At 43.8% G+C, this 72,089-nt stretch overlaps 1 protein-coding gene across 1 annotated transcript; it reads left to right on the forward strand.

Annotated features, from left to right (window-relative positions):
- Positions 1-33,731: 33,731 nt before the first annotated feature.
- LOC148517513 (protein kinase C theta type-like) lies at positions 33,732-59,417 on the forward strand. Its single transcript, XM_088478585.1, has 6 exons — positions 33,732-33,881; positions 48,403-48,494; positions 50,077-50,212; positions 53,288-53,479; positions 56,946-57,074; positions 59,268-59,417. The coding sequence occupies exons 1-6, from the start codon at positions 33,732-33,734 to the stop codon at positions 59,415-59,417; spliced, it is 849 nt and encodes a 282-aa protein (XP_088334711.1).
- Positions 59,418-72,089: the final 12,672 nt, after the last annotated feature.

A 72,089-nucleotide genomic window follows, 5' to 3' on the forward strand; every position in this document is an offset into this window, starting at 1 on the left:
ATGTTCTTAATATAAAAAAATATGGTGTAATCTCAAGTGTGTATTTTTGATATACAGAATAACTAAACACAAAGGTAGAGGGATAGTCAAGTTGATAGTTAGGCAGTAGATTTTCCATTTCAATTGGTGTAGGCCTCTACAGAAGGGACTATAAATTAGATATACAGTAGTGTCCTTCCAAAAAACAGGGTTAGGACACATTTGAAGATGCACAAACATTGTATACCTTTACATTTGCCCAGGCATACTTGTACATCTCACAATGGTACACAACAACTTAAAACACATTTATTTGGAGTCAAAGAAAACAAACACTAGCACCTTAAATAAAAACTGGTTTACATTCTATTTTTAAGATATTTCCTATATCCGTTGAAAAGTCTTGTTTTGAGTTTAGTCTGTCAAAAGTATAATGTTAACATATTTACAACAAAACAATGTGAAGTCAATAAGCTTCCGTAAGCAGGATCCATGAAAATCAAACACGTCCATGCATCAAACTGGAACTTGATCTGTGAGAAAAAAAACTTCCATTGAGTGTTTTTATCAATACAATATGAAATGTACAAATTTAATGTATATTTTTAGATTTTATAAAAAATGGAAGGGGTGGGCTCACATTAAGAGCCAACAAACCAGAAAAAACAAGTGCTGAACCATGTTTATGTGTAACACATGCATGCCTGATTATTTAAAAAACATGATTAAGGACAGTTCATCTAAGTGCTTGGACAACAACATTACATTTCAAAAATGTCAAACAAATTACAACAAAGAAGAGCAACAGGAACAGTCAAACCTACATATTTGGCTTTGCTAAACTACATCAGTGTACACACCTATGCCTGCTGAAGTAACAAAGCCACCGGTTATTTTCGGATGATAAATTGGAACAAATTAGGTAAACACATACAAATGTGGCTCCAATTGGTGTGACAGTAGTAATGGAAAACATATTTAAGCTCATACCAAAATTAGTGTTACCCACAATTATCCAATTTGTTATCTTTCGCTATATGCATGTTCACAGAAAAAAACAAGGGAATGTATTTTGTGTTTTGATTTTTAATGATTAGTTAGTAATAACTATACACAACATGCACTTTTAAACAAAACTAATTTGAAGCTAAAAACTTACTTGAGAAATAACAACGAATTATCCTCTGTCGAACCTCATTCCCAGCCTCTGAGTTAACCACGTCCTGTGATGTTAAAGGATCCGGCACATCCACCTCGGCTGCAATGTCTTCAAGGTCAGCATGCCCTAGTCCGAGGACAATATTATGTAACATGCAGCAGGTGATAACTATGTCACCTACTTTAGCTGCATCATAAAGCAGGATCCCAGCAGAACGGTCCAAACAGCGGAAACGACTCTTTAAGACCCCAAACGTCCGCTCAATCACACTGCGGGTGACCTTGTGTGCATGGTTGAACCTGTTCTGTGGAGTGCCTCGTGGTCTACCCAGAGGTGTCATGAGCCAACTTTGACACCCATATCCTGAATCGCCTGATCATGGATAAGAAAGTATATTTAGTAACACAATCAAATATGTCCTTATTCCAAATACCAAAAATAAATACTATCAAGTACAGTTTCGTATGCAAATTTAAGTGCAATGTGGAAATGGGAGTAAAGGTTTCGCCCATGACGTCATTTTGCAAGACAGAAAAGCATCGCCCTATTGTATTGAAAGACTTTCCCCCTAGGCGGAAAGTCAAGGCAGTGTAATAGGCGGAAAAGCATCGCTGCTCCGCATAACTTGAATACGTCAAAACTGGGTGGGTGGTTTGTTTATTTCTTTAAAAGTCGGTATTGGTGATTTTTATTGGACAATGTCGGCATTTTTGAATATTTAAATTAGCCCTGTATTCTAAATCAAATAAATTTTGCACTTTAAAAATTTTGGAGTAAAAAAACAGGGATAACTTATCACCATGTTTTACGTCAGAAATTTTTTTTAAAAAAGTGGTTTTGGGGTGCAGGCTTAAAAAACAAACTTAGCACCCCTGGGAACTACATTTGGAAAAAAATAAATGACCAAATTTTTAACTAAAAAATAGGGACACCACAAAAAAAAAAACCAAAATAATTTTGTGGTTTGACAACCCAAAAACAAAAAACAAAACCAAAAAAATGCTCTGGCATGTGTGCTCCATCAAACTTCTCCCACAGGCCGGACTGGCGCAGGATATAGGCATCATGGCAAGACCCTGGGTAACCTGTAACCACACTGAGAATACGAAGATGGGCATCGCAGACCACCTGCACATTGAGGGAGTGATAGTTATGCCTATTTACATAAACATAACTCCTCAAGTGCGGTGCTCGGATCCCAATGTGGGTACAATATATGGCTCCAAGCACATTAGGGAATGCTGAGAGCCTATAGAAAGCTACCTTTAGGTCCTGCCAGTCGGACTCACAACTTGGGAATGAGATATATGTTCGCCACAAATTCCTCATGGCACTTAACACTTGAGATAAATGCCTTGAGAAAGTGGCCTGTGAAATCCCCAACACCCTAGAGCTCACAGACTGAAAAGAGCCTGTGGCAAAAAAATGCAGGGAACACATTAATTTATGCAGCCCAGACACTGCATAGTTACTGCCTGCCAAAGGTTCCAAATCAGCTCTCACCTGCTCATATAAGTTCAGGAGGTTGGCACGGCTCAGCCTAAAAAGCTGAACCACCTCTTGATCTGAGAGGGAGTCCAGGTCCATCCTTGTACTGTAGGTACGTGTGCCACGCGCCTAATAGGGACCTGGATCTGGTCATGCTCCTGCGCATTCCTCCTGCGTATCTCCTCCACAGTAATAATGCCAGACACATACAGCTCATATGAATTCATCAAAAACGCCATTGCTACACCCACACAGGTGAAATTGATGTAGGTGTGGTTTATATAGGCTGAAAATTAATGGTAATGGGATTCCTATGTGGAAATATGCCTCAGATGTGAAATATCACTTATTGAGAGATTGAACAGACCTATCTGAACGTGGTCTAAAATGTGGAGAGTTTGTGATAACTTTTTTTTGCGAGTTGCAAAATCGCGACCTATTACATTTGGAGAGTTGCATGTTTCTAATGGGAAAACATCTGGATGCAATTTTGAGAATGGCGAGTTTTAGTAACGCTAAAAAATGCGAGTTTTAGTGAACAGACACCCTATTACATTGGAGAGTTGAGAAAAATTGCGAGTTTAGCACCAAACTCGCAATTTACCAAAACAGACTACCTATTACATTTGGCCCATTGAGTCAATCTTACATTTTTTTTTTAACAATTTTATTTATGTATCAAAGCAATGTATATCATCAAACAGTATACAAAATATTCAAAAAGAATGACCATAAATGTTAGTACAAATTGTGTCCTTTCAGAGATACATTAGATAAATCAAATATTGCATGACAAACACTGTTTACAATATTCTACCATCGTGAAAAAGGAAACATATGGGACAAGCAATACAACAGTCATTTCAAAAAGGAAAGATAACAATAGATGTCTTCGCTGGGCCGCCTATTTCCGCCTCCACTTTACCTCCTCGAGCGTTACCCTTGAAAATACTGGCTATAAACTAATGTTTATACTTCAAATTCACAAAACAATTGGAAGATCATTATCTATCATACGCTGCATGAACCATATAGTATTTGAAAACGAGTTACATATCTGTGTTTTAACAGCTGTAGAAAGGGTTACAATGTAGCTCTCCCATACTGCGAAGAAACGTTCAACCTGTGTCTCCTTTTCCAGAGTAGCTCCCACCCACTCCATTCTAAAGAGATAGAAAAGTTTAGCTTTGAAAAGACTCATAGAAGGTGGTTCCGGCTTAATCCAGCTCTGTAAAATGGATTTCCGTGCCGCAGCACTCACTGCCAGCAATAATTTACGGCTTCCTCTTGTTATACGTAAATCTTTAGAAATAATTCCAAACGGTGCCCATTCTGGATTTAGAGGCAAATAATTAAATTTGTTGTTGAATATGTACGAACATCAATCCAAAATTTACGTATTATAGGGCAATCCCAAAGGCAATGCTTTAGGTCCGCTTGGGGATTTCTACATTTAAAACAGTGATGCGAATCAGATAAGCCAATCAAAAATCTCCTATGGGGGGAAAGATATGTTCTATGTAATATGTTAAGGAACATTTCCGTATACATAACGGAGGGGAATGATCTACAAGCTTTGTAATGTGCGTCCAGTAATTCATCCACCTGTAGACTCGGAACCTGGGAGGTCCAAACCAAAATACCCCTCTGAGATTTGGTGTGATCTAACGAGTTTCGAAGCCAGTTGTAGGCTAAAGAAATTGCCCCTTTATTCTGGGATTGTTTCCTCAACATCACATCGAGTGAATTATCCCAGTCAGCAGAAGAAAAGCATCTTATTACCTGACTAACATAGTGCTGTGACAGTAAAAATGCCACAGGGTATCCACTTGTCACTGGACACCTTTCAGACATCTCCTGGAACGTGACTGGTCGGTGTGTCTCCAAATTTACCATGCATCCTATATTGGTCACTCCACCCACTCTCCAAATATTAAAAGGGTAACCAGCTTGCTCGTCTTGAAAATCTGGATTTGATATCAATGGGAGAAACAATGTACTATGAGCGTTTAAATTATATTTGTGGCGTGTGATGCACCATAATTTTCTGACGGACCATAGTAAAGGGTTATCTCTATGTTGGGGTAAAATTTCTTGATCATATAAATGCAGGAAAGATATAAGGTCGCCCCCCTGAAGAAATACCCTTTCCAGAGAGGTAGCAGCATAGTTATCATGACAATGTAGCCAATCCTTGAGATATCTAAGATGGGCCACCTGGCAATACAACTGGACATCCGGAAAATTAATTCCCCCATTTGTTACAGCCTGTTGCAACTTTATAAGCCCAATACGGGGACGCTTGCCCTTCCATATGAACTTCTGAAATAAGAAATTAAGTTGTTGGGTGTCTTTAGGTGTTAACATCAATGGAAAAACTTGGATCAAATATAACAATCTAGGGAATGACACCATTTTGATTAAATTTGCCCTGCCTGTATAAGATAGTGGCAGTGTTTTCCAGCCCTCCAGCTCGCCAGACACTCCCCGGATAGCAGACGTGTAGTTCAGCTCATACAGAAGACTTGGCTTCCGTGGTATAACAATACCTAAGTAAGTTATGGAGTCCGATCTCCATTTTAGTTCAGCCTCCCCCAAACCATTCATCAAGAAGTTTCCAGAGCCCAGTCTAAGTGCTACCGACTTCGACCAATTAACTCGAAATCCCGAGCAGTCTCCAAATTGCTTTAAAATATGAAATATTTTAGGTAGTGATTCCGCTGGGTTCGATATGTAAAGCAGAATATCATCTGCAAAGGCGGTGAGTTTAATTTCTTTATTTCCTATTTTGATCCCATGGAATTCCAAGTCATTCTGCAAAAGACGTAGCAAAGGATCTATAGCCAAATTAAATAGAATTGGAGATAGGGGACAACCCTGACAAGTTCCTCGAAACATAGTAATTGGCACACTGTTGTGGCCATTTATTTGTAGGGTGGTGGTTGGTGAGGCATATAGATAATTAATTAAATCAATAAACAAAGAGGGGAAGTTTCTAGCTTCAAGAACCGAATATAGATGTGGCCAAAGAACTGTGTCGAAAGCTTTTGACGTATCTAAACTCAATAATATGTTTTTAGAGGCATGTGTTTGTGAAGAGGCAATTGTTGCCGCTATGGCTGAGCGTACACCTTTAACAGAGTGTGTGTTTCGCACAAAGCCTAGTAGATGTACTGTTAGCATTTGGGGGAGTATGTTTTGTAATCTGTCTGCCATAAGTTTTGCAAATATTTTTATATCCGAATTAAGTAGCGTTATTGGTCTATATGTATCTATTTCCTGAGGGTTTCGATTGGGTTTGGGGATCAAAATAGTATAAGCAGAGTTAAAATAGGGAAAAGGCGTATGGTTCTGTAAAATATTATTGAATAGCTGTACTAAAGTAGGGGCTATATGTGGTTGGAGTATTTTGTAGAACTCATTTGACAACCCATCCGGACCCGGGGACTTATGGAGATGTAGCTGAGAAATAGCCGAACTAACTTCCAAAAGTGTAATTGGTTGACTGAGCGACTCAGATTGCTCTACGGATATGCTAGGCAAATGCGCATCTTGCATTTGTCGACTGTGATGATCCGCATCAAAGGGAAGAGCTGAGTATAGGGTACTAAAATAATTATCAAATTGTTCCAGAATGCTCTTGGAGTCAGTCAATATTCGGTTAGTTTGGGGGTGACGTATTGCCGTTATATATCGTTTATATGTCTTGCTTTTGGACATTGTTGCTAAGAGGCGACCAGTCCTAGTGCCCCATTTGTAATATTTAAATTTAGAGAAAACTAAATTCCGTAGGGCTTGTGACAATAAAATAATCATTTAGTAACTGTTGCGCTTCGGAATATCTAGCTAGCGTCTCATCACATGGATTAGCCATATGATTTTGTAAGGCCAAAGTCAATGAATCATGCAGTGCGTGATAGTCAGCATTTGATTTTTTTTTCATTCGAGATACATAGTCTATAATGTGGCCCCTTAAGACGGTTTTTGATGTGCCCCAAAATAAAGTGGGATTATCCCAGTGCTCTATGTTGTCATCTACAAATAACATCCATTTATCAGTCAGAAATTGTCTGAAATCAGCTGAGTTGTACAAATAACTGGGAAATCGCCATCCGCTCTGTCCTCCCGCCTGTTGTGTTCTTTCTAAGGTCACTGATATAGGAGCATGATCTGAAACAACAATATTCAAAAGGTCTGTTTCTCCCACCCGTGTAACCAAGGAATCAGATAGTAAGATGAGATCTATTCTAGACCAGGACTTATGAACCCCTGAGTGGAAAATAAAGGATTTATCAGTTGGGTTAAGAAGGCGCCAAATATCAGTGAGCTGGAGGGCTGAGCGAAGAAGCTGAATCTGTTTCCAAACGGGGGAATTTGGATTACGTGGGACAGGCTGTTTATCTATGAAGGGGTTATCTACTAAATTGAAATCGCCACCCATAATGATAGGATAATTATTCCTTTGAGCCAAGAGATGGGTAAAATCCTGCAGAAATTCGGAGGTTGCAACATTTGTGGCGTATAAATTGATTAAAGTATATTTGAAACCCCAAATCTCTACATCTAATATAAGATATCTACCGTTAGGATCCGATATAGTATTTAAAATGGTGTATTGGAGATCTCTATGAAATAGAATCACCACCCCCCTAGCTTTCCGTTTGTAATCCGCTGAAATACATTGATCCAGCCAAGGGGCCCTTAAGGACGATGCACTACCTGTCAGCCAGTGGTTTTCCTGAAGAAATATTACTTGTGGGCGAAGCTTTTTAAGATGTGAGACCACCTTTTTTCGTTTAACGGGAGAATTAAGACCCCCCACGTTCCAAGAAACTATCCCAAAATATTTGTCAAAACAAGAGGATAGGACTCTTGGGTTTGTTATAGCTGTATTAGCCAATATCCTGACGTGGATGGATGTGTTGAATCAGAGATATTGTAAAAACCACCTCCTCCCCGTCCCAGCAAGCAGGGAGGTACAGGTGTGAGTACATTCTGCAGTTCAAGTAAGGTAATCCCGTTATAAGAGGGGGGAAGGCCAGGCAGACATCTTTATAGACTAACCTAAAAAACATACATCGCTTTAACCAACTTTTTCTCAAATTTTCCATTAGTATCCAAAACCAAGCGAGCACCAATAAACATATTGGCGATCGCTGAACATAATTTTAAATAGATTGTTTGTATTTATTCACTATCATATTTCAGAATTGTGAAAAATAAAACAAAAACAAATTCCAAGTAGCTTGTTATAGTACAAGTATATGAAATCCATGAACCATACCAGGTATATAAGAGTAATTCAATTAATCATGTGGAGGACTGTCTTGACGTCTGAACATACGTGAGACATGTTCTTTAGCTTGATTTGAATCAGTAAAGAACAGCGTACGGCCATTATTTTGGAATCTGAGTTTCGCTGGGTACATTAAAGCAAAACGTGTGTTATGATTATGTAGTATCTTACAGACCTCCGAAAATTCTCTACGTTTCTGAGAGACAGATGCTGAAAAATCTTGAAATATCAAGATACGATCCCCATTAACTAGTAATTGAGAAATTTTGCGATAAGCGCGTAAAATATGTTCCTTCATCCTATAGTCCAGGAATCTCACAATAACTGGTCTGGGTCTGCCTGCTACATCCTGTCTTTCCGGGCCAATTCGATGAGCCCTATCAATATGGGAAAGTAACGTGGCATCTGATATGTCAAGTGATCCCATCACTGAGGTAATAATGTATTCCGATAACTGTGAATCTCGTATTGTTTCCGGAATTCCTATAAACCAGAGGTTATTCCTCCTGTGTCTATTTTCCAGATCATCTATTTTAGCCTGCATGGCTTGAACTGAATTTGTTAATGTATCTGAAAAATTTTGGAGCGTGTGGGTCTGGTCCTCTGTATCACTCACTCTTTACTCCAGTGTGTTAATTCTAGTAGTGTTTACCTCTATTTTAGTAAGAGCCGTATCAAATGATGTTTGAATGTTTTCAAGGTTTTTTTCAATTTTTTCTATTTGGGGCATAATCAATTTGGAAATCTTCTGAACCATTTCCATAATTGATGGGTGGCCACAAGGAACATCATCGTTAGAAATACTAGTTGATGTTTCCTCCCCAGTAGGGGTAGGTGGGGGCTGGGATTTCCCAGTGGATTTGCCAGATCTACTCATTCTAGTATTTGCGTTAGATTGGGGGGGTTTTATTTGAAGTATTCTTATGGACGTATTTGTCCATATCCAAGCACCCAGAGATAAGACAGTAAATATTGTAGTTGTCCTACACACCCAAGGCAGTACTCAATACTAGTTAACTTAAAATATTCATAGACTCACAGTATAACAATTAAGGGGTTGAAGCTACCTGGATTTGCACAGTAAAGCTATAACCATAACAATCACATTGTGGTTGTTAGTTTAGAGTATATCCTGTATATTGTCAACAATTCAGCATTGACTTAGTATAACCTATATGCAATTATTCAAATACCAAAGAAAAGAAAATAATGTGATGGATTAGCATCAGAAAAAACATAATGTAATTATAAAGTTTATCCACCGGGTGGAGACAGAATCAAAGAAATCAAAACATTTACAATGTTGAATATTTTCAAGAAAAGTCTTTGAGTATTAGCACCGGGGTGTGGAATTCAATGGGGACAATGACAGGGGTCACAAACAATTGACGGGACTGATCACCCCTGACCAGTCAGGTCTGAGTAAACAATGATCTTTATCACAGATTTATTTATTTTTTGATCCCTGAAGTCACTCAGATTGGGTAGTCAAAGCGCTGGGCAGCGCACACAATACCTGACCCCCGACTTCTGCTGCAATCTCCGGAGTAACCCCCAACAGTTCAGCAGAATGTCAGAAGCGCAGCGGTTCTACAGCTCTTCCTCGCTCCTCAAACAAGGCGGTTGGTTGTGTTTAGTCTCTTCGCAGACAAGGAGCCGCTCTCCCACATTTACAGCTGGCAAAGCAGGTAAGGGCTATCGGTAGAGACAGCGTCTGTGGCCTCAATTAACGGCTGGCAGCACCACCTCCACCCGCAGGTCAGGGGTGATTGGCGTAGATGTTTAGTCGCCTCACAGATAAGGAGTTAATCTCCCACATCCACAGTCGGCTCAGCAGGTAAGGGCAGTTGGGGAAGGCCGTCCTCAGCGTCCACGGTCTCTGTTAGCAGCCGGCAGCACCACCCCCACCTGGGATCAAAAACGGAGCAGTCCAGCAGGTCCACAGCGGAGGTAAGAAGCGGGTACACCCGGCAACAGGCAGCTGCCGATCTGATAATAGATATTGACACTCACGCAGGTCAGGGGTGGCTGGTATAAATACCTGGACGCCTCGCAGATAAGGCGCCGATCTCTCAAGTCCACAGCCGGCACAGCAGGTAAGGGCAGCCGGGGGAAGCCGCCTCCAGCGTATGCGGTCTCAATTAGCGGCCGTCAGCACCACCCTCACCTGGGATCAGAAACTGAGCAATCCAGCCGGTCCACAGCGGATGTATGAAGCGGGTATACACGGCCACAGGTCAGGGACAGTTTATCACTGAATGTCCGCCATGTGCGTGAAGCGTTCTTCCGCACGAGAGGCCCTGTCAGCTCCAAGGGAACCCCGGTAACCTTGTTTAATATCAGTGACGCCAAATCTGCAGCAATTCAGCGGGCATCAGGTAGGAGACTCTTCAGGCGTTAAAGTCTCACAAGGGAAACCACTCTAGTTGTCAGGGCGTGTTCGCGCCGAGCAAACTCTCGGCAGGCACGCATGCCATTAGATTAATGGCTGAATTCCGGGGAAAATACTTTAGACTCCCTGGCAATACAGATATCCCTGGATTCCTCAGGCAAAGAGGGATACTTTGGTGAACACAGTGTGGCTTAATTCTGTGTTTCGTGTCTTGATGTTGCAGGATTTAATGTCCTTCACAGGGAGCCAGGTTAAAATGCGGCCATACTTGATGCCCCGCCCACCGGAAGTTCCGAGTCAATCTTACATTTCAGGAATACATATCTACCCCAAGTATCGCATTGAACCTGCTCTAAAGTAAATGGAACAGATTTACGCACCAGTAAGGACACGCCCCTAGACGCCGAAGTATGTGATGAGTGATATGTCCAACCAATCCAAGGCTTTTTTAAGGACATCAATTTCCCACCAATCAAATGAGTTTCCATAAGGCAGATTATATCAGAAGCATACAGTTTCACCTGCCTGAACACCAATGATCTCTTGACTTTGTCATTCAACTCTCTAACATTCCAAGTGAGAATATTAATATGTGACGCCATCATTTAATACCGTACTGAAATAATTTATGCAACCATGAAAGCACACAACAAATGTATACATACCAAGGATAAACCATCCTATTTGAAATAAAAAAATACCCCATACAAACTAGTATGGACCCACCCCTTAAAACACCCCCCACCCTGTATACCACACCCAACCTAGGCATACCTTGTACCTAAATACCCCTAACCCTTACAACTAAACTAAACTATGCAATATAAATAAGATATTACCTTACCTCAAACAAGATAAATGGAGCAAAATATATAATGACAACAGAGCATAACACAGGGAGGCCTCAGTACACGAAGTCATCCTCTGGGAACAAATAACAAAACCATAAATATTGTGTTATAGAATAATCTGGTGAACAGTCAGCAAAAGAATAAAAAATATTCTACCCATAAAGTACTATATAGCCCAACAACAATATTAGCTTAGTAAATAGATTATACAATGAATATTGAAGAGCAAACAATAAAAGTATGAAATCTTAACTCGCTGAAAAAGCCATGAGAATACTGTAGGTAGATGACACCAACAAAGGTTGGCCCTCATTAGTATATACCCAGACTACATAGACAGCGGAAGCATTAAAACATAAAACACATTAAATATATCAGAAACAAATTAGACATTAGCCATATGGAAATGTAGGATTATTAAAGCTCAGGATATCAATCATTAGCCAATGCTGGTCTGTGGCGGTCAAGCCATAGTGCCGCCTCCCTCGGTGGCGTGAAGAATTTGGTTTCACCATCGGCAACTACACAAAGCTTAGATGGATATAGCATTGCGTAGGAGATATTAAGATCATGAAGGCGCCTTTTAATTGCAAGAAATTGGGCCCTGTCTTTCTATATCTCTATGTCAAAGTCAGGGAATACAGAGATCCGAGTTCCGTTCCACTGTAAAGGACCATTAGTATGGGCCAATCTAAGAACAGAGTCCCGGTCATGGAATTGAAGGAATTTCGCTATGAAATTCCGTGGTGGCGCCCCAGGTGGCAAAGGTCTAGACGGCACAATGTGGGCTCTCTCGATTGTTATATATGTAGAAAAAGAAGTAAAACCGTGCCTAAGAGCCATTTTTCCAGGAACTTTTCAGGATCAGTACCCTCCTCCTTCTCTGGTAACCCAACGAATCGCACATTATTTCGCCTGAGCTGTCCCACCATGTCAACCATTTTCCTCTGTATGGATGTAAGCTGCAAATCAAGAGAGTTAACTCGAGCACCCAAAGTTGTTACTTTATCCTCCAGAGTGGATGTACGGGTCTCCACCTCACCGACTCTCACGAACACATTGCAGATCGTGATGTATAATGGATAGATCTGACTGCACTTTGCCAATCTTTTCTGAGAGCCTGGTCTCACAAGCAGTCACAGCTTCAAGAACTCGCTGATGCCCAGCATCAGAGGACTCAGCTGAAGTCACCAACTCTGCGGAAGATGCAGGAGGAGAATTACCTTTCTGATCAGTAGAAGTGGATTGAGCAGGTGGTACTCTAGAGAACTTCTCCAGCTTAGCCGCTGCAGCAGAGTTATGATGTTTCACCATCATGCAGTATATATGAGAGGCTCCAACAGAGTATATATATATATATATAGCAGACCACAGTAGTAATAAAGGAGGGTTAAAGAAAGTTCCTTTTGTATATAGCTCAGAGTCAGGTTAAACTGGTATCAACAGCAGCTTACAGGCAGGATATAGTAAGCACAGGCTCCTCATGTATGTCTGTACAGAATTGGAGGAGCGCAGCAGCAGCATGTAAAGGAGCCCTGCACATGACTACCACGGCCAGCAGGGAAGGACTCACCAGCAGCCCCGTATGGGAGATTCCAGTCAGCCCTCCCCCTGATCACCGGAGATGAGCTGAGAGCAAAGTGCGGAGGCGCCGCTCAGACACAGAAGATGGCGCCGGCATCTCACGTGGACAGGCCCCATCGCCGCGATCTCCAACTTTCCGGGTAAGCCAGTCTCCACAGCCGTGACAGGACGGGACAGCGCAATCTGCACACCAACTACCACCAGGTTGCCGAATAATAAGCCCGGGGGAGCAGGCAGGATGTGGAAAGCGGATATTTGGGTCCGGAGAGCGCACCAGAAAGTGTGCTATTCCATGCTCTCCGTGGCCACACCCCATCATGCCAACTGATTAATTCCTCCCACTCCTGCCTCCAAGATTTTGCACGCGCTGCTCCCCACCTTTGGAACCCTCTCCCTTTTCCCATCAGACTCTCCACCTCTCTAAAATCCTTCAAACAGGCTCTCAAGACCCACTACTTCATCAAAGCCTTCCAGCTCTCATCTTAACTTGCTGCTACATTCTCCTTCCTCCTTGACTACCCCATCTGTGTCACCCCTGTTTGTTTGCCCCCTCCCCTTTAGTATGTAAGCTCAAGCTAGCATGGCCCTCTACCCTCCTGTGGTTCTCCTTACTTTACTTTCATCTACTTCTTACTCCCCAGTAGGGCACCTAACACTTGGTTGTTTTTGCTCTGTAGCTTATCTGGGTGTTATGGTCGGTAATGTAGCAATGTATATTATCCATGTCCTTGTCCTGTATTGTACAGTAAGTCACTGGTCAACCTATTTGTTTATGTACTTTGTAAGGCGCTGAGGAACACCTGTGGCGCCATATAAATAAATGATAATAATAATAATAATAATAATAATAATAATGGTTGATGTGATCCATTGTGGATCAGAAGATCGGCCAATATATATTGTATAGTCCAGAGTTTGCCAAACTCTGCCATCACAGTCCAGGTTTTTTGTTTTCAAAAACATTTTATTAAATTCTCTCAAAAGGAATCTTGTAATATATAGAGTAATACATTTTACATAAAATTGTCAGAGTTTAAACTGAGTGTTGGTTACAAAATTACAGTATCAAAATCAGATATTCTTTTGTTATATAATACAACAGAAAGAAAAATTACACAAATAAACAAATATAGAAAATATCAATAAAAGAACAAAAAGGGCATAGGCAAACGCAGGGGGGGTTTCCGTCTGCCCTACAAACCCCCCCCTCTCTAGCACACACTATGACCACATTAGTAATATAATAGAATGTTACTAGTGCTGCATGTTCTTCTCAGTATCACAAATGAAATGATTAACACCAACTGTGGATCTTTCAAAATGTGTCAGCCAGTAATAAATATACCTGTGCACCAACTAGGAGATGTGGAAAACATGCACTGTATAGACCGTCAATAGGGTTAATTATTAATACTGTATAATAATACACTATCCAGTACACAAGGAGACCAATATGTACATATATGTCCAGGGCAGTGCTAGGTTCCTCTGCTGCTACCCCAGACTCCCAGACTTGCTCCAATGCTCTGGAATGATGCCCACATCTGAAAAAAAACATTCTGCTCAGACAGGATGGACCTTCTGCCGCATATAATAGCTTACTGTGATCGCTGGTCCTGTATATGCTGGAATTATGCAACACAATATACTTTGTATGTAACATATTAAAGCTGGATAAGTGCTATTTATATCCCCTTCATGGACTGGCCACACTCGCTCCAAAATCAAGTATTTGGAAACCCCCCTCTAGAAATCCTGCGTTTGCCACTGTAGGGGTTGTATTTAGGAACACGCAAGAGGGAGGGGGAGGTATGTTAATAGACTATGGCCCTGATTCAGAGCCGGACGCTCTGACCAGAGCGCTTGCTCTGAATCAGGGCCCACCTCCATAACTATGGAGCGTCCTCCTGGATGCTCGTATAGCTGTGGGTCACCACCCACAGCCTATACGAGCGTGCAGGATGCTGGTCGCGATGGTCTTGACCATCGCCAGTGCGACCAGAAGCCTGCGGTTGAGTTTTTCAACCGCAAGGCCAGGAGTGATTTTGGCTCTATCAGCGCCAAAATCACTCCCACTGACATCACTAGTGATGTCAGTGGTGCCGGCTTCTGATGGTAGGCATTCCCTTGGGAACGCCTCCGTCTGGCAGGCACGCCCCCGGCACGCCCACCAAAGGGGGCGTGCTGTCAATCAACATCGACAGCACGCCCCCTTTGTCTTTCACAATAAATGATGCGGAGAAGAATATTTTTCTGCTCAGCCAGAGAGGGTGTAGACCTCTTGATCCAGTATTTCAGTATCAACTTTTTTGCAACAGTGAGGATAACAGTTATGACAGGAATAACTTCTTTTCCCAACACACCCAGGACCCACACCGACAAATTTACCAACATACATGCTATTGGATCTCTAGATAAATTCAAATTGAATATCTGATTGATATAATTAATAATTTTATGCCAAAATATTGCTATCTTCCCACATTGCCAAAAATTGTGAAAGAATGTAGCTCCTTGCATTTTACACTTTGGGCATTTGCCGGTTTCATCTGGAACAATATGTGCTCTCTGAGCCTGTGATATAAATGCTCTGTGTATTGTTTTGAGATGTGTTTCCTGCAGTGAAGCAGTTTGTAGATATTTAAATACCATTAAATTATGACTTAATAAGGCATCTAAATCTGAGATATCAGCAATATCAGCTGTCCATTTTTTTTTTTTTTCATCAATAAATTTTTATTGAATATCTTGCAAAATGTTTATAGGGGTACAGAATAAAGAAAAGGGTATATGCAGGTAAAAAGAAAAATAAAATACAAGGGGGGGAAGATTGACAGTACATTCATAGACATTAATCATAAACAACCATAAATATAAAAGCACATAATGTATTAGGTGTTGTGGTCCTACTGTGGAAGCTCATTAAGACCAAAAGGAGAAGGACTCTGCGGGTTTGGGGATGATATGGACACAGCCGCACTTCCTCCATTCGTAACATATAGATACCAGGGATTCCACTTCATAGTGGAAGACGAAGCGGCCACAGAATAAGTGACCTCTCTCGTCTCCATCTCAAAATGGAATTGTGTTTTTGTTATAACCTTAGCAAATGGAGGAGGAGAAGGGGACTTCCAGTGCTGGGCTATAGTGGCTTTAGCGGATATCAGTATATGGCCAAGAACATACCGGGCAGGTTTAGGAACAGAATTTGGATACCAATGGAGAAGAGCAAGGGAGGGGTCTAAGGTCAATTGGAGGCCGTGTACGTCATTAATGAGACTGAATACTTCCTCCCAAAAGGGGCGTATAAGGGGGCAATCCCAGAAAACGTGGAAAATAGAGCCTTCAGAGTTACAAAGGCGCCAACAAAACTTAGAGACAGTGGGCCATATTCTATGTAACCTAGAGGGAGTTAAATATAATCTATTTAAAAGTTTTACATACATTTCAATATGGTTGGTACATGTGGATATAGAGAAAGAAGAAAGATATATACTCTCCCATTGTGGAAAGGTAAAGGTACGCTGGAGATCTGTTTCCCAGTGGAGTTGGGCAGGGGACTTAATTGGGAGAACTATGGGAGATAATAAAGAATACCAATAAGATATGGCTCCACTAGATGAGGGTTTAGAGAATTTACTCAAAATATGGTCCGGCGGTGTTTGGTACACCGTGGGACCTGTACTCATCTTGGTATACCAATGTATTAATTGTTGGTAAAAAAACCATGCAGAAGGTCCTAGTGAGTATTTAGCACAGAGATCTATGGGGGTCATTCAGACCCACTCGCGAGCGGCAGTACACTCGCAAGTGGGTCGATGTTCCCCACTGCATATGCGCACGACCGAGGGAGCTCCATCGTGCGCATGCGTGAGACCCGGCGAGCGAAGGACTTTCCTTCGCTCGGAGTGTCTCATCAAAGGGGGCGTGCTGTCGATGGTGACTGACAGCACGCCCCCTTTGGTGGGCGTGCCGGGGGCATGCCTGCCAGACGGAGCGGCCCCACTGACATCACTAGTGATGTCAGTGGGAGTGATTTTGGCTCTGATAGAGCCAAAATCACTCCTGGCCTTGCGGTTGGGAAACCCAACCGCAGGCTTTCACTCGCAAGTCTGATGGTCGCGATGGTCAAGAACATCGCGACCATCTTTTTGCACACTCGTATATGCTGTGGGTGGTGACCCACAGCTATACGAGCGTCCAGGAGGACGCTCCATTTTAATGGAAGTGGGCCCTGATTCAGAGCGAGCGCTCTGGTCAGAGCGTCCGGCTCTGAATCAGGGCCAATATATGTTAAAATTGAGGATGGGGAGAAAAAGTCTGCCAAAGACTCCATACCCAGACTTATCCAGTAGGACATATGGAGATTGGGCAATACTATATTTAATGCTCGAAGGGAAACAGTTCTAGCAGGGAGGGTAAAATCGAAATGGGTTGAGAGGTTACAGTCCCAAACTTTTAAGGCATCTAGGATTGTTTTAGATATCAAGGGGAATCTCGGTCTATGCTGTTGGGGTAGCCAAAGAAGATCGGGGAGAGGGAATCGCCGGATAAGGGCATGTTCTAAGTCTACCCAAACTTTAACAGAAGGGGGAAGAAACCAATCACATATTTGAGATAGAAGGGCCGCTTCATGGTATCTATTCAGATCAGGTAGGTTAAGGCCACCCAGGCATTTAGGCCGAACCATACGGCTATAAGCCATTCTAGAGGGCTTACCCCTCCACACATAAGAAATCATCAGGCTGCGCATCTGCTGCAATAATTTGCGATGAATAGCATAGGGAATGGCATGGAATAAATACATCAATCTTGGTAATAACATAATTTTGAACGCCGCTATGCGACCCAACCAGGATATCTCGTGACTCATCCAAGCAGTGGCCAGGGAAGATAGTTGGGTCAAGAGGGGAACATAATTTTCATTAAATACGGCATTAATAGAGGATGGTATGTTAAATCCTAAATAGGATATAGAAGAATTTTTCCAAACAAATGGAGAACGTCTCTTTAAAGAGCATAAGGATAAAGGTGCAATGGTAATAGGTAAAGCTTCGGTTTTCGTAACATTCAATTTATAGAAGGAAGCAGCACTATAAGTATCTAAAATAGTGTAAAGAGGAAGCAACGAGATCTCCGGATCGGTTACAAACAGCAAAACATCATCTACAAACAGACATAACTTGTGGGAGGTATTGTGGATGGAGAGCCCTGGAAACTCAGATGATTGGCGGATTTTTTGTGCAAGGGGTTCGATGGCCAACACATATATCAGTGGAGAGAGAGGACACCCCTGTCTGGTACTGTTAGAGATCGGGAAAGGTAAGGAGAGAAACCCATTACTAAAAACACGGGCAGAAGGGCCAGAATAAAGGGCATTGATAGACCGAAGGATGTCACCCTGGATTTCATATCTACACAACCTGGCGCATGTAGTCCCAATGTAGCCGGTCAAACGCTTTTTCAGCATCAAGAGAGAGAAGGAGGAGTTACAGCTTATTAAACGTCACCCATTCAACCAAGTCTAAATTCCTGCGGGTGTTATCGGGAGCCTGTCGCCCATGAACAAAACCCACCTGGTCAGGATGGATCAATTGTGGGAGCAATAGATTCAGACGATTGGCTATCAGTTTAGCAAAAAATTTTACGTCCATGTTAAGGAGCGCAATGGGTCTATAGTTTTTACACACTGAGGGGTCTTTACCAGGTTTCGGAAATGGTGACAATTTGTGCCTCTACCATTTCGGATGGGAAAGAACCTTTATCAGAAGCTTCTGTGAAAAAATTTAAAAGAATCGGGGACAAGGTCTCAGTGAATACAGAATAGAAAGAATTTGAGAAACCGTCAGGACCAGGGGCTTTGCCCTTGGGTAGATTCTTAATTACTTCCTGAATTTCCTTCAAAGACCAGGGGGAATTCAGGGACGCCAGGCCATCCGCATCTAAGGTAGGGAAAGATAAATCATCCAAAAAGGAGGAAATTACATTAATCGAAGGCTGAGGGATTGAGGAGTCATCGCATAAGTTATATAATTTTGCATAATAGTCCGAAAATAAGTTTGCTATATCAAGGGGGTTAAGACATTTCGAACCAGAGGGAGTTAAAAGGCACTTAATTCTGTTACGAGCTTGATGCCCACAAAGCTTACGCGCTAAAAGACGAGAGGCTTTATTGCCTGCCGTATAGAATTTATGGCGTAATCGGGTAAAAGCCACTTGCATTCGTGACAAAAAAAGTTTTTGGAGCTGTGATCTAACCTCTTGGAGTTGTTTGCGTAGCACTCTAGTAGGGTGAAGCTGATTTTGGGACTCCAGGGACCGTAAAGTGGATTCTAAGCCAGTTTGTAATTCGCGTTGAGCTCCATTTTGAATAGAGGTACCATGGAGGACCGCTTTTAAGGTGCACCAGTGTGTGAAAATAGAGGTATCAGAGGGAGAGTTAGTCTGAGTATATAACATAAGGGAGTCGGTAAGGGCCTTCAAAATCTCCGGGTTTTTTAATTGATACTCAGGAAGACGCCAGGGATGGTTGGGAGCCAGATGATAACCTATATCCCAAATCCATAGGACCGGCGTGTGATCTGACCAAGTAATGGGGAGAATTATAACCTTTTTTGTAGATTGGAGAATTCTTTTATCTAAAAGGACAAGGTCTATTCTGGAGTAGCTATTGTGAACTGAGGAAAAAAAGGTATAGTCTCTCTCATCCGGTAATAGGGTGCGCCAGGCATCATATAGATCATACTCTGCCAGCAATTTCTTAAAAGCCAGCGAGGGGCCTATATCACGAGGGGTGGAGGAAAGGCCCTGGGGGGAAGATCTGTCTATTTTAGGGTCTAAGACCAAATTAAAGTCGCCCAACACAATAAGTGCTCCTTGTCTAACTTTAGATATCTCCTCAAAAGTTTCTCGTAGAAAGGGGATCTGGCGAGAATTAGGGGCATAGAGGGAAACCAGGGTGACAAGAGTCTCTTCAATTTTACCAATAAGAATGAGAAATCTACCGTTCCCATCCGCTATCTTCCTGTGTAATATAAATGGGGTGTTAGCATGGAACAGTATGGCAACACCATTACGTTTAAGTGGACTATTAGCCATGTAGCATAAAGGATATCTGTGATCCTTAAATATGGGGGGAGCTAAGGATGAGAAATGTGTCTCCTGAAGAGCCACAACATTGGCCCCATGTTGGTGGAATGTAGAAAGGGCCAGATGTCTCTTATGAGGAGAGTTAAGGCCCTTGACATTCAATGAAAGGACTTTAACCATTATGCGTAATAAGATATTGTGTAAGTAAAAATGGCCCAAATGTACCTGTCATATAACGAAAAATAAATAAAATAAAAAGAAAATAAAACAAAAAGATAAAAAAAAAAAATGGGAAGTAAAACCAAAACACGTAAAACAGAAGACAAAAACACATATAGAGAATATAGAACCCAAAAGACCCAGTATATCGGGCCTTAGTAGTTGCCGCGAAAAAACATTACGGCAAAATAGTTAACATGTGGGGGAGGACTGTGTCATTCCTCATCCCTGAGACCTATTATAAAACATAGTATAACAAAGACCAATAAATCACATTTACCATCCCTCTCTTGTCCTAAATACAGAAAAATAATCATAGTAAAAAACTGTAATTTTAAAGGATGAAGGGGAGAGGGAGGAATCTATGGTCATAATTCTGAAAAACATTTACTTTAAGCAAAACATTAATCTGAAATTGTAAGGATGCAACAAACCTTACACCGGGAACACTCACATCGTATAAAATGCAGCAGAGAATGTTCACTTTAATGAACCAAAGCTAAATATACAAAAATAATAATGTTCTTGAGGAAGGAACTTAATTGTAGCAAATGCTAAAATGTTCCGAAATGGCCCAATGTTGAACCGCTCTTGGCCAGTAGGAAACCAGGAAATATTGAAAAAGTCCTAAAAGACCAAAATGACCAAAACGACACTGCCTCATCCCACTCGAGACCATTCCGGTTGTAGAAGGGGACCCTGGGAGGATGTTGGGATCGAGACAGGTATTTCCCATTCAGCCAGTAATTTGGCGCCAGCTTCCAAGGAGGAGATAATAAACGTGGAGCCATCCTTTCGCACCAAAAGCTTTACCGGGAAACCCCATCTATATTGAATATCATTATCCCAGAGTGCTTTCATGAGAGGTTGGAACGTTCTTCGCTTATTAATAGTGTGGACCGAGAGATCAGGAAATAATTGAAGGTTATTAAGAACTTCCGTATCCTCCGATTCGCGGGCAGCCCTTAATATATCTTCTTTGATGTGGAAGAAATGAAGCCGTAGAAGGACATCTCTAGAAGAACCTGCCGGAGCTGATCGGGGCTAAGGTAGGCGGTGGATGCGATCGATCAGCAAATCACGAGCTTCCACGGAGGGCAACAATTTTTGAAGGATATTCAAAGCAAAGTTCTGGAGGTCGGCATTAATTATGGACTCCGGGATGCCTCTGATTTTAATATTATTCCTCCTGGATCTATCCTCGAGGTCCGCCAATTTATCTTTAACAGCAACCAACTCCGTTAAGACAGAGTTATAGGATGTCAGCAGGTCATTGTGGGAGGAAACTAATTCTTGCATCTTAGTCTCCAAGTTATTCGTGTGATCCCCGATACCGGTCACTTCACTGGTCAGCTGTTTAATGGAGACTTGAAAGTCGGAGGTAAGGTCCGTAAGGAATGCCTGAAGCATTTGATGGAGTGTACGGACTGTCAGCGGAGTATCAGTAGTTAGATCAAGAGAATCTGCAGGGCTAGGAGTGGGAGTGGCTTTGGTTGTCAGTGAAGATCTTTCCGCAGACAATGAATCGGCGGTTTTCTGGGGTACAAATTTGATTGGAGGCGCAAGAGTGGCTAGCTTACTCCGTTTGTTAGGCATGATGGCTTCTTCGGTAATTAAGTATAAACGATGATTAAAAGGCAAATGGTTTCCGTTGCGGTCAGTGCATTAAGTAAACATGAACTGTAGAGGTCTCATAGGGATGGAAAATAGATATCACTGAAAAAACATGGCAAAGTAGAATATTTGTACCTTGCTGGTAGAGGAGTGTTGAGGAAACATTTATTCACCCTCAAATAGCCATATCATATTTTGGTAAGGCAGCCATGTAGACTGCATGGAGAAGTGGTGAAGACAAGGCAGGATATGTGCTGCTTGCAGGTGAGCAGTAACTGGGATGCCCAGATCCAAGATGGCACCCACCGCTTCCCAGGGAGATCTCCAGCAGCCACCAAGTCCAGCAGCCCCTGAGAGGGAAGGAATCAGCCCAGCAGGTCGACAGGCAAGCGTGAAGGCTGTGTCAGGTAAGACCTCTATGCAGAGGAGCAAGGCGGCGTCTGCGGGAGTGACGTCACCCGGGTATCCGCCGGGCTCCAAACCTGAATCCGCGGCCTCTGATTGGCAGGTAGGCCGCGAACCACCGGGGGTCACAGCGCAGCAACAGAGTCAGCGAGGACTCAGGGAACACAGAGGGCCACGCAGGGGGAATTCGGAGCCTCCAGGGAGGGAGTCAACCAGTCGGCGGTCACAGCTTCAGCCGCACTCGGGACCCGGGCAAGGCTCCAAACTCAAGGCAGCGGCTTCTGGGCGGCAGGTAGGCCACAATCCACCGGGGATCACAGCGGCCACAGGGGAGAAGGAGATCCAGGCAGGAGGGCAGCAGGAACCCCCAGTCATACAGGAGCGCAGCGCTGGTCATAAAATAATAGGATAAAAAGCACTTTTATATGTTAATTATCAGGAGCTCCAGCAAGGCACGTCTGTGCTGAAAGACCATCAGGCCACGCCCTCAGCTGTCCATTTTTTAAGAGTGTTTTCCCAAAATTTACCATACTGAGAATATCTGAGATACATATTATAATATCTAAGTCTATAAGGACTGGTATGGGAAAATGAAAAAATAGTCTGCAAAGGGTCAGGTGTCTCAGCGTTGGACATAGGTTTGGGCATAGAATTAATGAAATGTCTAATTTGCAAATACATGAAGAAATGTCTGTCTACTAACTCATACTTATTTTTTAATTCAGAAAAAGACATCAAGACTCCCCCCGGATCAAAAACATCTCTGATCGATACAATGCCAGCCTCTTTCCATCTCTTATATACATAATTTTGCAGGCCTGGATTAAAAGCTGGATTTCCCCAAAAGGTCGTAAACCTGGAGGAGCAAGTATTTCTTTGTAATTTGATATTGGTGTACCTCCAGGAATGATATGTAGTAAAAAATAAAGTACTGAAAAATATCTGTGCTGGAATGTCTTTTTTGGGTGAGTGAAGTAGTGCCCCCGGGGAGAAAGGGAAAAATAGTTCTACTTCTAGGTCAAAATTTACAAATATAGATCTACACCAAAACCAATCCAAAATATATCTAAAATGTGATGCTCTACTAAATGATTGTAAATTGGGTAAATTTACCCCACCTTCAGAGTGGGGCAGCTGCATCTTAGAATAAGCTATTCTTGGTTTTTTATTATTCCATGGAAATTTTGAGAATAAAGAGTCCACATGGGAAGCATCTTTCTTTGTGAGGTCCAAAGGAAGCATCTGCAACAAATATGCTAGTTTGGGAAAGGCAATACTTTTAATCACAGTAGTTCTGCTTAACAAAGACAAGGGCAAATTCATCCAACCAGACAATATCTTAGAAATGGTTGATAATACAGGTCTAAAGTTAGCCGTGTATAAATCTATTAATAACCTAGCAATCTGAATTCCCAGGTATGTGAGAGTAGTTGTGACCACTGGAAACAGGGAAAGTATTGGGTGCAAATCAAATCCTGTTACATCTCCTGATAAGGGAAGCATTTCAGATATAGTATAATTTACTTTATAACCAGCAAACTTCCCAAAATCTTCAATTAAAGAGACAATTACTGGAATAGATTCACTAGGCTTAGATATTAGTAGAAGCATGTCACCTGCGAACAGTGCCATCTTAGCCTCTACCTTCCCCACCATAATACCAGTAAAAAGTGAGGATTCTCGTAGAGCAATCGCCAGGGGTTCCAAAGCTAGTGCAAAAAGTAGGGGCGACAGTGGGCGACCCTGGCGTGTACCCCTCTTTATATAGAATGGTGAGGACAGATATCCATTATTCATTACCTGTGTCATAGGATCTGAGTATAGATTAGCTATTAATTGAGTGAACTCCGCCGGTTCCCCAAACCTTCGCAATAACTCAAGTAGGTGGTCCCACATGATTAAATCAAACACCTTTTCGGAATCAGTTGATAGTATTACATTGGCATGGTGAGAACCAGTGAATTCCACCCATTGCATAACTGAAAATACCTTCCTAATGTTTGCAACAGACTGGTGGCCGTGGATGAATCCAGTTTGATCAGCGTGGATGATGGATGGTAGGACTAATTTAAGTTTATTTGCTAGTAACTTTGTGAAGATCTTATAGTCCGTGTTTAATAATGATATCGGACGGTATGAACTGGGGAGTTCTGGATCCCGACCTGGTTTTGGTAGAACTCTGATGGTGGCAGAATTTAAATTTTGTGGAGGACCATTACCCATTAGAATTGAATTATATATTACCATAAGGGTTTCAGAAATTTTTGAGTAGAGAATCTTATAGTAATCATTAGAATAGCCAACAGGACCTGGGGCTTTATCATTTTTTAGAGAAGAAATGATTGCTATTATTTCATCTGTGGTTACTGGTTTTATCAAAGATAGAGCCTGATCTGTGGACATAGCCGGTACATGCAAGTTGGACCAAAAAGCTGTTTTTTTTACTCATCCAGGACCGGATCAGAATATAGTTGAGAGTAAAATGATTTAAGAATTGCTATCATCTCTGCATTGGATCTGACCAATGTACCGTCATCTTTTTTTAAGGCTTTAATAATTGTAGGGGAGTGATGTCCTTTTATTAAGTTAGATAATAATCTACTTGATTTATTCCCATGGGTATAATATCTCGATTCTTTACTGAAAGTATATTTAGACTCCATAGAGGATAAAACATTGTCAAACTGGGCTTTTTGAAGATAATATGATTGTTTGGATATCAGATTAGGATTACTTTTAAAATCTTGGTATGCAGATGTAAATTTTGCCTGGGATTCCAAGTAATCTGATCCTATTTGTTTTTCTCTATGTTTGCAATAAGATAAAATAGCACCTCTCATCACAGGTTTGGAGGCCTGCCAAAAGAGGAACGGGTCAGTATGTTCACAATCTGAGTTATTAAGTTTAAAATCACTCCATGTGGACTCCAACATATTACGAAACTTAATAGAACTAGACAAGTAAGATGGAAAACGCCACTGGCGGATAGGATCCCTATCTGTAGTACCCAATATCGGTATCCAACACAAAGCGTGATCCGATATATGTATTGGTTCTATTTTAGAGTTTATTACTCTGGAGAACAAATGGTTGGAGATCAATAAGTAATCGATGTGGGAGAGAGTGCCATGAGCCGCAGATAAGCATGTAAAATCCTTCTGCACTGGATGGCACACCCTCCACACATCTACCAATCCCAGCTGGTCACATACATAGGGCACACCAATCTTTGGGGGGGAAGGTCTTGTTAACATAGTATTTCTGTCTAATACATTTGAGGTAACTAAATTGAAATCTCCTCCAAGAATAAGAGGTGCATCTGAGTACATATGTAATTTAGAAAGAATATGTAGAAAAAATTTCTTGGATTGTGAATTAGCAGCATATATATTACATAGAGTAAATCTAGAATTATTGATTGATATGTCTGCAATAACATATCGGCCACGTGGGTCGGTAGTAGTTGAGTGGACAATTATATTAAGATTTTTGTTTACCAAGATGACTACCCCCCTAGCCTTAGAAGAATGTGTGGAGGAGGCTAAGACTGACCATCCCAGCATGTTTAATTTAATCACTTCAGGAGGGAGGAGATGTGTCTCTTGTAAGAAAACAACATCAAGTTTAAGTTTTTTCGCATAAAGGAGGATTTTCTTTCTTTTTATCGGGGAGCTAATCCCACCCACATTCCAGGTACCATAAACAAAACTAGTCATGATGAAATATGGAAGAAGCATAGTAACCACTGAGCCACTTTAATATCATCAGATTGTGAGAACACCATATAGATCGTATCATAAGATAAGCAAGACAAGACACATGAGGATTACTAAAATGAAAAAAAAGGGTGAAGACAAACAAAAAACTGTTAGGGTCAAGAAGTTCCCTAAGATTTGAATACAGACAGATTTTCAATGCATTAGAGCGCAAAAACATCTCTTTAACAATTTAGGTATGCATTTGACATACCCCGGCATTTGAAGACAAATAAATCGTCATACAGCATAACATAATATAACGTTACCATTATACTTATTAGAACTTCCTAGTCTAATTTTAATAAAAAAGATATGTCTAAGAAATTTATAGAGACCTCTAATAATCAGACAGCATAGAAATAAGTCCCCTTACGTTAGCTTTTTGTATTAAATTAGACTTCAAAAACAAATATATGAAGACATATGAAGAAAACTAAACTGCACTTTGACTTCAGCTCACGTGGATGGCTTAATAGATTCATGGGTCAAATGTAGAGGAAGACACCATCTCCTCGGAAATGAATAGATCCACATCAGCAACCAAAGTGAAGTCCTTAAAGGAATCTCCATTAAACAATCGCAGTCTCGCAGGGTAAAGCAGAGCAAATTTGCGATTGGCCTTGTATAAACAGGAACAAAGAGGAGAAAACTCTCTCCTTGCCCGTGTCACCTCTGCAGAATAGTCTTGAAGTTCTCCATGTCAGCGTGAAGCGCTCCAAATGGCATCCTTGTGGAGAAAGTTTAAGCATATGAGGATAATAACACGTGGTCTAGAGTCCTTAGAGTCATGCACTGGGCCAATTCTATGCGCCCTTTCCACTACCATATCAGAACATATATCCGTTATATTCAGTAGTTCTGGTAAGGTCGACATAAGAAATCGAGACAGTTCTGTGCCCTTAAGGGTTTCGGGTAGGCCAGTGATGCGAAGGTTGTTCATTCGTGATCTATTTTCTAAATCATCAAGTTTACTCAATACTTGGTAATGTGATTTTTGTAGAGAAGCAGTATTGGTTTTTAACTCCTCAACATCGTGGAACATGACTTCCAGTCTATTCTCAGTGGTCTGAAATCTGAGATTTTATGTCCGAGACCGCTTGTGTTAGTTTAGCTGAATGAGTGTCCATTATAGGGCCCATAGCCTCCTGGATCACTTTAACCACTTCTCCATAGGTAACAGGGTTATCTTGATGATCTGAGGCAGGGGAAGCGGGCTGAGATATAGCAGTGCTTGTATCCATGTCTGCAATGGAGCACTGTGTCTCAGAGGCAGAAGCCATGTTGATTTCAGCTCTTCTTTTCTCAGAGCGAGCTCTTTGTTGTTTGGGCTGCCTTTGAGAAGGGCCAGAATGCTCCATCTGATGTTAGAGCCTCAACTCCTTTTAACACTGGGATATCTTGCTGTATTTAAGGTGCTGCTAGTGCAGCTTTATGGATTGGAATACCGGGGTTAATGTAGAGCTCTTTAGGTGCCTATTAATTAGGAGCACTAAGGCTGTTGTGGTAATTAATTAGAGAACTTTCAGATAATATTGTGCTCAAATGCCGCTCTGAAAATAGAAGGGGAGCGCTTAGTGAGAAAGTGAGAGTTTGTATAAACTTAAAAAGGCGCCCGGAACTCCTTTCTCCCCAGGGAGTTCCCTCTCTTGAATAACTGTCACCTGTAATGTTGGGACAGGAGCGAGGGCCCGACCGGCGGCATTCTCTCATGTCTCCGCAAGCTGTGGTGAGTAATGAGCGGGGATATAAATCGGCGGCGGGGGATGCGGCAGCTTTTTATCCCGGCGTGTCAGGGAGAAGTCAGAGCCTCAGCACTGGCGTCTCCGCTGCTGCTGGCTCCCAGGGCCCTTTGTCTGGAGGCTAGAGAGGCTGTCTGGCAGATGAATTATCTGCCCGGGGGTCTTTAATTTGACAGAAAGTGCAGGACTGACCCGGGGAATGGGATAGCACGGCGGCAGGCGCTGTTTGAAGATTAAAAACAGCGGAGCTCCGGCGCCATGCTGCCGTAATCTTCAGCGTCCAAGCCACGCCGCCACAGTCCAGGTTTTAAGGATATCCATACTTGAGTCCAGATAGGTAAATCAAATTGACTAAGCTACTAATTATGTCTCCTGTGCTCAAACATAGATATCCTTAAAACTTAGTATGTAGAGGCGGAGTTTGATAAACTCTGGTATAGTGTGTGCCCATGTTTAGACTATATCAGTTTTTCTGTTCTCCAGGAGGTCTATTTAGTAAAGTGAGAGTTTTTAGAAATGGAGATGTTGCCCATAGCAACCAATCAGATTCTAGCTATAACCTTCTAGAATATTGGTGGGCAATAAGCGGCCCCCCAGCTGTTGTAGAACTATACATCCCATCATGCCCTGCCATAGTTTTTCTATTTGGCCATGCTAAAACTGTTGCAAGGCATGCTGGGATTTGTAGTTCAACAACAGCTGAAGAGCCGCTTATTGCCCACCCCTGTTCTAGAAGGTGCTAGTTAAATGTTAAGTAGATTCTGATTGGTTTCTATTGGCAACATCTCCACTTCTAAAAAATATATCCCCAGGTCTCAGGAAACAGTGCATGATTCCCATACTCTGTGCTGGATCACAAGTGTATTCATTACTGACTGACTTAACATATTTTAAAATGTACTATTTATTTAACTTGTGATTCTATGAGGAGACCTGGAAAACATGCATTAGGATTACATTTTGGATCAGGTTATTGGCTGCAGCTCATAGTAGAGCAGTGCTCCTCAAATCCAGCCCTCGGGACACACTTACAGTGCATGTTTTCAATATATTCTTGTTGGAGACAGGTGTATTCATTACCAACTGATGTGTTTTGAAAGATCCACAGGTAATTCTAATTATTTCACTTGTGAGACCTGGAAAACATGCACTGTTAGTGTGTCCGTGTATTGAATTTGAGAGGCACTGAGTACAGTAACCTATCCATACCTCAGTAACACTGCTGTGTTGTAAATAGGTGAACCATCTGCAGTTCAAGACATGAGGGGAGGCCATTGAGCAAATGTTCAAGTCCTCTCAGATCCATTCCGATACATGACTATTCATTTTAATTTTTAGTATATATGTAGCTTTATAAGTTTATATGGCATCTGGTTTGTATGTTGACTAGTGCTGTAGTTCGTTTTCACCCTAAAGGCAAACTAGGCACATGCAAATATCAGCACATTTCAGGGGCCATTCTTACAGTTCTTTTTTATTACCATATCATTTTCATCTTGACACTTGGGGCTATATATATGAAGAAGCGGCTTCTCGGCGGATACAGTTACACACTTGTCTGTGGCAGCTGTTCTCCAACACTCAGTAATGATGCGCACACACGTAGCTATCTGCCAGTGATACGATATCGATGGCAGATCGAAATGCACCCTCCCTGGTATGCTCGATGATCAATATCGATCATCCAGCACACCACCAACTTACCGATGACTGTAGCGACCCGCGATCGTCGATCACAGGTCCCTACAGTAACTTATGTGAAAATAACCATAAGGTTACTGATTGCGCTCTTCCCTTGGTGGATTGGTACTTGTCATTGGACAGGAAACTAATGTGTACAATACTAAATGTCTCTAGACCTGTGTTACTCAATCATGACTATGAGATTCAGTGTTATTTTAAGTTCCTTTCCATTGCTAGTGAGTGTTATTGCATGTATGGGTGTTGTGCTTCTTTGGTTGTTTTGCATGCTATGCATGTCCCACAGTAGTAGAAACCCCCTGTAATTGGTTTTGGTTTTAGTGTTGTTTAGATAGTTTTGGTGGGGGGAATGTGATTTTTGATTACTTAGCTTCTCACATCAGGTGCTTTACGAAACACTATCTTTGGTACATTTGGTAGGATGTCCCCCAAGGTCTCGTCCTGGAGTAATATGTGCCAGTGTTTTTTCAGTACATGTTTGATTTGACTTGCTTGTCTATTGTACTGTGTGATGAAGAGGACTTTGTTTTGCTTATTTGATTCTGTCTTTGATTTATATTCTAGAAGTGGTTCTCTATTTTGTTCTCTCACTTCTTTGTATGCTTGTTGTTCTAGGTCTTTGTTGTAGTTCTTCTCCAGAAATTGTGATCTTACTGTCGTGCTTTGTTTGTCATAGTCTGTTAGCTTTGAACAGTTACGTCTTAGCCTCTTGAACTGCCCAACTGGTATGTTATTCAACCAGTTGGGGTGGTGTTCACTTGAGGCTAAGATTATACTGTTCACATCAACTGTTTTGCGGAACGTGTTTGTCTGGATTTTGTTGTTCTCGATAAAGATGTTTAAGTCTAGGAACTCTACTAGGGATTTGCTATATTTGGTGGGGAATACAAGGTTGTTTTCATTGTCATTGACGTATGTAATGAAGTTTGTGAGTGAAATGATGTCTCCTTTCCAAATAAAAAAGACATTGTCTATGAATCTCGTCCATGTAACGAGGTTCGCGTCGAGTTTAGGATGGGACCAGATGTTTTTGTCCTCCCAGTAACTCATAAAGAGATTTGCAAAGCTTGGCGTGAACCTTGTTCTCATAGCGGTTCCCTTGGTCTGTATGTAGAACTCATCGCCGAACCAAAAGTAGTTGTGTGTTAGGATAAAATTTATGCTTTCAATGATGAAGTCTATTTGTTTTTCTTCCATTTCTGGGTCCAAAGTGAGGTAGTGTCTGGTGATCTCTAAACCCTGTTCATGATCTATGATGGAATATAAAGATGCCACATCACAAGTAACTAACCAATAGTCTTCATTCCATTTCATGCTTTTTAGTCAGTTGAGAATGTCTGTTGTGTCTCGGAGGTATGCTCTTTGCGCCTTTAGATATGGTTGTAGGTAGGTATCAAAATATTGTGAGAGGTTGGCGGTGAGTGACTTAATTCCGGATATGATGGGCCTGCTTGGTGGTTGTGTCTGGTCTTTATGAATTTTGAGTAAGTAGTAAAATACAGGAATTACCAAATTTTTTATATTAATGAATTCATGTTCTTGTTTCGTGAGTATTCTTTCAAGAAGTCCCTTTTTAAGTAATCTCTGAAGTACTGACTAAAAATTTTTGGTGGGGTCCTGTTTCAGATTACTATATGTGGTTTCATCGCTAAGTATTCTTAACGCTTCTTTAAGGTAGTCAGCTTTGTCTAGTAGGACTATTCCACCCCATTTGTCTGCCGGTTTGATAATGATGTTTTTGTTCCTTTGTATATGGTTCTCCATGATGTAACTGGGGTAGAATTGATAGGTGGGTTTATGATTGGTGTGTTTGTATATGTCGTTACTTGTTGGTTTGTGTTGGGGGCATGGGTGTCTTAGCAAATAATTATTTGAGGTCCATGTATGTGTCAAACTTGTCCATCTTGGCTGTTGGTGCGAATTTTAGTTAGAGATGAGCGGTTCGGATTCTGTGGAATCCGAACCGCTCAGAACAGTAGGGATCCGAGTCCACCTGAGCTGAGGCTCGGGTGTTCCTGCCAACTCTGATCCCCACTGCGAGCCAGACGTCTGCGTCCTGACATGGGATCTTGCAAGAGTGCTGAACTCTCGCGAGAGGCAAGAGTTCGCCTCTACATAAGGTGCCGAGTCCCGCGACTCAGCGACATTTGTCCTGCACACTCCGATAGTGCGCTACTCTGCAACTGGGCTGAGGGGGCACCGAGTGGCTAGATCACTAGCATTGATCACTGAGTGGCTGTATAAGGGGACACACACTGATGCTGCATTATACTCTGCTAAGTGGCTGCGCTGGCAAAAGTGACTGTGTATGTAAGGGGGCACACTGCATGCTGATGTATGCTGCACTATACTCTGCTGATTAAGTGCGGTGTCCAGAGACTCACAAGTGGAGGTGACTGTTTAAGGGGGCACACTGACTACAAGAAGTGGCTGTGTGTAAAAAAAATAAAAAATAGCCCTCTGTGTATAACAAATACAAGCACCATGACATTGTGGGCCATAGCCCTCTGTGTATAACAAATACAACCACCTTGACTGTGGGCCATAGCCCACTGTGTATAACAAATACAAGCACCGTGACTTTGTTGGCCATAGCCCTCTGTGTATAAAAAATACAAGCACTGTGACTTTGTGGGCCATAGCCCTCTGTGTATAACAAATAGAAGTACCGTGACTGTGGGCCATAGCCCTCTGTGTATAACAAATACAAGCACCGTGACTTTGTGGGCAATAGCCCTCTGTGTATAACAAATACAAGCAATGTGACTTGTGGGCCATAGCCCTCTGTGTATAACAAATACAAGCACTGTGACTTTGTGGGCCATAGCCCTCTGTGTATAACAAATACAAGCACCGTGACTTTGTGGGCCATAGCCCTCTGTGTATAACAAATACAAGCACCGTGAATGTGGGCCATAGCCCTCTGTGTATAACAAATACAAGCACCGTGACTTTGTGGGCCAAGCTCTTTCATCAATTGATATCAATGATTCAAAGGAGATCACAGTTAGATCCTAGGTGCTATACTTAAATAAGCAGTGTCAAAGCAGCTACCCATTAATGTCAGATAGTGCATAACTAAAATGTTCTATTACCAATAGGACCTCAGTGCCCAGATACTGGATACTGCCACTGTTTGCTGTTTTTACTCTTCACTCCAGTATTCCCCCGCAAGCTTGCCATACCCCACTAGCTCGGTTCAGTACAGGGAGTGTGTGTGCAGGGGGGTGGGTGCTATGACATACACTTGGTCCCAACTCTGGTAACAACTGATGCAGTGTTGGGCAGCCGACCAGGCAGCACTCTGGGTCAGCGGAGCCAGGACTGCCTAGTTCTATGCATAGGAGACTAAATAACTGCTGGCGTAACTGCGTACTGTGGTAGTGGAGAGCCCACTGCTACTGGTCACACACGCGACCTCTGCTAAATATATGTAGGAGGGGCCTGCCTGTGCCTCCCACTTGGGCAAACCTAACAGCCCTTGTTTGTAAAGGGGGACAGGGCTCAGAGGCAAACGCAGAATTTCTACAGAGGGGCTTTCAAATGCCTGATTTTTAGCATGTTACCACTAAGAGGGCATAATCAGCACTGAAAGCCAGCTATAACAGGCATCATACGAATATACGGAATTAAATAATTCTTCCATATACAGCCAGGACAAACAGCTTCAGTAATCAATTCAATGTAAAAAGTAGAGTCATCCTGTCTGAGCTGAATCTTTTTATTACATATGTGGGCTCTATTACAGATCATTTGAGCAAGTTGGGGAATCTGGGGGAGGGCAGAAAAAGAAACATGTACTGCCGTGGACATAGATGCACAGATTGGTCTCTTTATGTACTGGATAGGGTATTATTCAGTATTAATAATTGATCCTATAGATGGGCTATATCAGTGCACCCCGAACAGTACATGTTTTCCAGGTCACCTTGTCGGTGCTCAACTATATTCATTACTGGCTTTCCAATTTATTTACTACTTGCTGCACCACTATATTCATTACATGTTTTCCAGATCCCCTAGTCGATGCACCACGTTATTTATTACTGGCTGTCCAATTTATTTACTACCGGCTGCACAACCATATTCATTGCATGTTTTCCAGATCTCCTAGTAACACATTTTAAAAGATCAACAGGGACTGAAGTGTGCCAGTTAGTTAATTAGTGACATTACTAAGGGGATCCTAATTTTGTATGGTCCCTTATACTATGGGGCACAAATAGGGCAGACTGTGGAACCTGGGAGGATTTCCTGCCGCGCCTAGAGCAGGCAGGAGCAGCCCCCCAGTATTAAGATGGCGGCCGCACTCGGGGCAAAGCCATACCCCCTTCGCCCTTCGCCACCCCAATAGCGGGTGCCCAACGGCCCGCAGGCCGCTCACTGAACCAAACCAGCGGAGCAGCCAATGCTGCCTGCCTCTGGTTAAACAAAATAGAGACGGAGCCAGCGGCAACATGCTGAGCCGCGCTCCGTCTCACAGCACAGGCGGGGCCGAAGTTTCGGGCCTCGGCTCTGCTAAGGCGCGCGGCCACGCCGGGCACCATGTGGAGGCAGCATCGGAGGCGGTGGATACCGCCAGTTGCCTCCGTACAGCAAAGATAAAGGTCAGGAACGACAGCCACGGCCATAGCTGCGGCCCTGCCCTACTGCACAAGCGCTGCCTCAGGCCCTGTCCACGATAAGTGCGGCGGCCTGCTCGGGGGGGGGGAGAGAAAGAGCTGGGCAGCATGGGAGCCTGCTGTTTTAGCCCAGCAGCACACATAGCGGGCAGTGTTAACAGGAGTGATGGGGGGACATTATGAAGGGCAAGAGGGAGAGACCAGGAAGGAATCCCAGGGGTATAGAAGATTGAGGGAAAGCATGGAAGAAAAGGGAAAAGAATGAAAGTATAGGGTAAGAGAACAAAAGAATAGCTGGAGGGTAGAGAACAGGAGAAAGAGAAAAGGAAATAAATACAGGAGATTCACATCACACATTGTACTTCCCTGTCCTGGAAAAAAACTGTAACAAAGAGGCAGATTTGCATACATCACTCCATTATATACTCTTAGACCACTCCCCATGAAAGATTTATTGGCTGCATAAGACCAGCTACACTTAAAGTGGCAATAACCAACACGTTATTAAAGTGGCAACACTCAAAACACTTGTGGTTTAATGTCCCTTAGGCTTAAATTGACAGCCTTCGGTCTTACTTAGGTTAGTATGGAGGTAGTTGTGTGGGTGGCTGTGTAATATCTCCTCACAGGTGCTGACTGACCCTCAATCAAGGTGACAAGTATTACAATGGTGAGTATACACTCCGTGTGTGTGTCCTGTCCTTGTCCCCTTCCTTCCGGTATCAGTGATCCTTGCACACCCACATTTCACCCTCAGTGCACAAGTACTATTAGGTGATACCTGGGTGGCTGAGGCACCAGTGCTTGTGATGACCGTTTATCCTCCCGGTGAAGGTCACCATCACCCGTGACTATTCCCTTGCTTGTCACCCTAAAGGACGAAACGCGCTGAATAGTTAATTCTATTCTTTTTTTCCTTAGTGACAACGGCCGGAGGTCCCTACTGATGGTCTTCAATGGCGCTTAGGAGGAGGACCCTACTAGGGACACTATGACAGTGAGCACCTGTCAGGGATCTTCTCTCCCCGAGTTCTAACATTTCAATAATAAATATTCTATTAAATACTTACAGACATAAGAAATAAAACTTATTGAAGCACCAATAGCACAATGCATGTCAGTATCACCACTGTGTAATATAATTCTCACATATATAATGGTGGACACACCCCATAATATTATTTAGGTATTTGAACTACAAAAATAAAACATAATCAATATTTTGGAAAACTGGGTCCATTTAAGGATCACTCAGTGACCAGACTTACCATCAGTGTTCCCCCTGAGATAAGTAACACACGGCCTGATTCATTACAATTGCTATTGCGATCGTAGCTGCAATTACGCACGGAGACCCACTGCGAAAATATGCTAATGTTTGCAATCACAATCCCGTTACAGCCTAACATAAGGACGCCCACTTCACCTTATTCACATCCGTAACACATTGCAAGTCTGCAAAACCATCGGTAACATCGAGCACCATCGGAACCTAACACACAATTACAGGTCTGACTCAGAATTTGCTAACCTCATCGCATGCAATGTAACCTCAGGCTGTGTCATACTTGCCGACAATCAGCTACCTCCTTCCGGGATGGAGCTGATTGTCGGCTAACAGGGGGGGTCATGTCCGGACAGCTGTGACACGTTTGGTGGTGGAGCCGAGAGCGGGGCTGTGCGATCGCACCATCGTGGCCCCGCCCCCTCTTCACAATGCCGTTATTTTCAGCACTGTGAAGCAGGGACAGGGCCACGATGACACGATTCAGCGCGAATCGTGTCAACAGTCTCCCCGCTGTGGGGATTTCTAGTGTATTCTGGGGGGAGGTCGGGAGGGTTGGGGAATGTCGGGATGCTTGCCTGCCTTTCTGGGGGGCCGGGAGCAGCACCCGATATTCGGGAGGCTCCTGGCCAAATCAGGAGGGTAGGCAAGCCTGAGCTGTGTACAGGGCTGCCATCAGAAATCGTGGGGAGAGAATAGGCAGGGCCCCCACCAAGGAGGGGGGGGGAGAGTTGGCAGAGGTGGGTGGAGCTACACCAGAGGGTCGGACACCAATTTGCGTAAACCAATTTGAAAAGCAGTAAAGCAGCATATATATAAAAGAGAGTCACGAGTGGCACTCACAGGTCTTAGTAGCAATAGTAGTAAATAAAGAGACACTACTCCATATACTTATTTACTACAATTGCTACTAAGACCTGTGAGGAGGGGGCAGGACAGGGAAGGCTGGTAGGACTAGGGAGAAGCACAGGGCAAGGAAGAATGGCAGGGACAGCTTTCTGGACTGGGGGGTGAGTAGTATGGTACCTTTTTTCGATTTTTTTTCAACTGGCTGCGCTGGTGCAGCCAGCCAACCAGAGTCAGCGCTGAGTGCAGAGAGAGGGAGGGGCCGGGGTGGCTTTAGTAGTAGCGCTGCATCCGTGCATCGGCATTTCCAATATGGCGTGACTGTGAGCCAATCACAGCTTGCGGACCAGCAGCCAATCAGGAGCGGCTGCTCCTGATTGGCTGCCGGTCCGCGAGCTCCGGCTGGCTCGCGGCGGCACAATAAATGACAAGCAGCCGGCAGTGTTGTATTTCCATTGAACAGGGCTGCAAGTGCAGGACTGCAGCACCCGGGACCCCTCTCTTTCCGCTGTCTCCGGGCCCGGGACTCGAGGCCTGCCAGTCCCCCCCTGATTTCGGCCCTGGCTTTGTATGGCATCGCAGTGGCTAATTTATGCAGTTGTGATCTATGATGAATCAGGCCCAATATAGGGGTACAAATTCAAAAGATTTAGTACACCCACATGTTTCCAGTTCTTAGTGAAGTGCTTGCAGTTTATTGTCTCATTGTACAAGTTTTAATCTACATTTTTTACTCATAGTCATTCTTTCTACCATGGAAATCACATAGAGGGCCTGATTCAGAGCTGCGATTTTGCATGGGTCGCAATTGCAGAAATATGCTAATGTCTCCAAACCTTGCACAAGCATAGAGACGCTCACTGCTGCCTTCTCATATGCATCCGATGTCTCACACCAGCATAAACATCGGTAACATTGATGTAGATCGGGCAGCCATGCAGCATAGGTGGCAAGTCTGACCTGTCTCAAACACAGCGACTGACACACAGAGAGCTCTCATGCTGCGAAGGAGATCGCAATGGCTTATTTATGCACACCCATGAAATGGCATTTAAACGGTCAGACACACCTGCATATGCCTAGTCGCCCCCCCGTTACCTCCCCAAATGCTGACTACCTGTCACTCACTCTGCGATTGACTCCTCTGTGCGAGCGCAGTCACAAAATAATCTATGCACATGCACAATGCAGCTTACATGCATGTACGATGGTAAACAATCGCTCAATCTGCGTAAATATCAGCATGGCGTGCATCTCTGTATAAGGCTCAGAGTTCGGGAAGTTCTTTCCAACACTGTTGCTGAAGTTCTCACAAATGTATTGAGCTTATTGGTTAGTTGTTTTTACCCTTCTGTGCAGTTTATCCCAAGCCAGCTCAATTGGGTTTAACAGGCTGATTCAGCCTTGGGAATATAGTAAGATATAGCAAGTAACTGTGCACCTTGGTAAAACCATGCTGCACTGCAGGTCGGGCAGATGTAAAATGTGCAGATAGATTTAGATTTGGGAGGGATGAGCCCAAACTGTCATCTAAGTTGCAGTGTAAAAATAAAGTTGTGCAGTATTTGTGGGCTACATGCAAAAGCAGCCAGTATTTACCACACAAAATATATGTAATACTATTTGCACCCCTTACATTGTAACATGGTTTGTCCAGGTTCACAGTTACTTGCTATATCTTACTCTATTCCCAAAGCTGAATCAGGCCCTAAGTCTGGAGACTGTGCTGTCCATTCCATGATATGAAGCCTACCGTCTAATTCTTTTCCTCGGAAGGCAGTTCTGACATAGGGGGAGATGTACTAAGCTCTGGAAAGTGATAAATTGGAGAGTGATAAACTACCAGCCAGTCAGCTCCTGTCATGGTTACAGGCTGTGTTTGAAAAATGACAGGAGCTGATTGGTTAGTAGTTTATCACTCTCCAATTTATCACTTTCCAGAGCTTAGTACATCTGCCCCATAGCCTGGACATATGTTTCAGGTTAATGTTATAGGATGAACTCTTGACCAATTAGATGCAGAGCAGTGGGTATTGCATGGCACTGCAAAATGCTGAGGTCACCCTTTTGGTTCCAGGTGACAGTAACTTCATGCAAGTTGCTGGCTTCGGTTCCAGCAAAAGAGTCCCAGACGATCTCGCTTCCTACTCTGGTGTGTTTCAGCCTGAAATTTAAAAAGGTCAATGCTTTTACTACAAAACATGGAGAGCTTTGCTATTAAAAGCATTGGCCTTTTAAATATTTGGCTAAAACATGTGTGGAAGTGGTGGCTATTACAAGCCAACGCTTAGTAAATAAACCCCACATATTGATAAACCATCCTTTTGTCTACTCGATAGTGTACAAAACCCTGCATGATGAGCCAAAGATTTAAAGTTTGGATTCATCAGCCCAAAAGACCTTCTCCCAGTCTTCAGTAGTGCACTGACTGGGCATCATGGCCCAGGCAAGTCTCTTTGTCATTGCTGCAGAACAGCTGTAAGGTCTTAGGGCCTGATTCAGAGCCGGACGCAATTAGCGCTCGCTCGTTCAGAAAAAGGGGATGGCTATTCAAATGAACCGTTCGCTCCTTGCGGTCTGTTGACGCCTCCATGTCTGAATGAGCGAACAAAACATGCAGACGTTTATTTGAAAAATACGCCCCCTGGCCGCTCGCATCATACGTCATGTCCGCTATATATTAGATTAATCGAGTACATTGAACAGCGTATGAACTGCTCGCTATTCTTGTGGATGGTTTTTCCTACCACTATATTGCGAGCAGTTCTGACTATAAAACAACCAACTGACGTGGTCAATGACGCTGCTGTATTAATTATGCACACCCATAAAACGCCCGTTTTGACCTTTAAGCACGCCTGCGTTCTGATCTCCACTCCCCGTTTTCAAGCACCTTCCCCTGTTATCACCCACATATGCCTCATTCTGTCACTCAAAATAGCAGGCATTCGCTATATAGCGAACAAACAATTTTCGGCCGCACTGACTGGTTCACGCATGCAGGGCTGCCATCAGATATTGTGGGGCCCAGGACTGACAAAATAGGCAGGGCCCCTGGGCCCCCCCTCCCGCTACTGCTAGGTCTAATTGATTATGACTTACCTTATCGCCTTGTGCTTCTTCCTTCTGGCTTCTTCTCCTCCAGGGCTGGCTGGCGCTGCTCCTCACATGCCGTGGCTCATCTGACATCTCCCATCCAGTGGCGTGATGTCATGCACCCCAACGCCAAAGGAAAAGAAAATTTATTAAACAAGTGCAGGGGCAAATACAGGATTTTCTGAGGGAGAGGGAGGGGGTTTCTAATAAAATAATTAAAATAAAATAAATATATATATATATATATATATATATATATATATATACTGTGTGTATATATATATATATATATATATAGTTAAACACACACATACACATATAATATATGCAGCATAACACACATGTACATGTATATATAACACATATACATATATCCACGCTAACATAGGTACATACACATACATCCACACAAACATACATACACATATGTACACTCTAACACATACAGATATACATACGCATATATACACACTAACACATACCGAAATACATACCCATATATACACACTAACACAGACATATACAGTACATACACATTTATACACACTAACACATAGACATATACAGTACATACACATATATACACACTAACACATAGACATATACAGTACATACACACTAACACAGACATATACAGTACATACCCATATATACACACTAACACAGACATATACAGTACATACACACTAACACATATACAGTACATACCCATATATACACACTAACACAGATATATACAGTACATACACATATATACACACTAACACATAGACATATACAGTATATACCGATATATACACACTAACACAGACATATACAGTACATACACATATATACACACTAACACAGACATATACAGTACATACCCATATATACACACAAACACAGACATATACAGTACACATACACGTATATACACACTAACACATAGACATATACAGTACATACACATATATACACACTAACACAGACATATACAGTACATACACATATATACACACTAGCACATAGACATATACAGTACATACACACTAACACAGACAAACACAAAAATATTTATTACTTACAATTCTGCACAGCACCTGGTTGCTAATGGGTGGCTGGCATCTTGCATTATTAGGCCCCGCCCCCAAGGAACGACGCGATTCGCGGGTGTTCGGGGGGCGGGGTTTGACACTGGCTCCGCACCCATTTCAAGCCGACTGAAGGGGGAAGTAGGGGAATCGTGAAGGAAGGGGTTTCTCAGGTTGGTAGCAGTGCCCCACTCCCTTTTCACTCAAGGGGGTAGTGCGGGCACTGCGGGGGACTATGCAGCAGTTGCAGGAGCAGCACTGGACCCCCTCCCTTTCTGCCAGGGTCCGGGCCCGGGACTCGAGTACCGGCAGTCCCCCCCTGATGGCGGCCCTGCGCGCATGCGTATTAAAAACCCTACGCATGCGCAGATGGGCGAACATCGCTCAGAATGAGCGTACTGCCGCTTACGAGCGGCTCTGAATCAGGCCCTTAGCCCATTGCTTGTTCCCTGAAAAAGGTGTTTTCTTATAACTGTAACATTTACACAGTTTTGGCTAAGCTAAACTCTTTTCCATATCCTCTAACAGCTCAGGGCTTCCCTGTGTAAGGTTATTAACTGGACTTGAATTGCAAAAAAAATGTCAATAAAAACTGAAAAAATGGGGGTGTTGTAAATCTTTTGACCCCTAGTGTAGATATTAAAGTATCTTGGCCAAATGTAATAGCCTGCGATTTACAGGAGCCGGCACAATTCTGGTGAGATAGTCACTAGGTTTAAAGCTGATATTGCCTTTAAACTAATTATCACTTTAAATGTAAAGACTATCTCGCCGGAATCATGGCGGCTTCCACAATTCGCTTGCAATTACATTTGGCCCTTATTTGCAACACCCCTAATATGAGAAAAAGGGGCTGATTCTAAATTTGGAGCAAAGTCAACTAAAACAAAGCCAGTAACTTTGCACCTGGACAAACCATGTTACAATGCAAAGGTACAAATGCATGTATTTTATTAAACTCCCTAATGGTTGATATGTGCACTATACCTTACAGACTTAAAATGACTAAAAACGTATCTAAAAATAAACACACGGACAACAACAGTTGGATTTAAAATTAAAGGTCAATTTTATTTGACAACAGATTATTAATAATTAATAATAATTAATTAAATATTGAATTTGGGCTATCGAATTAGACCATTAGATCTTGCCAATTGAAATTGATTGTGAGCTTAAAGTTAGTATGGTGGTGGACAACAAAGAACGGACACTCCCACAAAAACAGGCAGACCAAACACATCACTCGTTAGAGTTCAACTCTCCAGAAAAAGCACACCCGGACGGGCTGTGTCATTTCCCTGTAGGACATTTTGGCCTATAATTGAACAAGGAGAGCGCACCCATCTAACTTGTATAACGACTAAAAACACACTACCGTTCTTTCCGCCACAACACTCATAGCAAACAAACATGCAAAAACAAAAACATTATTTCCAGAAACAAAGAGGCTGAATCTACTGTATGCATATCAGACCGAATATACCAGCAAGGCCACACCCCCTAGGAACCCTATAGGCTAATTCTAATGTCTGACACTAACAACAACATTCTCATAGGTATACTGCTATCACAACCACGGGGTTTAACCTGGCTCAGTCAGATTGCACCTGCCTTACGCTGTCCTTCTGAATGCAGGGTAAATAATGGCTGATTTAGCATGTAGCCTACAATGCTGGGCAGCTTTATTTTTACACTTCAAATTAGAGTTCAGATAGGACATGCCCCTCCCAAAATTAAATATCTCTGCATATTATAAATCCGCCCCACCTGCAGTACAATATGGTTTGTCCTGGTGCAAAGTGATTCCTTTTTTCTTTGCATTGCACCCAACTCTGAAACAGCCCCAGAAAGTTTTTGAGATATCTCAGGAATAAAAATACAGTAGTTTTTATTTCATAATTTCCTATCTTTTTGACACTAAGGCCCCCATTTCCAAACGAGTTTTATAATCAAAACGAGTGATAAGTTTCACTGTGTATGATAAATGGTGCTCCAGCCAATCAGCTCCCTCCCAACTGTCATTTTTCTAACAGATGACAGTTGGGAGCTGATTGGCTGGAGCACCATTTATCATACACAGTGACATTTATCACTCATTTTGGTGATAAAACTCGTTAGTAAATGAGGCCCTAAGATTGCTCTATTATTATATTTTGCTAAATTTTAATAATTTTGTATATAATTTTACTGATATAAAATAAAAGCTGAATGTAACCTGTGGATCACACTATAGCAGCCCATTTTTATTGTTTTTTACAAGCAGACAGGTATCACCTGACCCTGATAGGCTAAATAAGTACAGTAATTACATATGAGATTTGGGTGACACATTGGACCCCAAAGATTCCCATCACAGTGCTTGGGACAGGGCCCACCAGTAATTTATATAAACATGGTTGTATTATAGGCACTGTGGGTAACAGGCAGTGACACTGGGCCTACAGCAGCTGGTGATGTCACAAAGCTTTATGATGTCAGAGAGCTGTTGGCTCAGTTGCTTACCTGCACAAGATACGTTTGTGTGTTTTCACCTATTGCAGTGTGAAGGCGATTTTATTCGTGCTTAGCGAATTTTTGTTTTTTTTTCTTGATTTATCTTGATATGAGATCAAGAAAGAGGAAAAGGCGACCAGATAACAACAGGTCTCCTATTAAGGAGAGTAGTAGGAGTAATAAGGAGGATATCTGTGTGGGAAGAGGAGATTCTCCCAATATCACAGAGGGAGGAGATATTGAGGTGAGAGAGGACCATCAGTGTAAGAACAACAGGAACCAGGCTAGAACATCAAAGCAGCCAGGTAAGGCCCCTAATAAGAGGCCCAAGGTAGACAACACCATTAGCAAGAGATCAGCTGTAAAGAGACCCTTAGACAAGACCGGGGACACTGGCTGCAATAAGAAAAAGAAGAAGGAGCTGAGACATGACAGCCCAGGAGAGGGACCCAGTGCTCCCATCATAGAGCTCACAGCTCGGAGGGGCAATAAGAGAACTCACAAAAGTGAAGACCCAGACCAACAAAAGAAATTTAAAAAGGGAACAGCAGGTAAAAAGCCTTTTGCTTGAAAACACTAATAAGGGAGAGATGTATCAAATTGTCTAACAATAAAAAGCTTTAAAATGACAGAAGCTGATTGGTTGCTATAGGTTTGATACATCTCCCCCCACATGTAATGTAATAGAGAAGTGAGGTGTAGGTTAGTACTTACGTGCAATACGGTGACGTCATGTTCTCACCTCTCACCACCATTCACGTCCTTTCCCTATCACCTAACTCTGCAACATCTTTATACCTTGTTATTACTATTCTGCAGCACCTGTGACTGTTACATTGTCCTATCCAATGCTGGCAGCTATTCCCTATTCATGTATTTCATTTCTCTTACACCCCAACAACATATAATTAGGCAACATAACAATATTCTTACCAGATACTATATAATACAGGGTATAAATACTTTCTATGATATAATTATCTCAAACCTTTAAATTAAATATTGCCAAATATCTATGTTTATATCAGTCAATAAATGTGATTTCTCTTTATGCCACAAGGTGTAAGTGGGACCCCTCCAGCCAGCCCCCTGGAAACAGCCGCTGCCTCTCATATATTGGAATGTTTGATCTACCACAGTATTATTGGAGAGGGCGGTTTCGGGAAGGTAAGTGATTAGTACATATTTGGTGACTTACCTGTAAACAATGCAGCAAATATATCTTAAGAACTTTGCTTTAATAACTATATAATATAATTAGGAATGTGCGCAGGACCATTTTTGACGGATTTGGATTTGGTTCTAATTCGTCGTCTTGCTTTGGATTTGGATTTGGATTTTTTTACAAAATTTGACAAACAAAAGCTAAAATCACATAAATTGGGCTTTTTTTTCTTCCTAGAGTATTATTAACCTAAATAACCTTGATTTCCAGTCATTTACAGTCAATTTAGACCACCTCACAGTTTAAATTATAGTTTTCACCATTATTGGCCAAAGGTTGCAGTGATCAGACTGGTTACCAAGCGACAAAGCAGCGGCGCAGATACCACTGTATAAAGCGCAACAATGACAGATTGCCACACATCAGTGGCAGAAATGAAAAGTAGTGCACCCACCCAGTGGGGTACGGCCAGCAGAATCACAGTACTTGTTTACAAAGTGGGCTACGGCCTTAGGAGTCACAGTGCACAATCTTATTCACATTACACAGCACATAGTGCCCCTGATTCACATTACACCATAAAGTAGTGTCTCTTATTTATGTTACGACACAGTAGTGCCCCTTTTACACAATGCCCACAGTAGTGACCCTTTTACACAATGCCCACAGGAGTGCTCCTTTTACACAATGCCCACAGGAGTGCTCCTTTTACACAATGCCAACAGTAGTGACCCTTTTACACAATGCCCACAGTAGTGACCCTTATACACAAAGCCCACAGTAGTGACCCTTTTACACAATGCCCACAGTAGTGACCATTTTACACAATGTCCACAGTAATGACCCTTATACACAAAGCCCAAAGTAGTAATGCCCCTTATACAATGCCCACAGTAGTAGTGCCACTTATACAATGCCCACAGCAGTGGTGTCCCTTACACAATGCCCCTAGTAGTGGTGCCCCCTATGCAGTCCCCTTAGTAGGAGGGCTCCCTATGCAGTGCCCCCAGTAGTAGTATGCCCCCCAGTAGCAGTGCCCCCAGTAGAATGCCCCCCAGTAGTAGTGCCCCCATTAGCAGTGCCCCCAGTAGTATGCCCCCCAGTAGTAGTGCCCCCATTAGCAGGCCCCCAGTAGTATGCCCCCCAGTAGTAGTGCCCCCATTAGTAGTGCCCCCAGTAGTAGTATGCCACCCAGTAGCAGTGCCCCCATTAGCAGGCCCCCATTAGCAGGCCCCCAGTGTAGTGCCCCCAGTAGCAGTATGCCCCCAGTAACAGTGCCCCCATTAGCATGCCCCCAGTAGTATGCCCCAAGAAGCAGTGCCCCCAGTAGTAGCATGCCCCCCTAGTAGCAGTGCACCCCATTAGCAGGCACCCAGTAGTAGTGCCCCCCAGTAGTATGCCCCCCATTAGCAGGCCCCCAGTAGTAATGCCCCCAGTAGCATGCCCTAGTAGTATGCCCCCCAGTAGTAGTGCCCCCATTAGCAGGCCCCCAGTAGTAGTGCCCCCATTAGCATGCCCCCAGTAGTGGTGCCCCCAGTAGTAGTGCCCCATTAGCAGGCCCCCAATAGTAGTGCCCACAGTAGTAGTATGCCCCCCAGTAGCAGTGCCCCCATTAGCAGGCCCCCAGTAGTAGTGCCCCCATTAGCATGCCCCAGTAGCAGGCCCCAGTAACAGTGCCCCCAGTAGCAGTGCCCCCAGTAGCAAGCCCCAATAGTAGTATGCCCCAAAGTAGTAGTGCCCCCATTAGCAGGTCCTCAGTAGTAGTGCCCCCATTAGCAGGCCCCCAGTAGTATGCCTCCAGTAGTAGTATGCCCTCTAGTAGTAGTGCCCCCATTAGCATTCCCCCAGTAGTATGCCCCATAGTAGTATGCCCTCCGTAGCAGGCCCCCAGCAGTAGTCCCCCATAAGCATGCCCCCAGTAGTAGTATGCCCCCCAGTATCAGTGACCCCATTAGCATGCCCCCAGTAGTATGCCCCCCAGTAGTAGTGCCCCCAGTAGTAGGCCCCCAGTAGTAGTGCCCCCATTAGCAGGCCCCCAGTAGTACTTACCTGAATCCCGGCTCCTGTCTCCGTACACTCTGCTCTACTCTGTTACGCGTGGAGGGAGGCGGAAGACGGAGCTCATGAGTGAGCTCCAACCGTCTCCCTCCGTGCAGCAGCCAATAAGAGTCTGCCTGACTCTCATTGGCTGCTTTTACAAACACACAGCTGCCGCTGGCGGCTGTGTGTTTGTGTCTGTGTAGGGCAGACAGCTATCACAGTGGTCTGCCCTACACTAGAGGAGCCCTGACGTTGGATTCTCTCGCGAGAATCCGACATCAGGAGGCTGCGGCTCGGCCTCTAACGGGGATCTGAGTCAGGCAGGGAACACTTGAACAGGGTTCGGGTGGACTCGGATCCCCTATGTTCAGAGCGATTTGGATTCCACAGAATCTTTACCGCTCATATCTAAATATAATTATCATTACATGCACATAGGTGTTTACATTGGGAGCTCTCCATTAAAAATACAATGGGGCCTATGTAAATAGGCAAATATAGAGGATACAGTGGCACATTCCCACACTCACCTCCATATATGGTTTTGGACTGTTGCTTAGAACAGCTGACAGGGGCGTGGCCAGTGTAGGTGTCAGGGCGGAGCTAGGTCACACATGCATGGCAATGATATTAGTTATTATCATACAGCCTGTTGTACCACTCCCTGCTCTGAAATCCTCTGTTACCTCTGAGGTGCTAGGGGACAGTTCTGCTCTGCGTTTTAACAGAGCTGAGCTATAGTACATGTAATAGGCCAATGTTAGATATGGCATACTTCCCAACATTTGTGACTGGAGATGCGCGCCCGAAAAGGGGGCATTATGAGATGGTAAAGGAGGTGTGGCCTAATGGCACACCCCCATTTACATCACTAAAAGGCGTGCCCAGCATCTCCGAGATGCTGGGCTGCCCCCGGATGCTGTGAATAGATGCTGTGCTCTGCATATCCGCTGCTCTGCTATGCAGAGCAGTGGTGTATGCTTCCCCCAACTTCCCCCTACCGCTGGACACTGCGGCCCGCGGGTGGGACAGTCCCAGAAAAACCGGACTGTCCCGCTGAATGCAGGACAGTTGGGAGGTATGGATATGGTGCTGTCTGCTCAAAACTGGGGCTCCATTGTTCTTACATTTTGTTGCCCAGAACAGTCACCAAATAACCTCACTTCAATGTCCTGTTTGTGTACAGGCTATTACAGAGACTATAGGGGCTGAGAAGCTGGTGATGGTTGGTATCTCAGGAACAAGTGAAGACCCACAAGGATCTACTAGATGGGGAGATTGGGCTTTCTGTAATAAATGTTGGGCACAAAAGATCTACAATCCTGGGCTCAGGGAAGACGCTCATCCCCTGTACTTTCCATACGGGGTGATGGGACATTCTCACCTTGCTGTTATCAATTTATCTTGCTGTCTCCTGTTTGTACAATGATCTTTGGGAGTGTCAGCCAGGCAGGTTCCACAGCTAAATAACATTGCAAATTTCTTCTAACTCTTATACCCTATCCCACCAAAAACCCAGCTGTGAGCACTGAGCACAGAGTAAGCACGGGTCAGAGCCAGGTTTTACCCCTTTTACACCAGCAGCTGGACCTGAGTTATATCCCAGGTCCGGCATTACAGTGGACTTTTGAAGCTGATGTATTCTCCAAGCGTTACTGAAGCCAGGCTAACCCCTGGTTTGAGGAATGACCCGGGTCATCGTGACTCTGGTCATGCTGTTTATAGTGGACCGATACTCAGTTCCTTTCTGATATCAACTCTGGTCGTGACCTGGGTTAGATTCCTCGGTCACTTGACTTGGGTTATTTTTCCAGGACCATTTTCCACTCAGCAGTGACCTGGATCGACCCGGCAATAACCAGGGTTATTGCAGCAGTGGGAAAGGGGTATTCATACCAGTAAAATTATCTGTCTCATGCAGGTACTGCTGGCATCCCACCCCAACAGCAGAGAGCAGCTGGCAGTAAAACTGGTGAAGAAGAGGACACTACTCAGGGGCAAGAACCCTATATTTATAGAGCGGGACATCCTGCAAGTCACTGGCAACAGCACTTTCTTCACCCATGGCTATGCAGCATCCCAGACCCCGGTAAGAGTCTCTGTATCTGTCATAATTGTAACTAACTCCTGAATATCACAGCTTCTGTAATATAAGACAATTATTTTACCATTACTGGACCCCCGCATAATTCCAATGGCACATATTGTATGACGCATTATTCTGACACAGAGGTTTATTATCCTAATTCTGTACATTTGTGTAGTATCTGGGATCCTTCATCCCGTGCTCCTCACTGTCCATCACTGACTCAATCACTTACCCCGTGTCCTGTGGGCATTATATATGTAGAGGCCCATCTCAGACAGAAGATGGGCTGTATACAGCGTATACATTGGGCTCATTCACATCACTAGTGGTGACTGAGTATTACTGATTATAATCTGCTGTGTGTCAGAGTAATGTCCATAATGTAACTTATATCATACTCTCTGATTCCTATACAGGAACACATCATATTCATCATGGAGTACCTGAGTGGGGGAGATCTATACCAGCTAATAGAGAAGAGTGCCCCATTAGGTGATGCCACTAGCAGGTAAGAAAGAACGTGGGTATATTATTACTATTATTATTATTATTGATATGACAAATAGTAACATCAGTGTTTCCATCCCTGCACCTGGGCTGCAGTAGGACCCGGCCTATGCGGCCTAACAAATCCAGGCTGGGCCTTTATAGGTGTCCATGGTGACAGGTCTGTGTATAATACAGAGTCTCCTGGACACAGGGGCTCCATTGTGTTACTCAGCTATACAAAGAGCATGGGCGGGATGCATCAAGGGCAGAAATGTGGTCGAAAATGTGCATTTCTCATATGCACCTAGCCTCGGAGGGCGCGGTGGGTAACGACATCTTCCTGTTGGGATTATCAATAGGAGCCCATGGGCTTCTCTCAGCAGAGTGCTGAGAGAGGTTTCCAATTGAATCCTTCCCAGCATCCTCCACAGCACATGCCAGAGGGGCTTCTGGGTCAAAGACCCGAATGTCCCTCCTTCGCAAAGGGATGCTCGTACCGACAGAGCGGTCCTTTGCGGTGATCGTCATGCATACCAGCTATACCAACACCAGCATGCATGCGATGACCGGTGGAATGCATCGCGAGTGCAATGCATCATGCATCCCGCCCCATGTGTGATAATAATATGTCACGTGTCACTCTTATACTCTGATACTATATCAGGGGGAATGTACTATCTCATTATTGGTCATTTTACTTTAAAAATATTTGCTATTAATATTTATGTTCTTTCTTCCTCATCAGATTTTTAACAGCAGAAATCCTTTGTGGGCTCCAATTCCTCCACTCAAGGGGCATTATCCATAGGTAACTCATTATTTCTAATGATCACATACAGTAACCCCCTATATGCAGTTACAGTATAGCTATTATGTTGCTGGGGGTCAGGCTATAGAGAAGTGTCGCTGCCCTTTTCTGCAAATGGGGGATCATTCATTCTTGAGTTACATGATATGTAGGGCGAGGTTCTTGTGACTGCTTCACACACCCTCTTATCTCCCTCTTTATCCAACCGCATACATAGGGGCCTATTTATCATAGATTTCCCCTGAAAATACAATTTTTTAGGTGGTACCTGCAAATATTAAGTAACCCCTGAATGTATGTATAGGGAATCTCAGCACATATTGGGGATATCTGCTGCAATCCCCCAGTTTAATCACAAAAGCAGCCCCCATAGGTATCTATAGGTTTATATGGGGGCTGCATACTGTATATGCCGATTTTACCAAGCTCTGGAATGTGAAGTATTCTGGAGCTTGGCCCCAGTAGCTAACACCATCTTCAGATAGTTATTGGGAAAGGGATCCATAGGATGTCTGCACGGCAATGGCTGCCACTATAGATATAGATAAGAAATTATGTTTATTAGGTCTAAAAGCTGATAACTAATAAATAGGCCCCATAGTGACTCTATGCAGCTGTCAGTCACAGTGATTGCCTCCCTACAGTCACCATGTTTTACACCACTGATCCCTTTTTCCCACTGTGTCGCTGACATGGTTCTTATTGTGTCTCTGGGAATCTTTCTCTGTAACAAACAAAGTTGTACAGCTGGTAGCTGTCTGACAGGCAGAACTTACACTCATTCTCCTCACAGGGACATCAAACCAGAGAATGTGCTCCTGGATGCTGTTGGCCATGCCAAAATTGGTGATTTTGGCCTCGCAGTTAAAAACACCAATGGCCAGAAGATATCAGGAGCTGCTGGGACGGTGGGTTACATGGCCCCTGAGGTGAGTAACAGATTAATTGGCTACAGGCTTCTCATACTGTATCTCCATTTCACTATTAATCGGACAACATCTTGGTTCTTAATGATATCTAAACACAGGGTCTTAGTCAGGGATGGATGCAGGGTCTGAGTCAGGGATGGACGCAGGGCCTGAGTCAGGGATGGATGCAGGGTCTGAGTCAGGGATGGATGCAGGGCCTGAGTCAGGGATGGATGCAGGGTCTGAGTCAGGGATGGACGCAGGGTCTGAGTCAGGGATGGACGCTGGGTCTGAGTCAGGGATGGACGCAGGGTCTGAGTCAGGGCCTAAGCCAGCATTGTGTGGTATTGCACAGCTGCAGGGAATTAGCTGTGCAATACCGTACAGCTGATATACTAATGCAGCAGGAAGCGTCTTGTGTACATAGAGGCCTCATGACAGCATCGCATATACAATTGCTGTGCCCTAAGATGCAGCATCAGATGTTCTTCAAGACAACCTGCAATCTGAGTAACCCTGAGGTTACTCAGATTGCCCCTAGCAGCTGCATAGTCGAGGCCAGGAAGTTTGTGTTGGAAGACGCAGACCCTGGCCTCAACACTCTTACAATAATGGGACAAGACATGGAGGCTAGCTCCACCCACTCCCCACCCCCAAATGGCCGCAGCCTGTGAATCAGGCTCTAGCTTTGGGGAACTGTGAGAGATCTTGCAGTAGAGACTGGCGCCTGTGTAGTACAGATCCTGCTCATGCACCAGTTTTCTAACATCGCAATAGTACACATACCATCGGGTTTGCATATTACTTTGAATCAGGACCGCAATGCAGATGTTTGCGCAATTGAGCAATTATCGGAATCTGAGCATGTATCAAGTTCCATTACCGCCAGCTGTCTGAGCGACTATTTTCTTGCAGTGTGATTGACAGGCCAGGAACATTTGGGGGGAGTAAAGGGGGAGGCATTTGGTGACCATTTTGGGTACATGTCGCTGTCTGTGATCCCGTACGCAGAAAAATGGTTCTCAGTTGCCGTGGACACTCTGTGTGACAATAGGGTTACTCAGGACTCCGATAATCGACTGATCTATGACTAATGCTGGGTCTTTGTACAGTCACTTGGATTTGTGAAGTCACCGGTGGGCGGCTCAATACAAATCTAGGTGACTGTGACATTTGCATATTCTTGCACAGTCGCTGTGTACACATTTGCAGCACGATTAGGGTCCATCTCTGAATCAGGTTATAGTCCAGAAGAATATTTTCAAGAGGAAGAGAAGTGACACAAAATTATATAAGTACAGACTAATATATCCAAGTAAGCAATGTTACATAGGGGCTGATGCAGAGGTGGCAGCTGTTGCATTCGTACTGTAACTGAGATTTCAGATGCAGCGGACTTGTGAAAATATGTTAATGACTCAGCCGCTGTCTTGTGTACAGAGATGCCCACCGGCTGGCGTCTCGGACCCGCCGCTTACATACAATAGCCCCAACATCGGTCCCAGAATTGAACTTCTGAGCAACCCTACGGTGTCTCATAATGTCCGTCTCAACTAAGAGGCCGGGCCCAGTCCATCTGCAAACAAATGCGCAGAGACTGACTAGGAGGGGCCCAGAATACGGTGGTGACATGCCTGTGTTTTTGTATCTTCACACCCGTTACCTCCCCCCATCGTTACTAATCAATCACAGTATGTGGAAAAAAATCGCTGCACTGCATTCACCTCTGTATTAGGCCCATAGTCACATAGGGGTGTAATTATTAGGCAGTGAAGTGGAGTTTTTGGCCAGAGAAAGAGGCTATCACTGCTTCTTCCTATATAAGATGTCATATTGCATATCACTGTGATATGCGGCAACATGGTGTGGGAACATTGTTATTTATGAATAGACCCAAGCATTGCAATGTTCACTTAGCATAATTATGTAGAGATGAAAAAAGGGAAGAGGGCCCTGCTCTCACGATCTTATGATCTATAGGGGATATGGGTGGACACAATAGGGGGCAGAGGGTAAAGTAGAGATGGGCAGAGACTATAGAGGTAGTAGGGAGGGTAGTAGGGTAGAATGAAAACAATACATGTAAAGTCTGGGAAGCAGGTGAAAGACTAATGGAGTGAGGGAGGGAGTTCCAGAGGTTAGGAGAGGCCCAGGAGAAGTCCTGACTGTGAGAGTGGGAAGTGGTGATCAGGGAGATTAGCAGAGAGATGAGGGTGGGAGGAAGCATGTGAGGAGATGAGGCTGGAGATGTAGGGAGGAGAGGTGTGGGTGAGAGCTTAGTAGATGAGTGAGTTTACATTAATAAAAACCTTTTACCAAAGAGTAAAAGCCTATACCAGGAATGATTCAGTAACAATATATAGTAAGCAGTACAGTGTATGAATGGCTTCCACAGGGTATTCATTCCCCAAATGAGTCTTATGACCTTGTGGTACATTCAGTCAGGGAGCTCTCACCCCTCTTGATGTTCCCACTTCCATATTTAAATAGCTTCCAAAAAGATGGTCAAGCTGTCCTTCCTCTGCAGTCCCCCAGGTGTACTTCTGCACGCTGCAGCTTATCCAGCGCTTCCTGTGACATAAGCGGCTGAAAGTATCAGTAGCTTCCCCGTCACTTGTGTCTTCTGTCTTCCATCATTCACAGAAGATTCCACTGATGAGTAATGCTGCCAAGTCTCTCCACCCACTAATGTGCCAGCATCACGCTGCAGCTCCATGTATACCAACTGCTGACTACTCTACTGGGCACCACAGCTTTATGTACATGATCATATTTCTATATAACAGTAACCATTGCACTTTCTCCATATTTATTGCTGTGATTGCCTCATTTGCCTCGGTGTTTGCTTTGGCTCTCTAGTATAATATACACGGTCATTATTTATCATAACAGTTATTTTAATTTAGTAATTGATTTCCCTCATATAAACCCTCAGCTGAATGCTGTCTGTGTAATTGCCTGTATATGTTCATTGATATTCTTCCTTCCATCAGATGTTTCATTGTGCACAAAAAGGAGAGCTGTCAGCATAACCCGGTGCCTCCTGCCAGGTTGGACAATGTACTAATCATCTGTTTCTCCATCATGTTTTTACAGATGCTTAGAAAGAAGCCGTATGATGCCATGGCAGACATTTTTTCCTTGGGTGTCATGGTATTTGAGATGGCCACAGGAGACCAACCCTTTTACTGTGGTGAAGAGTCTGTTGAGGTTATAAAATCTGTCCTCAATGATAACCCAGTCTACCCAAAGGAACTCAGTCCTGGCATCAGTAACATCCTAAAGCGAGTGAGTATGCAGTATACAGGCTTATCACAGGGTCAGGAGATTATACTGTCACAGGGGAAATAAGGCACAGGTCTGAGAACATACATTAATACTAATGAATACACTCCCAGCAAATGTACAGCCATGGCCAAATGTTTTGAATGACACAAGTATTGGTTTTCACAAAGTTTGCTGCTTCTGTGTTTTTGTCAGGTGTTACTATGGTATACTGAAGTAAAATTACAAGCATTTCATAAGTGTCAGGCTTTTATTGGCAATTACATTAAGTTTATTTATGCAATGAGTCAATATTTGCAGTGCTGACCCTTCTTTTTCAAGACCTCTGCAATTCGCCCTGGCATGCTGTCAATCAACTTCTGGGCCACATACTGACTGATGGCCGCCCATTCTTGCCTAATCAATGCTTGGAGTTTGTCAGAATTTGTGGGTTTTTGTTTGTCCACCCGCCTCTTGAGGATTGACCAAAAGTTCTCAATGGGATTAAGGTCTGGGGAGCAGGGCTGTAACTAGGGCTCCGCAGGACAAGCGGCAATGTTCAGGCCTGTTAATTTTCTGTTTATTATCATTCTCACTTCTAGCTTCCTCTTATTTCATCCAAGCATTTTCTGGCCTACCCCATCTCTTCCCTGGTCCTTTCCCATGAGGCCTTTCCCCTTTTTTTGGGTGCGTTATGTCCCTATTTGAAAAATGGGGGGTGCTAATGTCCTTTCTGGCTCAGGGCACCAAAAAGTCTAGTTACAGCTCTGCTGGGGAGTTTCCTGGCCATGGACCTGTTCCCCTAGCCACTTAGTTATCACTTTTGCCTTATGGCAAGGTGCTCCATCATGCTGGAAAAGGCATTGTTTGACACCAAACTGTTCTTGGGAGAAGTTGCTCTTGGAGGATGTTTTGGTACCATTCTTTATTCATGGCTGTGCTCTTAGGCAAAATTGTGAGTGAGCCCACTCCCTTGGCTGAGAAGCAACCCCACACATGAATGGCCTCAGGATGCTTTACTGTTGGCATGACACAGGACTGAAGGTAGTGCTCACCTTTCCTTCTCCAGACAAGTGATTTTCCAGATGCCCTAAACAATCTGAAAGGGGATTCATCAGAGAAAATAACTTTACCCCAGTCCTCAGCAGTCAATCCCTGTACCTTTTGCAGAATATCAGTCTGTCCCTGATGTTTTTTCTAGAGAGAAGTGGCTTCTTTGCTGCACTTCTTGACACCAGGCCATCCTTCAAAAGTCATCGCCTCACTGTGCGTTAATATGCACTCACATCTGCCTGCTGCCATTCCTGAGCAAGCTCTGCACTGTTGGTGCCCCAATCCCGCTGCATCAACTTTAGGAGACGGTCCTGGTGCATGCTGGACTTTCTTGGGCACACCGAAGCCTTCTTCACAACTATTGAACCTCTCTCCTTGAAGTTCTTCATGATCCGATAAATGGTTGATTTAGGTGCAATCTTACTAGCAGCAGTATCCTTGCCTGTGAAGCCCTTTTTGTACAAAGCAATGATGACTGCACGTATTTCCTTGCAGGTAACCATGGTTAACAGAGGAAGAATAATGATTTCAAGCACCACCCTCCTTTTAAAGCTTCCAGTCTGTTAATTCTAACTCAATCAGCATCACCTGTGTTAACGAGAGAATCACTGATATGTCGCCAGCTGGTCCTTTTGTGGCAGGGGTGAAATGCTGTGGAAATTTTGGCCCTCATTCAGAGCCGCTCGTTAGCGGCAGTATGCTCGTTCCGAGCGATGTTTGCACATCTGCGCATGCGTACGCTTTTTAGTACGCATGCGCGAACCAGTCAGTGTGGCCGAAAATCGTTTGTACGCTATATAGCGAGTGCCTGCTATTTTGAGTGACAGAATGAGGCGTATATGGGTGGTAACAGGGGAAGGTGGTTGAAAATGGGGAGTGGAGATCCGAACGCAGGCGTGCTTAAAGGTCAAAACGGGCGTTTTATGGGTGTGTATATTTAAAACAGCAGCGTCATTGACCACGTCACTGGGTTATTTTAGAGCCAGAACTGCTCGCAAATTTGTGGTAGCAAACACCAACCACAAGAATAGCGAGCAGTTCATACGCTGGTCGATGTACTCGATTAATCTAATAAATAGCGGACATGACGTAGGATGCGTGCGGCCAGGGGGCGTTTTTAACAAATAAACGAGCGTATGTTTTGCTCGTTCGTTCAGACTTAGAGGTGTGAACAGACTGCAATGTGCGTACGGATCATTTGAATAGCCACCCCTTGTTTTTAAACGAACGACCGCAAATAGCGAACGGCTCTGAATGAGGGCCTTTGTTTTTGGGATTAAGGAGCTCATTCAGACCCACTTGCTAAGATGCAAACGTTCGCTGCTGCCGATGGTATGCAGTGTGTATGCATTGCAGTGCGCATACCTTAGCGAAAGCTCACAATGTGTTTGCTCACTGCGCATAGACAGCCCAGCAGAGTGAGTGACAGGGGAAGCAGTTTGTAGGTGGTAACAGGGGCTGGCCATTAAAAACAAGGGAGTGGAGGTGCAAACACAGGCATGCCTGAGCATCTCAACTGCATTTTAGTAGTGTGCATAATTATAAGACAGCATCATAGTACACGTCACCTGGCTTGTATTTACACAGAAGTGCTCGCAGTGCTTGCGGCAGGGTATGGTCATGTACCGATGGTTGGATACACTTCCTGGGCATGATGTGCACAAGTGAGGATCTTAAGACAGGCTGGGGGGTGTCTGCATACACTATGTGATCGCTCTCTAAAGCTGCATACACACACAACGATTTTTTTAATGATTATCGTTAAACGATATCGTTTAACAAAAATTGATGGCAAAAATCGTTCACTTTCTGAGTCAAACGATGAACGATTATCGTTCATGCGCGTTCACGTTTGTAGTTTGTCGTTCAGTCAGACTTGTCAACTCAACGATTTTCATTAAGGGAATATGCAAAAATCGTTTGTAGTTCATAAAAATCGTTCATGACACTTAGTAAATGAACAACTTTAGTAAACGATTTTAGTACATTTTATCAAGGGAAAAAATCATTTACTCAAATCGTTCATTAAAAAAATCGTTGTGTGTGTATGCAGCTTAAGAAATACTGGGCGTGCAAATGCATTGCTGTGCGATTGCACTGCCTACGCAATTTGCATACACATCTAGCGAGCGGCTCTGAATCAGCTCTTAAGTTCATTGTCATGGCAAAGAGGGACTTTGCAATTAATTGCAAATCATCTGATCACTCTTCATGACATTCTGGAGTATATGCAAAAACTGAAGCAGCAGACTTTGTGAAAACCAATACGTGTGTCATTCTCAAAACTTTTGGCCATGGCTGTAGTTGTAAGACAAAATGTAATATTTTATACATGTCATCCTGAGAATAAAGTAGCATAAGGAAAAGGTATGACATTGGTCAGCTAGTGCTTATCTACCATTAACACTCTATACTTTTCTGTTTATTCCTTTGATAGTTCCTATGCAAATCCCCAGAAAGAAGGCAGCGACTATATATTAACATCAAAGATCATCAGTTTTTCTGGCCCATTAACTGGGAAGACCTGGAGGCTGGCAGGATATGTCCCCCATTCATAATGCCGCCGGTAAGTATATGTACAATATAGGAATGTACACAATATGTGCTCCATCATACAGTCCTATTATCTCATAGACAATGCTGGTGATCAGGAGAGATGAATGTTATAGTACAAATGGTCACACAAATGCCAATCTAGAGGGACAATGGGCCTGATTCATTACAGATCGCAACTGCAACAGTGTATGCAGATCGGCCGATGGTGCGTACTGCGCATGCACTGCACGACTTAGCATTGCGATCACACTGCATTCACCTTCACAGATAGGAATCCATCGCAGAGTGAGTGACAGGCCGTGAGCATTTGGGGATGGTGGCGGGGGAGTGGTTGGTGAAACGCAGGCGTGTCTGTCCATTTTCATGGGCGTGCATAAATTAGCCACTGCAACGACATACACAGCTTGTGCACACACTGCGTGCGATGAGGTTAGCAATTTCTGAGTAAGGTCAACCCTGCTGTAATTGTGCGTGAGGGGCCGATGTTACTCGGTAGCAGTAGGCATCTCTATGCTGGCTGTGTGATGGCATTGAGATAACATTCATTAGCATATTCTCGCAGCGGACAAGTACATGCAATCTCTTACTTGTCATCCTTGCTGGATCAGGCCCACAGTATGGCTAAATGACTGCAGTAAAAATGTTGTGGCCAAATGCAGAATGTGGAGAATATTTTGTAGAATGTTTTTGAAATTCAATTGTAAACACATGGACAGTATATGTTTATTATCAGCCGTATATGTTACTTTCAGCCAATTTATTGCAATCGGTGGCAAATGCAGAATTTCTAGAGGGAGTTTAGAAATCCTTGATTTTGAGCGAGTGTGGCCAGTCCATGGAGAGGGCATCATTAGCACTTACACTGTGTCATACAAAGGGCCTGATTCAGCAAGGATCGTAACTGCGAATGCAATAGCTATTATGCACGCAGACTCACTGCGATAGTAGTATGCTAATCCATTGCAATCACTATGCCATCGCAGAACATAAGGACGCCCACTTTACCTTACACACATACATATGTACTGTTTAGTACGACTGCAAAACCATCTGTACTATTGAGTATCATCGCAGCCTCATGCACACTTGCACAAGCTCTGACCTTACTCAGGAATTGCTAACTTCAGCTCACGCTATGAGGCCTCAGGCTGCATACGGCATTGCAGTGGATAATTTTTACACGCCCAGGCAACGGCGTTCCAACGCACTGGCACGCCTGTGTTTCGCCAACCACCCCGCGTGACCACCCACAAACGGCACTTTCTATCAATCACTCTGCAATGGATCTGCATAGTCACTGCGATCGCAGTGTTCAGTTCACACACTGCGTTCCATGCGCAGAATGCAACGATCGGTCGATTGCGTAAGTAATCTCAGATGCGATCGGTAGTGAATCAGGCCCAAAGTACTGTGTGTGTCATAATTCTGACATATAAAGGGCCAGCAAACATAGTTAACCCATTAGATGTGGCAGTAGGGCCATCCTGCCTGAGCTGAATGTTTTTATTTCAGATGTGGGCACAATTCCAGAGTATTGGAGCAAGTCCAGGAGTCTAGGCGAGCAGCAGAAGAACCTAGCACTGCCCTGGGCATATATGTACACATTAGTTTCCTTGTGCACTTGATTAATGATCCCTATAGATGGTCTGTAGTAGTGCACCCCTTAGTGCATGTTTTCCAGATCTCCTAGTTGGTGCACAGGTGTATTTATTTCTGGCTGACACATTAAAAGATCCACAGATGGTGCTGACCATTTCTGATACTGAGAAGAACATGCAACACTAGTATAATTCTATTAGTTTACTATTTCTATTGTGGTCATGGTGTGGGCTGGAGAGGGGCAACCAAAAAAAACCTTGCATTTGCCTATGGCAATATTCTTCCTTTCACATGCAACATGCATTGATATTGTAGAAGGGTAAATCCAAACTACAATGTAATTATACAGCAACCCAAAGTCAGTGAGGCATCTAGTTACCATTATAAATATATCTGCCACCTAATGTGCAGGTTACAGTATTATCTAATATTAATATACTGATTGCTTATATAATCACACAACATACAGGTATAGCATAATATTAGTAAGCAGAGTTTGCACATTACCTAATTATTTTTCATTATGACACAGTGACAAAGAGCCCAATTACTGTGTATTTATTTTGTGTTTACATGATGGATCTGATTTGTCTCCTGTTCCTAGACCCCAGTTACCACCTGTGAACATCATAAACTGGATGACTTGGTACCACCTCAAGCATCACGGGAGCCACCAATATCTAAGGTGGAGGAGCGCCGGTTCCGTGGATTCTCGTTTGTAAGTGACCGGTGGAGAACCATGGACAACCAGTGATCGGCATAACATCCTGCCTGGTTCCATCACAGCAATTTTCACCTGCTGATTAACATCAAATACAGCAATACCATCTGCTGAATACCAACAATACAGCAATAACACCTGCTGATTAACAACAATACAGCAATAACACCTGCTGATTAACAACAATACAGTAGTAACATCTGCTGATTATCAACAATACAGTAGTAACATCTGCTGTTTACCAACAATCAGAGTAGTAACATCTGCTGTTTTCCAACAATCACAATAGTACCATCTGCTGATTAACAACAATACAGCAATAACACCTGCTGATTAACAACAATACAGTAGTAACATCTGCTGATTATCAACAATACAGTAGTAACACCTGCTGTTTACCAACAATCACAGTAGTAACATCTGCTGTTTACCAATAATCACAGTAGTAACATTTGCTGTTTACCAACAAACACAGTAGTAACATCTGCTGTTTACCAACAAACACAGTAGTAACATCTGCTGTTTACCAACAATCACAGTAGTAACATCTGCTGTGTCCTCCTCAAGTCTGTAGCAGCATTATTTCTTGCACCTGGATAATCTCGGCATTCCATAAAACTGGCATGTTAGTTGCAGCAGCAGTTCCTCTGTACTTCAAAACTTGGGACAGCAGAGGTAATATTTTTATATACAATCAACTCTATTACAGTATTTGACTAAATTATAACATTTAGATTGTAGAATGATTTGCTGTGTACACAACTCTGTATTTGCTGAGGTCCACCAGTCACCAGCATCTCTACACCCTAATCACACCATGTACAGGATGTGTATAATGGTGCACACACCAACACAATATACCACATTATAGTGACACTGATGTATCTATGGTCAATATTCCAACAAAATTACTAATAGGAAATAAATGTTCAGTATTATCAGATTACAGAATACATTATTTACCCTAATTCAATGACTGGCTACTCGTACTCATAAATCACAGATATAAACAAGCCTATAATCTAGTCCCATGTAATAAATTGTCTGCTCAACAAATGTAAGATAGAGAGAGAAGAACTGTAAATATATATTACTACTTTGTACATAAGACCTTTCCATACTATGGGCTAAAGTTACTAAGAGTCAGTTTTGGTTGATTTTGCATTCTTGTGCATTTTGCTGTCTTGTGTGCAAAGTGGAGATTTACTAAAGTAAAAAAACGACGCAAAACCAACCAGAAATCTGACTTTACAACAGTTTAGAACATTGGACCAACAAATGATACTTTCACATAGACGACTATAGAAACTGAAGATTTACTAACAGTCGGTTTTGAAATTGATCATTAGCCGTCCACAAACCGACTGAAAAACCTGAACTACTAATAGTATAATAAGTGACAGGTGGGGCAGTATAATGAGGGATAACTGTACTTAGTTGTGGCTAGAGGTAAGTGTGAGGGTCAGTATAATGAGGAATCACTGTACTTAGTTATGGCTGGAGGTAAGTGTGAGGGTCAGTATAATGAGGAATCACTGTACTTAGTTATGGCTGGAAGTAAGTGTGAGGGGCAGTATAATGACTGATCACTGTACTTAGTTATGGCTGGAGGTAAGTGTGAGGGGCAGTATAATGAGGGATCATTGTGCTTAGTTATGGCTGGAGGTAAGTGTGAGGGGCAGTATAATGAGGGATCATTGTACTTGGTTGTGGCTGGAGGTAAGTGTGAGAGGCATTATAATGAGGGATCATTGTACTTAGTTGTGGCTGGAGGTAAGTGTGAGGGGCAGCATAATGAGTGACCACTGATGGTAAGTGTGAGAAGCAGTATAATGAGGGATCACTGTACTTAGTTATGGCTGGATGTAAGTGTGAGGGGCAGTATAATGAGGGATCACTGTTGGTAAGTGTGAGAAGCAGTATAATGAGGGATCACTGTACTTAGTTGTGGCTGGAGGTAAGTGTGAGGGGCAGGATAATGAGTGATCACTGGTGGTAAGTACGAGAAGCAGTATAATGAGGGATCACTGTACTTAGTTATGGCTGGATGTAAGTGTGAGGGTCAGTATAATGAGGGATCACTGATGGTAAGTGTGAGAAGCAGTATAATGAGGGATCACTGTACTTAGTTATGGCTGGATGTAAGTGTGAGGGTCAGTATAATGAGGGATCACTGATGGTAAGTGTGAGGGGCAGCATAATGAGGGATCACTGTACTTATTATGGCTGGAGGTAAGTGTGAGGGGCAGTATAATGAGGGATCACTGTACTTATGGCTGGAGGTAAGTGTGAGGGGCAGTATAATGAGGGATAATGGTACATGGTTATGAATGGGGGTAAGAGGGCAGGTATAAAGCACTGTTAATGGTTCATGGAGTCATCTTTCAAAAATTATTGGGTTTTGCTTATGCCCCCTGTATGAATGAGAAATGCCATACATAGTGTGATGTTCTGGGGTATTCTGCTCAGTAGTGTGGTCAGTGGTACAGTATTTGGGTGCTAAAAGAAGAGTCACCATACAGCTTTTCCATGTTTAAATAAACTAATGATTTAATGTCAGTCTCAGAGTAGCCCCATATAAACATGACTGATTTATAACAAAACGATCCTGCCTTCATCTTGCAGAGCAGAGGAGCATTTGGCAGCGGAGAATGACGTCGGGTCTACATGGGAACAGGAGTCACAGAAGAGTCTACTATAAATGGGGAGTCTGGCCTGGACAGGAAACCTATAGTGATCACTGCAATAAGTCCTGGCTCACACTGACACACTCACACAGACTACAGACACACACACTGACACAAACACACACACTGACACAGACTACAGACATACACACACTGACACAGACTACAGACACACACACTGACAAAGACACAGACACACACACTGACAAAGACTACACTGACACATACCTCTCACTTAAAAACACAAATAAATACAGCTCTGGCATCATTACACCCCACATGTTATACACAGACCTGCAGTGCAGCTCGAGTCCAGGAGAGACTGCCGGCAGTACCATCAGATCTCTGTCACCCGGCAGCAGCTCCCTCTCAGCCTCTCACAATGCTGGTGCTGCCATGTGAACTGCCTAGGAGGGACTGTGCGCTGCTGCTGCAGCTCCCCCTACAGCCAGCACAGTATGACAGCAGGCACAGTTGCCTGAGCTTCTCTTTAAAAAAAAAAAAAAATAGTTCAGCTGCGCAGCGATGGAGCAGCTGGCAGGGGGGGTTTCTAGGTACTCAGAAACCCCCCTGCGTGCGCGGGTGCGCACCCACCACAGGCCAGACCCAATTTCCACCAGCTTCTGCTTTATATACTGTGTGAGCTGCTGATATTTGCACTATGTCCAGTTATAATAATAAAAAAATGATATTCTCTATGGTGTAATGACTATCTGTCCATGATTAATGCCCATTTCTTTGTTATCACCCATAAATGTGACCTTCTGAGGACATAGCACTGATTTCCGGATGTAGTTTATATCCTGGCGGTCCAGATGACAGTGCTCAGAATGCCGGTGCCAGAATCCTGACACCAGCATCCCGACCGCCAGAATCCTACTGGTAAGTATTGGGGTTAGGGGGAGGGTTAGACACTAGGGGAAGGGTTAGAATTAGGCTGTGGGGGGGTTAGATTTAGGCTGTGGGGGGAGGGTTTGGTTTAGGCTGCGGGGAGGGAGGGCTAGGTTTAGGGATAGAGGCAGGGTTAGGATACATACCAACAGTTGTCGGTTTCCTAACCCTGTCGGGATGCTGGCATTGGGATTGTGACTGCCGGTATCCTGAGCAGGGCTGCCAACAGCTCTGCCGGGCCCAGGTATAGGGAGGGGGCATGGCCTACTGGGGAGGTGTGGCCAGACCCCCTCCATCCCCAAAAAAAGACTACATTTGCTGCGCACGTACTGCATAGGATGGGCAGGTGTTAGGGGGTGGGGGCGCAATTGTTCCCCACTCCCGCATATAATACAGGAAGGGAGGTCTGACTAACGCATGGAGAGAGGTCTCCCTAGCCCAGCAAACATCGTGACAGCAGCATGTGTGCTGGGGAGAGGCTGCTTCAGTAGCAGTCAGTCCCCTCTCTCTGCTGTCCATAAGTTGATGGCAGCAACGGCAGCTTTGACGGGGTGGGGGGCGGGCTGCAGGACCCGGGTCCCCACCGGGCCCCTTCAACAGGCCCGGGCTTGGGTAAAAGAGATGATGGCGCTGGGGGCAATCTGTATAAATATGTGTGAAATAGACAGAAATTAATAGAAATCACTATTTAATAATATTGAAAAGTACATGGAGTGCATATATTACTACACACATGTACCATCATCTATAAACCTGAATATCCAAGCTGTATTAGAACATGCCCTATTTTCATATTATCACAGAAGTTAATAACTGTTATAGTTAGTCATATTTCTCTCTCAGATTGATCAAACAACAGATTCAGTAATTTCTTAGGACAACCATTAATATCGGGGATGATTTAGGAGAGGAGAGGGCCCGTGTGCAGCCCACAGGCGGGCCTCCTCTTCTCCGGCAGTATAGTAGACTCTGGCTTTCTACAACGTGATGATGTCACCTGGAAAATGGCTGCCACGCCATTTTCCCAGTGATTTCAGTATACAGAACCGACCGATGTGGAACTCTGGAAAAGTAATTATAATAATTATATGAGTGCATGGTGTGCAGTGTAGGCCCCCCAGGATTGTGGTGCCTGTGTGTACCCTTCTCACAAGAACATATGGACCCCTGCACATTTAGTTACCTTCTGTTCTGCCGATAGCTCATTAGTACCTAAATTTAGTCCTCAGCTTTTCAGTTTCCACTTTTCGAGCTACTAGAATCTGTTGACCTCAAATTCCTTACATGGAAAACAGACTTCATTTTAGCTTTATGCTCAGCATTATGTCTGGATTGGGAGCTCCCCCATCTTTTCCTTGAAGTAGAGACCCTACCTGAGTAGACTTTATTTTCTGACCTACTTTTACTCCTGTGCAATTGTTTTTCCAAGTCTTCCCCTCTTCCTTCCTTTTTAATTGACATTATGTCATCGTCAACATTGTAAATGTTGACACCCCTTCTATGTCGACACTCTGAACATATACCACCCTAACCCTAATTGCATCCTATTCCTAACCCTAATTGCAGCCTATATTTAACCTTAATTTCAGCCTATTCCTAACCCTAATGGCAGTTTATACATAACTCTAATTGCAGCCTAACCCTTATTGCAGCTTATCCATAACCCAAATTGCAGCCTAACCATAATTGCAGTTTATAACGCTATTTTCAGCCTAACCCTAATTGCAATTTATCCGTAACTCTAATTGCAGCCTAACCCTAATTGAAGCTTATCCATAACCGTAATTGCAGCCTAACCGTAATTGCAGCTCATCCATAACCCTATTTTTTTTTTTTAAATGGTGGCTTTGATGTAAGCCAGATGTAATAGATTTTCAATCTCAATTACCTGACAAACCCAGTAGTGATTCTGGTGCAGAAATGTACTACATGTGTAAAAAGTCAATACGCGTAAAGAGCTCACTGTGGGCCTGAGTAAGAGTCGTACGCAAATTGGCTGCATCTGCAAGTTTTCGCACTGCGGATGTGTCCGAGGTGGGCATATGTACCTCTGTGGACCTGCAGGCTATTTAGCCACATCTCCACTTCTGGCTAAATGGGTGTAACTGGGTGACAATGAACCCCTGTGGTCCAGTTCTTCTACTGGGGGGGTGCAAGAGGTGTGGACTGTGTTGTGTGCAGTGTGCTGGCTCCCTCACAATGTCAGGAGCCGAGTGCTGCACTTAATACTACAGTGCAGCACTCGGCTTCTGTCACTGAGGGGGAGTCTGTACTTTGGTGTCACCCCGGGTGACATCCGTGTGCGGCCCGTACCCCTCTTGTGACGCCACTCGTGTCTGTGCACCTATAATGAAGAGTGCTACTCTCACAAACGGATGTATAGGGCTGTCTAGTTACATACTGTACAGTAGATGAAGCAAACTCTGAATACAGGCAAAGATCCCCAAATGTTTTAGAGCACGAAATGTGGGCTAATTGCTCACCCCTATCTCCTACTTACTTACTCTCCAGGAATGGTCGGGATACTCACTCATTTTGGGGAACTGTCCTGGCCTCCTAAGAGGTATAACTACTAAAGTGTGGGTTTTAGAAGTGGTGTTGTTGCACATAGCAACCAATCAGCTTCTAGCCTTTATCTTCTAGAAGATGCTAGATAAATAAGTAGAATCTGATTGGTTGCTATGGGCAACAACTCCACTTCTAATAACCCGCACTTTAGTAAATATACCCCTTTAGAGTGCTAGCCACTTTCCTGAATGCTGCCCATTTCCTGAGTGAAGTGGGCAGTCCGGGAGCTTGATGACGCAATTTATTGCGAATCACATTATCCTGGTCCTGCTCACATTGTAAAATATTACATAACGTGACTTTATACCGCGGGGTGATGAGCAACAATGACGCAATTGTGACGCCGTGCCCACCTTCACACCTGCACCTCACATCTGGTTGCCCCCTACGGGATTCTCAAGAATTCTTTGTATTGAAAGTAGGTAAGTTTTCCCCATGATTCTGTGCAAAAATGTAGACCTGAATAAATGAAGCTCCTCAGTGGGGTGAGAGCCGTAAGAAATGAAATTTTTAAATTTGATCACACCAAATATTACACGATGATGGATTCTCATTTTAGGTCATAGAAATCTTTGGCGCCTTGGACATTATTGGAGAAGCCGACCATACCAATATATCTTACCACTCTCCCATCCCGTGTTGAGTGCTCAAATTATTGAATAAATTTTTGCTGGAACCAATCGTACACAAGTATGGATCATACAGAGTCGTACACGATCCAGTTGCATCTCCACTTGCAGCTGGTGGGGAGTAACTGGATTGCAACGGGGTGTAGGCAAAATTTGGAGGGGGATCGTCAACAGAATAGCAGGATATGTAGAGCATACATGCCTACTCTCCCGGAAGTCACCGTTTTTTTGGGTACCCCCCTGCACCCTCGGTAGAGTAGGCATTTCTCCCGCATTCCTGCCCACTTCCTAGTGAAGTGGGCAGAATGGGGAGAATTTCTACGGCGATCGCGGGTCCCCATGTATGGGGCGGGGCTTAATAGAATCTTGTCATTTGGCTCCACCCCGTATTTAAATATGCGTGCATCACAGCAATTTACCGTGAGGGAGCGGGGCTTAATGATGCGGACCGTCATGTCCCCAACCCCCATTGCCACCCAGCTGCTTCTACTCCCCGGCAAGTATGATGTAGAGTTGTGTGTAAGCGTAATTATAACTGTTTTCAGACAGATCTCCACCAGTCAAGAGATGGTATAAGTGCACACTGATAACGATGATGGCGGTGAACCAGGCACATGGATAGCTGTGGTCCAGACGCAGATGTATACAAATTTGCATATGAACGAATGTACCCATCTAGGGCCCGGTTCAGAGATGGTGTTTCAATCACAGCTGCGATTTTGTATACTGCGAAGGTGCGATTGTTTGTGAAATAACACCCTCCTCTAAAAGTACTGAGATCTCTCCTCTAACAGTACTGAGATCCCTCCTCCAACAGTACTGAGATCCCTCCTTTAACAGTACTAAGATCCCTCCTTTAACAGTACTGAGACACTCCTCTAACAGTATTGAGATCCCTCCTCTAACAGTACTGAGATCCCTCCTCTAACAGTACTGAGACCCTCCTCTAACATTACAGAGATCCTTACTCGAACAGTTCTGAGATCCCTCCTCTAACAGTACTGAGATCCCTCCTCTAACAGTACTGAGATCCCTCTAACAGTACTGAGATCCCTCCTCTAACAGTACTGAGATCTCTCCTTTAACAGTACTGAGATCCCTCCTTATGGTCTTGCAGCATTGCCATCTAGACTGAGACGCTGGTGCCATCTTAACGGTACTGAGATCCCTCCTCTAATAGTACTGAGATGCCTCCTCTAACAGTACTGAGATCTCTCCTCTAACCGTACTGAGATCTCTCCTCTAACCGTACTGAGATCTCTCCTCTAACAGTACTGAGATCCCTCCTCTAACGGTACTGAGATCCTTCCTCTAACAGTACTGAGATCCCTCCTATAATGGTACTGAGATCTTTCCTCTAACATTACTGAAATCCCTCCTCTAACGGTTCTGAGATGCCTCCTCTAACGGTTCTGAGATGCCTCCTCTAACGGAACTGAGATCTCTCGTCTAACAGTACTGATATCCCTCCTCTAACAGTACTGAGATCCCTCCTCTAACAGTACTGAGATCTCTCCTCTAACAGTACTGAGATCCCTCCTCTAACAGTACTGAGATCTATCCTCTAACAGTACTGAGATCTCTCTAACAGTACTGAGATGCCTCCTCTAACGGTACTGAGATCCTTCCTCTAATGGTACTGAGATCTTTCCTCTAACATTACTGAGATTCCTCTTCTAATGGTACTGAGATCCCTCCTCTAATGGTACTGAGATGCCTCCTCTAACGGTACTGAGATCTCTACTCTAACGGTGCTGAGATCCCTCCTCTAACAGTACTGAGATCCCTCCTCTAACAGTACAGAGATCCCTCCTCTAACAGTACTGAGATCCCTCCTCTAACAGTACTGAGATCCCTCCTCTAACAGTACTGAGATCTCTCCTCTAACAGTACTGAGATCTCTCCTCTAACAGTACTGACATCCCTCGTCTAACAGTACTGAGATCCTTACTCTAACAGTACTGAGATCCCTCCTCTAACGGTACTGAGATCCTTCCTCTAACGGTACTGAGATCCCTCCTCTAAAAGTACTGAGATCCCTCCTCTAATGGTACTGAGATCCCTCCTCTAACAGTACTGAGACGCCCACTGGAGTAAACGCAAAGAGCACTGTGTACACATTCGCAACCTGTACACAAGATCTCCGATAATAGCCATTGTGCACAACCTTATGGTCATGCAGCATGGCCATCTAGACTGAGACGCTGGTGCCATCTTAACGGTACTGAGATCCCTCCTCTAACAGTACTGAGATGCCTCCGCTAACAGTACTGAGATCTCTCCTCTAACAGTACTGAGATCCCTCCTCTAACAGTACTGAGATCTCTCCTCTAACCGTACTGAGATCTCTCCTCTAACAGTACTGAGATCCCTCCTCTAACGGTACTGAGATCCTTCCTCTAACAGTACTGAGATCCCTCCTATAATGGTACTGAGATCTATCCTCTAACATTACTGAAATCCCTCTTCTAATGGTACTGAGATCCCTCCTCTAACGGTTTTGAGATGCCTCCTCTAACGGTTCTGAGATGCCTCCTCTAACAGTACTGAGATCTCTCCTCTAACAGTACTGAGATCCCTCCTCTAACAGTACTGAGATCTCTCCTCTAACAGTACCGAGATCCCTCCTCTAATAGTACTGACATCCTTCCTCTAACAGTACTGAGATCCCTCCTCTAACAGTACTGAGATCCCTCCTCTAACAGTACTGAGATGCCTCCTCTAACAGTACTGAGATCTCTCCTCTAACAGTACTGAGATCCCCCCTCTAACAGTACTGAGATCTCTCCTCTAACAGTACTGAGATCTCTCAGCTAACAGTACTGAGATCCCTCCTCTAACGGGACTGAGATCCTTCCTTTAACAGTACTGAGATACCTCCTCTAACGGGACTGAGATCCTTCCTTTTACAGTACTGAGATCCCTCCTCTAATGGTACTGAGATCCTTCCTCTAACAGTAATGAGATCCCTCCTCTAACAGTACTGAGACCCTCCTCTAACATTACTGAGATCTTTATTCTAACAGTACTGAGATCCCTCCTCTAACAGTACTGAGATCCCTCCTCTAACAGTACTGAGATCTCTCCTCTAACAGTACTGAGATCCCTCCTCTAACATTACTGAGATCTCTCTAACATTACTGAGATCCCTCCTCTAATGGTACTGAGATCCATCCTCTAACAGTACTGAGATGCCTCCTCTAACAGTACTGAGATCTCTCTAATAGTACTGAGATCCCCCTCTAACAGTACTGAGATCTCTCCTCTAACAGTACTGAGATCCTTCCTCTAACAGTACTGAGATCCCTCCTCTAACAGTACTGATATCCCTCCTCTAACAGTACAGAGATCCCTCCTCTAACAGTACTGAGATCTTTCCTCTAACATTACTGAGATCCCTCTTCTAATGGTACTGAGATGCCTCCTCTAATGGTACTGAGATGCCTCCTCTAATGGTACTGAGATCTCTCCTTTAACAGTACTGAGATCTCTCCTCTAACAGTACTGAGATCCTTCCTCTAACAGTCCTGAGATCCCTCCTCTAACAGTACTGAGATCCCTCCTCTAACAGTACTGAGATCTCTCCTCTAACAGTACTGAGATACCTCCTCTAACAGTACTGAGATTTCTCCTCTAACAGTACTGAGATCTCTCCTCTAACAGTACTGACATCCCTCGTCTAACAGTACTGAGATCCTTACTCTAACAGTACTGAGATCCCTCCTCTAACGGTACTGAGATCCTTCCTCTAACGGTACTGAGATCCGTCCTCTAAAAGTACTGAGATCCCTCCTCTAATGGTACTGAGATCCCTCCTCTAACAGTACTGAGACGCCCACTGGAGTAAACGCAAAGAGCACTGTGTACATATTCGCAACCTGTACACAAGATCTCCGATAATAGCCCTTGTGCACAACCTTAAGGTCATGCAGCATGGCCATCTAGACTGAGACACTGGTGCCATCTTAACGGTACTGAGATCCCTCCTCTAACAGTACTGAGATGCCTCCTCTAACAGTACTGAGATCTCTCCTCTAACAGTACTGAGATCCCTCCTCTAACAGTACTGAGATCTCTCCTCTAACCGTACTGAGATCTCTCCTCTAACAGTACTGAGATCCCTCCTCTAACGGTACTGAGATCCTTCCTCTAACAGTACTGAGATCCCTCCTATAATGGTACTGAGATCTTTCCCCTAACATTACTGAAATCCCTCTTCTAATGGTACTGAGATCCCTCCTCTAACGGTTCTGAGATGCCACCTCTAATGGTTCTGAGATGCCTCCTCTAACGGTACTGAGATCTCTCCTCTAACGGTACTGAGATCCCTCCTCTAACAGTACTGAGATCTCTCCTCTAACAGTACTGAGATCCCTCCTCTAACAGTACTGAGATCTATCCTCTAACAGTACTGAGATCTCTCCTCTAACAGTACTGAGATGCCTCCTCTAACGGTACTGAGATCCTTCCTCTAACAGTACTGAGATCCCTCCTCTAATGGTACTGAGATCTTTCCTCTAACATTACTGAGATCCCTCTTCTAACGGTACTGAGATCCCTCCTCTAATGGTACTGAGATGCCTCCTCTAACGGTACTGAGATCTCTCCTCTAACGGTACTGAGATCCCTCCTCTAACGGTACTGAGATCCCTCCTCTAACAGTACTGAGATCCTTCCTCTAACAGTACTGAGATCCCTCCTCTAACAGTACTGAGATCCCTCCTCTAACAGTACTGAGATCTCTCCTCTAACAGTACTGAGATCCCTCCTCTAACAGTACTGAGATCTATCCTCTAACAGTACTGAGATCTCTCTAACAGTACTGAGATGCCTCCTCTAACGGTACTGAGATCCTTCCTCTAATGGTACTGAGATCTTTCCTCTAACATTACTGAGATTCCTCTTCTAATGGTACTGAGATCCCTCCTCTAATGGTACTGAGATGCCTCCTCTAACGGTACTGAGATCTCTACTCTAACGGTGCTGAGATCCCTCCTCTAACAGTACTGAGATCCCTCCTCTAACAGTACGGAGATCCCTCCTCTAACAGTACTGAGATCCCTCCTCTAACAGTACTGAGATCCCTCCTCTAACAGTACTGAGATCTCTCCTCTAACAGTACTGAGATCTCTCCTCTAACAGTACTGACATCCCTCGTCTAACAGTACTGAGATCCTTACTCTAACAGTACTGAGATCCCTCCTCTAACGGTACTGAGATCCTTCCTCTAACGGTACTGAGATCCCTCCTCTAAAAGTACTGAGATCCCTCCTCTAATGGTACTGAGATCCCTCCTCTAACAGTACTGAGACGCCCACTGGAGTAAACGCAAAGAGCACTGTGTACACATTCGCAACCTGTACACAAGATCTCCGATAATAGCCATTGTGCACAACCTTATGGTCATGCAGCATGGCCATCTAGACTGAGACGCTGGTGCCATCTTAACGGTACTGAGATCCCTCCTCTAACAGTACTGAGATGCCTCCGCTAACAGTACTGAGATCTCTCCTCTAACAGTACTGAGATCCCTCCTCTAACAGTACTGAGATCTCTCCTCTAACCGTACTGAGATCTCTCCTCTAACAGTACTGAGATCCCTCCTCTAACGGTACTGAGATCCTTCCTCTAACAGTACTGAGATCCCTCCTATAATGGTACTGAGATCTTTCCTCTAACATTACTGAAATCCCTCTTCTAATGGTACTGAGATCCCTCCTCTAACGGTTTTGAGATGCCTCCTCTAACGGTTCTGAGATGCCTCCTCTAACAGTACTGAGATCTCTCCTCTAACAGTACTGAGATCCCTCCTCTAACAGTACTGAGATCTCTCCTCTAACAGTACCGAGATCCCTCCTCTAATAGTACTGACATCCTTCCTCTAACAGTACTGAGATCCCTCCTCTAACAGTACTGAGATCCCTCCTCTA

This window comes from Taudactylus pleione, unplaced genomic scaffold (assembly GCF_031769625.1).
Source record: "Taudactylus pleione unplaced genomic scaffold, aTauple2 ptg000215l, whole genome shotgun sequence".
In the NCBI taxonomy this organism is placed as follows: Eukaryota; Metazoa; Chordata; class Amphibia; order Anura; family Myobatrachidae; genus Taudactylus; species Taudactylus pleione.

Bases quoted from the DNA above. Each gene is read 5' to 3' on its own strand.
- LOC148517513 (XM_088478585.1), top strand. From the start codon at position 33,732: ATGCTGAGCCGCGCTCCGTCTCACAGCACAGGCGGGGCCGAAGTTTCG. The intron at 33,882-48,402 runs GTCAGGAACGAC...ATTCCTATACAG, and splicing joins TCCGTACAGCAAAGATAAAG to GAACACATCATATTCATCAT. The intron at 57,075-59,267 runs GTAAGTATATGT...TCCTGTTCCTAG, and splicing joins CCCCATTCATAATGCCGCCG to ACCCCAGTTACCACCTGTGA.